This window comes from Haliotis asinina, chromosome 14 (genome assembly GCF_037392515.1).
Source record: "Haliotis asinina isolate JCU_RB_2024 chromosome 14, JCU_Hal_asi_v2, whole genome shotgun sequence".
In the NCBI taxonomy this organism is placed as follows: Eukaryota; Metazoa; Mollusca; class Gastropoda; order Lepetellida; family Haliotidae; genus Haliotis; species Haliotis asinina.
In genome coordinates, this window is record NC_090293.1 from 15,343,142 (window position 1) to 15,415,230 (window position 72,089).

At 39.4% G+C, this 72,089-nt stretch overlaps 5 protein-coding genes across 8 annotated transcripts in view; 3 read left to right on the forward strand and 2 right to left on the reverse strand.

Moving 5' to 3' along the window:
- Window positions 1-3,410: 3,410 nt before the first annotated feature.
- LOC137261487 (sulfotransferase 1B1-like) lies at window positions 3,411-7,452 on the forward strand. Its single transcript, XM_067799241.1, has 6 exons — window positions 3,411-3,657; window positions 3,978-4,176; window positions 5,242-5,565; window positions 6,333-6,436; window positions 6,645-6,807; window positions 7,129-7,452. The coding sequence occupies exons 1-6, from the start codon at window positions 3,622-3,624 to the stop codon at window positions 7,257-7,259; spliced, it is 957 nt and encodes a 318-aa protein (XP_067655342.1). The 5' UTR covers window positions 3,411-3,621; the 3' UTR covers window positions 7,260-7,452.
- Window positions 7,453-16,059: 8,607 nt separating this feature from the next.
- Window positions 16,060-20,082, reverse strand: LOC137260657 (sulfotransferase 1B1-like). The gene is made up of 6 exons (XM_067798256.1): window positions 20,047-20,082; window positions 19,474-19,672; window positions 18,962-19,282; window positions 16,928-17,031; window positions 16,412-16,574; window positions 16,060-16,190 (listed from the first exon to the last, which is right to left on the reverse strand). The coding sequence occupies exons 1-6, from the start codon at window positions 20,080-20,082 to the stop codon at window positions 16,060-16,062; spliced, it is 954 nt and encodes a 317-aa protein (XP_067654357.1).
- A 4,481-nt stretch (window positions 20,083-24,563) lies between these two features.
- Window positions 24,564-29,298, reverse strand: LOC137261568 (sulfotransferase 6B1-like). The gene is made up of 6 exons (XM_067799340.1): window positions 29,193-29,298; window positions 28,471-28,669; window positions 27,247-27,567; window positions 25,880-25,983; window positions 25,374-25,536; window positions 24,564-25,150 (listed from the first exon to the last, which is right to left on the reverse strand). Exons 1-6 carry the CDS (start codon window positions 29,226-29,228, stop codon window positions 25,029-25,031), a joined length of 945 nt encoding a protein of 314 aa, XP_067655441.1. The 5' UTR covers window positions 29,229-29,298; the 3' UTR covers window positions 24,564-25,028.
- A 184-nt stretch (window positions 29,299-29,482) lies between these two features.
- LOC137260658 (histone-lysine N-methyltransferase 2D-like) lies at window positions 29,483-31,131 on the forward strand. Its single transcript, XM_067798257.1, has 2 exons — window positions 29,483-30,575; window positions 30,821-31,131. The coding sequence occupies exons 1-2, from the start codon at window positions 29,483-29,485 to the stop codon at window positions 31,129-31,131; spliced, it is 1,404 nt and encodes a 467-aa protein (XP_067654358.1).
- A 35,821-nt stretch (window positions 31,132-66,952) lies between these two features.
- The window catches only part of LOC137262177 (probable cytochrome P450 12a5, mitochondrial), a 22,062-nt gene continuing 16,925 nt past the window's right edge, over window positions 66,953-72,089 (forward strand). The window contains exon 1 of one of the 4 annotated variants that reach the window (XM_067799963.1): window positions 66,953-67,439. The gene's annotated coding sequence lies outside the window, so the exon portion shown is untranslated. Of the gene's footprint in view, window positions 67,482-70,798; window positions 71,077-72,089 lie in introns of those variants that run through there. The other 3 variants (XM_067799961.1, XM_067799960.1, XM_067799962.1) reach the window with 3 other exon arrangements.

Below are 72,089 nucleotides of genomic sequence, written 5' to 3' on the forward strand. Positions count from 1 at the left end.
CAGATTCCTAAAAACAAATATGTGATAGCAAACTTTAGTACACCCTCGGTCCTTCAGTCATGGCACATGGCTTATATGCATTTTTTCCACTTTCACCTTCATCTTCGTATTATTTATCTGACATATTATCGAATAGGGTTCCTACCCGTTCCTGTGATTTCGTCGATTTGGGCAGTCGTGTTTGTAACATCATTAATCAAACTCACTGCATGAATGAGAACAATTTCCTTTGACGTGCATGTGAAGTAATATGAAGGTATTCGTGTAGAATACATGCAAAAGCGCTTATCGCTTCAATTGACTTTTGAAGTTATTTATTATTTTGACATTCATCAATATATACTGTAAAATGACTTCATTATCTGGATAGAGAATGACAAATACAACACTTTATGAAACATTGGTATTTTGCACTCATTCAACTTTGACTCCAATTTGTGACCTATTAGATATTTTTGAGCTCAGCGAAAAAACCAGATGGGAATTCTGACCGAGGATTGGTGGGATCAGGGCATATTTCTACCTAACCAATTTGACACTTTAATCAACAAATATTCATTTCTGGCTTCCATCACTAATGCTCCAGTAATTGGCCCCCTCAACGCTGTAATCCCCCCACCCCTGGCTTCACACTAATCACTGGTTATATCAACAACTCTAGTTATATCCTTGGATGTTTTTGTTATCTCATTACTTCAATTATGTTGTTGTTATTGTTAATCTCCTCAGCTATAGCTCATGTACCTGTATATAAACTGTTACACCTGTCCTCCCATATGCTTGAAAACGGTATAAGAATCTATACCGAAACGTCGCCATTGTAAAAATAAAGAAGTTGATCAACCATAAAACTTGTTTCTTCACCTTTAGCTCAGCATCTTCTAAAATGCCTCTAAAACAGTTCATTGAAGGTCGGATACTCAGGAGTATACACACGGTGATATATTAATAGAGGTCCGTCACGCCTTATATCCGAGTTTGATTCGCCTCATTGGTACAATGTGTCCTCGCTGAAACAATGCGGGAATCAGTTCAAAACTAAACTCACCAACCTGCTCACCACTCTAAAGCTGCTAGCCCAGATTTTGTGAAAATGATATTGTATATTGAAAAATTGCCTTCTCAACACAACATTTTGTCATCCTTATGTCTCACCTTACAAGGGACACTGTTTCGGATTTTCAATTTGGATAGGAAGTGTAAACGCCAACAAACCTTTCAAGGACAGATATCTTATGAACGCACCACCATTTCCCTCCATTACCACCCCTAAATACAACGCATGATATGCTCGTGCACAACGCAGTAGTCTCATACACGTGCACGGGATCCCGTTCTTGATTTTTACGGTTTTTTACCAGAAGGTCGAGATATCCCTTAGGACATTAATTTTGACACTCATCTTGCATCACACATTTGTTAGTCGTTTGTTTTAAAATGAAAATCGTATACATGCAAATTACATGCCACAAAGCAATCATCTTTCAAAAGCGACTACACACCAAATAACTATGGTTGTAAGGAAGTGCAAATGTTGATGCACTCTCAAAACGTTAAATATATCACATCAACAAAGACTGACTCCGATAAATCTCCTAAGTATTTTTCATTGTAAATAACAACAACAAAAAATAAATAAAAGTCCCCTACATTTTTTGAAGAGTATGGTATTAGCAGCAGATTTTAAAAAGATTCTTTCAAGTTGATACTATTCCATACTTTTTCCCCCAAAAGGTGGAAATTAGTTTCATTGGAAGTTTTACAGTAGCTACACAGGGATGAGACACTGGCTAAATTTTATGTAGATAATAATTTGTGCCTAAGATATTGTTAATAATGTTCACTTGGAACCATCTTAATTCTGTACGTTGTGTACATCTAAATGGAGTGGTGGTGTAATTTCTCGAGTCAGATTAGATTCCCACTATAAATTTGATGCTGATTCATGTTTTCGGCATATTCTTTTCTTTGACTTGAACCAGTTTCAAAGAAACTTATTGGTAGTAGACGTAGAGTTACGAAAGCAAGATTTTGTAGACCTGAGTCTTTTATCAAGATTCTTTTCATCCACGTTTTTGTGACTGGATTGTTTTAAAGATAAGTGTTACCCTTAATTCATCCATCCTTATGACAGTACATTTTTCTTTCTCTTTTTTATTTTGTCAGTCTTTCCACCCCAAATAGATTGAAAACAGTTCCTTTGCAGTTCATCAACAAAACGCGAGTTGGCGAGTGCCGAGTTGGAAGGTAGCGTTGACGAGAGATGGTACAGTTTTGGCAAGATAAGTGAATTCAGTATTGTATGTCTCCGTAATGGAATTAATGTCCTGAATGACCAGATTTTCACTAAATTCAGTATGTTTTGTTGTTTATCATTATAATTTGTTCATCGAAGCCCATTCAAGATTCCATCTGTTACATAGTTTATGTTTTGATCTCCTTTTAGAAAAAAAGTAAAATTCAGCAGTGAAACCATCAGGCCCAGAGCTTTTCTCTTTTTGTTCGCTGAAGGGCTACTGGCAATTCTGCCGTAGAGATCTGACTTTCTAATAATGATGCTGTGTAATCATTTAATGTTGGAACATTTATCTCTTCAAAAAGCTTGGTTTAAGTCAACATGTGAAGTTTCCTGCTGTTGATAAAGTTTATAATAGAACATTCTCACTTCTTCTTTTCCAATTAATTTTTTTATCTGTTATCATGTTTCCAGGGGTACCTTGGATTTCTGTGTTTTAGCTTGAACTTTGCATGTTTATCTCCTTGCTAGTATTATCTGCTTAAAGTTTTCGTGACGAAGTTGCATAGTTACCTATGTGATCGTGTCATTTAGTTTTAATCAAATTGCTCTTCCCAGGTGTTTTATATTTTACAGCACAAAATATCAACAGTACAAGGGCAAGTACATTTTCGAAAATCAATAATTGCTGCAGTTGAACACACCAACCTTTGATTCACGGGCAGCGTCTTGGAATCTGACACTGTGAAAGTGTATATGTCTATTGCCAGTTTAAATATTGTAATAATATAGCAGCTGTGCCACATTTACTCCGAACAAGTGGTCTTTTGTGTGTCTAATAGTGTGTCTATTCCTACAACAAAGTATGAAACATACAACACAATTTCAGTTTAATTGTCTATCATAAATAATGCTATATTAAAAGAGTTTTTGATTTGTACTTTCACAATTGTAAATATTGTTACCGAGAAATGTATTATCCTTTTAGATAGAGCATGTGTTCCTTTATATTAGTTACAAATATTTTTTCAACTGTTCAATATTTCTATATGAACTCAAACGTTTATGCCGTTATGTTTTGTTACAGTGTAGAAATAAATCAAATATATTTTATGTGAAATATAACAAACACCATGATTGTTATGGAATATATATGTTTTATGATCAGCCGATTGTATATGTTCTAGGTAAGGCTTGATACAGTAGTATAAGTACAACCAGCAGAGCTACACAGATCAATCAGTCGGTTCTTGCTCTTTCGGGGAACATTTGATACAGGTCTGTTTGGCGTTTAGTCACTTTCAACCTCAGATGTTTCTGGTTAAACTCCGGGTACATTACAGCTTGAAGCAGTGGTAAAACAGTGTATGTAAAGGTGTATTCATATGTCCTCATCTACCGCCATGTCTCAAGGTATAACGGTGAGTTTCAATAAATTGTGATTTTTGAAACGTCAGCTTCAGGAAATACGGTTGTTTCAAATTTCAGGACTTTTCCAGAAATGATTGCTGAGAGGTGTTATGAGTAAATTGTATTTCATACGATTTTGGCAAATAGTTGTGAATATAATGTTCTTTCAAGATCAAAATATTATTATTGCTATAATGAGTTGGTATATTTGGAACACACTGAATGCATTTCTCTCTCTCACAATTCTCACGAACTAAAGGGAGATCCCTTTGAATCTTTGAACAGTTCGCTTTATAATCAGGTCTCTTTGTAATCAAGTGTCTCAACACAGATCTGTGGCCATGAGATTGAACTCCCCAAGTCTGGACAAGACCTGGTTATTGTCAAGGACAGAGGAGGAAAGGCATATACTTTACAACGATATGAAGGTGTCTATTACAACGCCTTCTACAGCGTGGCTCACCTTAAGCAAATCAAAGGTTTCAAACTGCGTTCGGATGACGTGTACTTTGCTGGATATTTGAGGACAGGTAATTAACAGACACACAGTGGTACAAGTTATGTTTCATACATTATTGCATTTATGGTTTTCTATAAGCCTGAACAATGGTCGACTCTAACTCATTTAGCTACACTGACATTCATTGAGGAACTCATTGAAACAGAAAGTATATGGATAATAAAACACTTTATGACAACTGTCAATAAACCTTCGTTATGGTTAGAACACTGTTATCAAGCAGGTGATGATGCTATGTAACAAACTTGCCCACGGTTAGTAGTCTTTGACCTTGCTTGTTTTGGGATGTCTAAGTGTCGTCGGGGGTCGTTAGGCTCGTCATGTTTCAGATCAGCTCGTCCGGACTCGATTCTTAACAGACCGCCATCTTCACGTCACGGACATTCAATAGGACAAAGGTGAAATAAATGGTCTCACTGTCTCTTGTGTGGGGCTAAATTTCTCATACGTAGGATGCTAAGTTCAACGTGGGAGTTACTATGTTAGAGATACTAAGACTTACTTAGGAAATAAGAGACTAAATAAATTACTGAGGCCTTACTACACTTCCGTAACATGCAATTCCGAATACAGCAAAACTGTTAACAACAACGACAACGACAACAACAACAACAAAAAAGCCATATAATTTCACCATGCTACTGTATATAATATGAAACTGAATTTAAGTTACTTAAGTATACAAATGATTATATGGTTAATATATAAATCCTAGAATTGTGTAACACACAGATGCGTGTCTCGGTACCTATGACCTAACATATTTGACTCCTTACCCGTGTGAAAATCCTGACTAGAATTCGTCTTCAGCAGCTTGTTGTACGAGGCGACTAACCCGACTGACACAGAGATCAAGCTCGCTTGTCATCGTATCGTAGTTACGTAGATCGATGCTCATAATGTTGCACACTGAATTGTTTGGACCAGGCTGGACTATTTACAGACAACCGGCTGTTAACAACAGAGAAAACAAACACTTAAAACGTGTAAAAGGCTATCAATTGTAATACTGATGATCCTACCTTCACAATCACCTGAGATACACTATCCCTGAAGCAGATTATTTCTTCAACAGGCACACACTGGACGTATGAAATCATGAGCATGCTCCTGAAGGGGAAAGCTGAAACAGCCACTTTCTGGAAAGGGATGAACCAATTAGAGATTGTGGAAGCTACAGCTCTGGACGCGCTACCGTCTCCACGGATATTGAATACTCATGTCGATTTGCTCCATGCTCCTGATGATCTTAAAGACAAGAAGTGCAAGATTGTATATACTCTCAGAGACCCTAGAGATGTCGCCGTGTCCATGTATAATCTGAGTCGTAGTGGCTCTGCTGTGACCAACTACAATGGAGACTTCAAGGATTATCTTTACCTTTTCCTTGAGGGCAAGGGTAGAGTGTGTTTAATACGTTCCGATTTTTCGCTTAATTCCGTAACTGTTAATGCTACGTGGTTGACAAAGCGGCAGACCAGTATGGAAGGTTTGGCTGGCTTCTTGTGAGAGAGCGAGTTTGGTTTTGCGCCGCTTTCAGCAATATTCCAGCGATTTGATGGCAGTGGAAACACAATATTCCAGAGATTTGATGGCAGTGGAAACCACAAAGGGCTTCCACATATTGTACCCATGGTAGGGTATCGAACATGGACCTTCAATCTCACGAGCGAACGATTAAACCTCGGGGCTACCCCACAGCTATTGTGTCCGCTGTTACTTCAAAGCTATACGATAACTGAAGGAGACGTTAAGTTATTAGAAGAGTATATAGCAATATCTATTTCCCAATGTAGATTTCTGTGATTAATTGTTGTGGAAAATATAGTGTGTTGATGCTACAAGGCTTTGTTAACGGCAGATGAATCATCTAAAACAAAACGTATTTATAAAACCAACAGCCCAGAATCTCAGTCGATGAATTCAATACACAAGCCTGCAACTAAAGACGACAGTGATGACAATCACTTGATGCTCTCGTTTATTTTCGATTCTTTTCAGATCGCCATCATGAATTATTGCTGTACATAACCGCTGTTGAAAACTTCTGTTTCAAATAAGAAACCATATATATTAACTGTTCCTCCTTTCAGTCGTATACTCCGTATGATAGATGTTACCACCAAAGGAGAACAAATATTCATAATTACACCGATTCGTTTTCAGCTGATGTTAATGGGTACTTTGATCACATGAGGAGTGCTGAAAAGTATCTTCTACAACATCCAGACATCCCTGTTCTCACTGTAGTATATGAAGAGATGCTGGAGGTAAAGATGACTAGTCTCTTATTGAAATCAGTCACTCACATTTTGTTCAGTTGGCTACACGAGATCGCTCATCGCAAAGATTTGCTTTCGAATTTAGAATTTATCCTAAATGGGAAATTTAATCTTTCATATCCAAGAGTATGATGCTCTGGGCTTTACTCGAAAGAGGATAAGTATACAATGAATAGTTTGTGTGTCCTTTTCACAGAATAAGCTGATGGCTGTTGAAAAGTTGGCATGCTTTCTTGGCGTCCCGACGAATGCTGATTTGATTGAAGCTGTTGCTGAAAAATGCCAGTTTTCGAAAATGGTGGTTGACAAGAGTGCGTACACTATAAAGTTCAGTGGTGAAAACTCTATTTTCCGAAAAGGTAAGAAACTCTAATAGTATGTAATAATGCGTGTTATCTCTTTATGAAAAACCAAATCCATCCCTTAGGAGAATGAGTTAGTGAGTTGGTATAATGTTGCTTTGATCCAGTATGCCGGTTATTCTTCGGCGTATCAGTTTCATTTGGGATAAATGATACAGGTCTCAGCCATTTTAGCACTTTCCTGAATCCCACGAGATGGGATACCCAAAATTATAGTCCGAAATGAAAATCAGAACTTTCTTGCTTGTATTCGAACCTCAAAATAGAATCGTAATGTTCGTTCCTTTAGGGATTTACCCACGCTCTTTTCTATTTTAGGAGTGAGTGGCGATTGGAAGAACTGGTTCAATGACGATATGCTGGAGGATTACTTCCGTGTGTACGAAGAAAAAATGGCTGGATCCAGATTCTATCGTGAAGACTATGGACGACTGAAGTCGCCGGTCTAAAATGTCTTATTTCGAGACTGTATCTTTGAGGAATAATTCTAAACAATGTGGAATGGATAGTCTAGTCATGCAGAGTCTATATACAGGCGGATTAGACATATGAAGAAGTATGGTATGTGCACTGTGCATGCCTTTTGTCATGCGATTTGTTTTGTCAGCATGTATTATTGTATGTATTAAACGCTTACCAAAAGCAGTTTTTTTGTGAAAAAAAACACCTTCAATAACACGAAGACGCGATATGCACCGATTTTCAGTGATCCTTTCATAACATCGACATATGCATCACCTTTTCAATTTTTCACACGCATATGAATTTGGTAAGTAATGGAGAAAAATCAAGTTATAATGAAGTTATGATGAATTAATTTTGATGCTACGATCTTCTTGTCAGGGTGATATTAATTTTGAAGATAAGTCAGCTTTCGTTGTAATTGTTTAGATGTGCGATTAGCTTCTTTAATCAAATATCAATTAAATACTTTATATTATTTAAATCTTTATAGCAGACAAATCATTAATTGTTCATATTTTACAGACGTATAAACACGTTTCAAACAAATACAGAGACGCTATCCTTCCATGACTCAGAAGAAGAGGATATGTAACCTAATGTCTTGTAGGGGGTAAAAAAAGCAGGAATTTGTCTGATGAACGAAGATTTATGGAAGGCTGAAACGTTGCTGTAAGCGTTTGAAGATACGGAGGGGAGATCTTGTGGACTGTTTGGGAGGCAACGCTTACGCTGGGTCGTATTATGTCATTGATTTGTAGCCAGTGAAGTGTTTTGAGTACAGTTCGGATGTGTTCTGCAGGCTTTGTCTTAGTAAAGGGTCTAGCACCAATATTAGTGAAGTGGAAGGGACATAGATATCGGATGTGGTCTTCCATGGTTAGTCAGGAAGGATTTCAAGATCCTTAACGAGACTGGATTAACGTAGAGTCCTGACCAGCTGCTGTCACTGCATTTCTGTAGTCTGAGATGAGTAGAATTTACAATTGCCTGAGATCTGTCTTACGTTATAGTAATGTAATGTTTCTTCTTATCTATGCACATCAAATGATTTGTCATCCATGATCAGTCTGCGCAGAACTGGTGGACAATCACATGATCAATAAGTTTCTCAAAGGCTTAGTGTATAGGGTAAAGAGGCACTTGTTCCTTGTTATGAAGCAGATGGCGTAAGTACTCGAACACCTTCTCTCTGCTTACCTTTTTTTCACCCCTGGATTCATCATTGCTTTACAGTGATCCATTCATATACTTTTCACAGAACTTAGCTTTTTGCGCCCACGTAGTACATTCCAGTAGATAGTTATTGACAGTTATTGGACAGTTAATGTACCCTTGAACTTGTTCCTGGTCGTATCTAGCGCTTGTCTGATATGAAATACAATGCGTGATGCCCCTTAAATCCGTGCTTTAGTAAATAGTGTCAGCAGCGTGTGCAAAATGACAAATTTGCGCTGAGATACGCACATTAGTTCGTATAGTTAATTACTTAAGCAGACTATAAACTTATGTACCATGACAATGTAGCTCACCTATATATGTAGTTATCATTGTAAAATCTCCAGTAACGACTAACCTCCAGTTGGTATGGTTGTCACTTTTCGTTTCAGTTAATACTGGATAAACCTTCATACTAACTGAACTAAGCACAGTAACATTTTGTAGCAAATGCAGGTCCTTCAGTTTGGCAAATTCAGAAAGAACGTTTCCATACGAAAATTCTCTTTTTAATAAAATAATCCATAAATAATTTGCTTAGTGGTTTCAGCTTCCAATGTAATGCAGTTTGACGACGAAGATTTTACATAAAAGCGTGGTCAAAATTTAAACTTTCGGATACTCCCCAGATATATGTTTATGAACATAACTTCATATTTTTAATGCAGTATGGAGCGTGCTCAGTGAAAAGCGTGAAACGGGTAACTGTTCTCCAATTTGTAATATATGAAACTTTCACATTGATTTACTCGAGTGTGTGTTCAGTGAAGTTTAGGGTGTCCTCAAATTCTAAGAAAGAAGCACTTTGGAACAAGAGTCGTAGACGTCGAATATTGTCTCAATGCCAATGATTTCAGGCAAGTGGCCACGCTAAATAGCTCGGGGAGGGAAGGCTGGTGATTCAGAAAGCCCTTTCTCTCTTCACCACTCACACACATGAAGCTTCTTCGTATTACAAATCAACAAAAAATAACACATTGTAAAATTTGTCCCGATGAAATATTCCCTCTGAAGGATTCGCATATTTTTAATTCATTTAAACTCTATCATTGATCAGGTTTGACTCCAGGTTTCTGTTTTGTCGCATAAGATCATGTATGAACATGTTTAATATAATGTGGAATATGGTGGCTGTATCTCCTACAGTCATCGTAGAACTGGACACGTTGTTATCCGTGTCCAGTGCATGTGAATGTAGGCCATGATAAGATAGAGTGAGAGAGTGAGTTAATATTTAACGTCACATCGGCAATATCTCAGCCATATTGTGACGAGAACATTTAACAAAGAAAAGGATTATATGCATATTATAAAATCTGTCGGCGAAGGACAGTAAAACAACTAGAATATCACAATTTGAATTAAAACTAGCGTGGAAAGATAAAACTAATATCACTATTCGGACAATACAACATAAAATCAGGCTATAGATTGCCAACAACTGAAGATAGATCACCATACTAGGGACAATGGGGACTTACAGTACGTTTGCTACCTGCATGGACCCTAGTTGGATTTACATCATCCCCTCAGCTGTTAGCAATTTAGTCCCATCTAGCCAAATATTAAAAATACACATATACTACGATTAAAAACAGTAGAAGTTTAAACGTACAGGAAATGTGTAGGGACTTACGTACCCTCTCAGGAGGACAATAATTTTACGGTACTTCAACCCCCTTTGAGGGTACAGCCTCTAACAATTCAAGTTACTAATCTAAACTACCATGAATTAAAATGCAGCTATCTACAGAACATAATAATCAAAATTCAGTAATGAAATCAATTTCTTTTAAAAAATCTAAGAATTTAATGAGAACTTACGGTGTTAAAAAGGTCCTTAATTGTTTTTACATTGAAATATTTGTCCCTTATGATGGAGAATTCAACACAGTCAAGCAGAATATGCTTGACCGTGGTTCTCTCATCACACGGGATGCAAAACGGAGGATCCTCACCTTTCAATAGGTATGAATGAGTATATCTAGTATGGCCAATACGACATCGTCTTAAAATAACCTCTTCAAATATACGGTTTTACTTCATGCAATTTATTTATACCTACTTGGGTGTCCCACTTCTTCTGCATCAGGTCACGGATGTAGGTTCTAATGCTTGCTTTGTAATCAGAGTACGGAAGAAGAAGTGGTGTCAGAGATTTGTTGAGTGCTGCTTTTGCAGCAAGATCAGCCATCACATTCCCAGAAATACCTACGTGACTGGGTAACCAACAAAAGACGATGTCGTATTGGCCAGTAGCAAGAGTATTATATAGTTCAATAATTTCAATTAAAAGTGGATGTTTACAAGAAATATTTTTGATAGCCTGAAGGCAAGAAAGAGAGTCGGAATATATTACATATTGTTTACGTTTAGGGTGTCTTTGAATATATTTAAGAGCTGTTAGTATGGCATTAGCTTCTGCTGTAAAAATAGAACTATTGTCTGGTAATCTAGAAGATATTGTTCTGGATCCAATGGCAGTAGCACAAGCAACTGCGCCACCGTCCTTGGACCCATCTGTAAATAAGGATTTATAATTGTTATATGTATGTTTCAATTGATTATATTCTTGTTTATACTGTAATTCATTGGTTTCTGATTTTTTAAATGTAGTTAATGTTAGGTCAACCTGTGGCCTAACCAGCTGCCAAGGGGGAGAGGAAAGAAGACGGGAGGGAGCTATATTGTCCAGCTCAATACCAGCAGCAGCAATAAACGGCTTTATTCTGAGCCCAAGAGGTGGAACAAGAGAAGACATTTTGCTATACAAATCCTCATAAAGAGGATTGAAGACACAGTTATATGCAGGGTTAGATTCGTTAGAGTATGGTTTTGTGATATATTGTAGAGATAATTTGATACGGCGTTGTGCAAGAGATGGTTCATCGGCCTCAACATAAAGACTGTCAATAGGTGAGGTTCTGAAGGACCCAAGACAAAGTCTTAGACCTAGGTGATGGACAGGATCAAGAAGTTTAAGATTGCTTACGATGGAGCCATAATCAAGTTTAGAACGAACGAGTGATCGATATAGATGGAGAAGGGTAGCTTGATCCCCTCCCCATTTTGAATTTGAAACCACTTTCAACAAGTCAAGTGCTTTCAGTCGTTTAGTTTTAAGTGATTTAATATGTGGTAAATACGTTAAATGTGAATCAAAGATTAGACCCAAGAACTTGGCTTCCTTCACAACTTTAATGGGCGTGCCATCTAGAGATAGTTCAGGGTCTTTATGTGGTTTGTATTTACGACAAAAATGTATGCAGTTTGTTTTCGATTTAGAAAATCTAAAGCCGTTTTCAAAACACCATTTATCTATTTTGTTTAAACACAAGTGCATTTGCCGTTCAATAGTATGCATATTTTTACCACGACAAGAAATATTAAAATCATCCACAAATAATTGAATCGTTTAAAACTTTTGATATACTTTTTATCTTTATGCTAAAAAGTGTAACAGACAAAATACTGCCTTGTGGAACACCCTGATCCTGATTGTAATGATCAGACAGGGTAGAACCCACTCGAACTTGAAACTGTCTGTCCTTTAAAAAAATTGCTATAAATTGAGGTAAACGACCTCGCAAGCCGTAGTCATGTAGGTCTCTTAAAATACCATATTTCCAGGTTGTGTCATATGCTTTTTCTAGATCAAAAAAGATAGAGACAGCATGTTGTTTATTAATTAGTGCATTTTTAACAAATGATTCTAAACGCACTAAGTGATCGACAGTACTTCTGTTTTTACGGAAACCACACTGTATATCAGTTATAAGGTTATTTGTTTCCAAGTACCAAACTAGTCGATTGTTTATCATGCGTTCCATGGTCTTGCAAACACAGCTAGTTAATGAAATCGGACGATAATTGGATGGATCCGTATGATCACGTCCAGGTTTAGGTATTGGTACTACTATGGCGTCACGCCATGATGGAGGAAAGTTACCCAATGTCCAAATACCATCAACAATATTGAGGAGAGTTTCCAGACAGGATTCTGGTAAATGTTTCAGGAGTTGATAATGTATGTTATCAGCTCCAGTAGCAGTATCATGAGCTTGATCAAGTGCAGTATGGAGTTCATGAATAGAAAACGTTTCATTATAATCTTCCCCATTATCAGAATTGAAATTAATAGTTTTCTTTTCTTGTTGTTTTTGATATTGCTGGAATTTTGGTACATAATTTGAAGAGGAAGAGTGTTTAGCAAGGGTTTCACCCAGTTTATTAGCAATATCTGATTTATCAGTAAGCAATTGATCTCCATGTTTAAGATGATGGACAGTAGATTTAGTACCTTTACCTTTGATTTTCTGGACCATGTTTCATACCTTGGACATAGGTGTCCGAGATGATAAGATAGACGTTTCATGTGTTTCTCATGTTCAGAATCAAGTTGGATCGGGGCTGGACGTGTGTAGAAAAACATATACTGGAGTGCTATATACGTTGTGCTGCAATTATCCTAATATTCAAGTGAGTAAGTTTAGCTTAGCATAGCACTCTAGCAATATTGGAGCTATATGGTTACTGAAGACCATTTCTAATCTCGATCTTCACGGGTTCACCACTTTCGAAATGAAGATCATATTTAACTGAATTCTTTATAAATGCATCATTAAACAACGGCAATACCCGACGTTCGTACGAACAATGATACATTCCAAGACTCAGCTAATTCCAGAATTCCAGATGGTCTTCATTTTTGTATGTACCGGTTCATTCCCTTTGAGTTGACATTGAAATGCTTTCCTAGAATAGCTATGGACTGCGATGCCGCGCTTTCAGAACTACAATTACATAATGTATGTCAACTGATGAATCTTGCTACAAGTCTTGCTTTCATACCAGAACAATGTACTGAAGAGATGACAGTTAACATCGAATGAGTGAGCTCCCTCATCTGATGCACGGATTGTGACGCTCGTTTCGTGGACATCACGACTAAAAACACGCCTTAGAAGGCATATAACATGTGATATAACAAAAAGTGTGACGATCACCCAAAACTGTGGATGAATCCGTCTACATGAACATGTTCGCCCAATGGCATGATGTAACACAACCTTTTAATCTCCAATGTCAATTGTTCAGATTTTTACATTTTATAATCATTGTGTTGGGGTTTATAATTACGTTTGCTGATAAATCTACATCTTACCATTGTTATGTGTCCGTCCATAGAGTTGCGGTACTTAAATTTGATATCCAGCTTCATTACCCACGTGATATATGGTAAATGGGTTTCATAACAAATTGTTATGACATATATGTTTTATGGCACATATGTGTCATAACCCCTTCCAGTGATTTGAATGGCTGATACGTGAACTTTGACATTACTACTACTTTCACATTACAATTACTTTCACATTACAACTACTTTCACATTACAACTACTTTCACATTACAACTACTTTCATTACTCATTCCATTCATGATTTTCAATCAGACGTTTTCACACCTTCTGAGAACATGTAAACCGAAAACACTTCCATGGAATTTAATAAAAATCATTTCATTTCTATTTTTCACTTTCAATCCTATAATAACTTCTGTAATACAAACGAAATGACAGAATCTAAATAAGTAAACAAATACGTCTAGTAGGTCTCTCGTGACTGTAAACAAATATGGCGTCGCCATAAAGTTTGATTTGGTCAACAATGACGGGACAAATGGTTGGAAGAGTTGTGAATATAATCAGGAGATTGAATACCTGCAGCGTGTTTGTTGTCAGGACTGCACAGTAACACACAACATCAAAAGACGAGCGGTGGTCTTGTATCTCCTATCACTGCCGCTGTCTGCCGCATTCACTCGCGTCCTCCCAGTGTATATTGTATAGCTACTGCCTCCTGTGGATTCTTATGTATGAGGCAAAGGCATTTCCTAAAGTCTGGACACAATAGGCTTGAAACCGTCTTCATTTGAGGTGGTATGCAGTGTTTTAAGGCGCAATTTTCAGTGGAGTCTTCAACAAAAACTTCGAATCTCGACAAGTGGAAATTCCTAGCCGAGATGAGCAGGCGTCACTGGCATCCTCCGCAAAGCGTGGCCGTGTGATTTACAGTAACTCGTCCTGCGATTAAGAACATTAAGCTGAACTATTTGAGGCATATAGTTCCCTGGTAACAGCGGCACACAATTCATCTTTGCTGTTTTGTGTGCCGCTCCTGATTAAACGCTTACTATTATCTTCTTTATGTACGCTTCTCAACATGACGACTAGCCCGGGAGTGATAACCGACTGACGTTCAGGAAGAGATTTAGGTCACCCAGTCAAGTTCAAAATGTTTACACTTCACAAGTGTTTGGATGAATTACACTATTGTATTTGAAACCAAATCTACGATTGAAAAGAATTAAATTTTTATTTAGACTTGATTCTGTCTTTAATACTTTAATTCTTTTTTTTAATACTAATAGGAAATGCATTGCCCCTACGCAGTGCACATTTTCCTGGAGCGAAGCGGTTGACATTCTAATTAACAATTAAATGCATTACTCCTCGTTGTGCGGTCTGTATAGGATAGCAAAAAACACCGATTTATTTTAACAACATTTTCCTTTTTTAGATCGTGGGTAATAAATAGGGTACAAAACTTGTTACCCTTCCATATCAAGTCCCTCGTGAAATAATTTTGGTAAAAGCTCGTGTCAAACTAAAATTACTTCACTTGTGACATAAACTTGATATGAGAGGGGAAGCTCATTTCTCATCCTATAAATGTATTTTCTGGGTGATATTCTATTCTTCATGTACTGCCTCATCTAAAGTGTAACACAAAATAACCCCTTTAAAACTGGACACAATTCCGAAAGCAACGTTTGAGTTTAAGAATCATGACAACTTAGAAAACAACAGCAATTGTTTTCTCGTAAAATCATCTTTATATTCTGGTTAGAAATACACACTGTACAAATGAAAGCAAACACTTACATTGAAATACTTCCTTTGAATAGCTATGGTCTTCTGTGTCGCGGATTCTTAGCATTTACAATATGTGATGTGTGTAAAATGATGAAGCTTGCTATAAGCTTGCATACACGAGCTATGTTCTTGAAAGGTGACAGTTTCCAGTGATAACCATCGAACAAAAGAACTCCTTCATCTGATGCACAGATCATGACACTCGTTTTGTGACCACCATGACCCTGAGAACGCGGTAGGAGACGTCATGCGACAAAACAATGTGGTGATCACACAAACACCTCTCTACAGGAACACGTATGTATGATGTAATACAAACTGTTTTATAATCATTGTCAATTCTTCCAGATCGGGAGAATGTAAAACAATACCATCAATGTTGTAATACCAACGACGAAACGGGGGAACACTCATCAAAAGACAACGAGTGCAATCCGTATTTTGGAGGGCAAGCCAATTAGAACTGTTTTTAAGTGACCTTTTCAATGACCCACAAAAACTACGATACACTGGTATATGCTGCTCTAGGTTAGATATTGTTTTCAAGTTACGTTTAGTGTACTGAGTAATATGTCTCCAATGTTATAATGTTTGACCAAAACACCACTGACCGAAAGTAACTCGAAAGATCATCAGATATTTTGGTCCATTCTCCTTGCATATGTTGCATAGAACCTTGAGCCCGCCATCTTTTCTTCGTACACTTTGTAGTAATCCTCCAACATCTGGTCGTTGAACCAGTTCTTCCAGTCACCAACGATTCCTAGGGTGTGTGATTTAAACAACTTAATAAAACTTCTCGTAAGTATTCATTTGCTGTTGAAAAAACACAATATGGTACAGCTTTCCCAGATATTACTCCTTATTCAAAGTTTCTGTATTGAGATGCATGTGAATGATTATTTTTTATGAAATTGAATTTTAATTTTTAAGTGATTTATTGTGATGCACCTTCAGCAGTTGTTACATTTAAAAAGAAATTACCTTTTCTGTACAGAATATTTGTCCCGTCTATGTTTATTCCAAAGGGTTCTTTGTCGATTTTCATTCTGGAGAAGCTGCACCTCTCTGCAATGGCTTGGCACAAATCATCATTTCTCTTAAGGCCGATGAAGTAGGACAGTGCTTGTACAGCACGTACAGGATCCTAAGTAAAGAAACTGAAAATCATACCTTGGTGCTAAAATGTTCAAACGTTGTCTTATAATAAAATCTACAGCAGTACCTTGTAGGTATAAATCTGGTTTCTTTTTCCTTTGTGAATATTGGCACATCTTGTTTGTCTTGTTAGTTACGTGTTGGCCCAGTCACTGGACCTGGATTGCTTTGGGTTTGGGCTTTGATATTGTATCATATTAAAACAATACCAAATGTGTAAGGATACAAGGGTAAGGTGAAAACTTCAAATCCCAGGTCTCAGCCGTATGTTGATGCTGAAGTATTGGACGTTCGGTAATCATAGCCATGGGATAATACAATTTGTGGAATTAGTCTGTCTACCTTGATAGTTTCCTCATATCTTTGAAAGTGCACTGGGATTTCAGGATGGTCAGTGAAATATTTCTCGGCGTCCCTCCAGTGGTCAAGTATGCAGTTATAGTCGACTGAAACAAAAGAAAATCACCGTGATCTCACTACGGTTTCCTGGTGTGTGTACTGAAGACATGTGTTTCAACGTGTGATAATTAAGTAATTATCAAACGTGTGGCATAAACTTTAACTAAGACCTATAGTGTCTATAAATGCTTAACTTTATGACTCATCTGTATATATTCATAGACTTATTGTCGCCTTATGGCTGCATTAATACGGGTGTGACGTTTGAAGTTGACAAAATAGATCATTTTGTCATTACAAACAGCAGGAACAACAAGGTTAGAGACAACAGAGAACTCACATAATTTAATTATTGTGCAATCAACCAGGACAGAAATTGAAATGATATCCACTTGGCTCGTCACTAAATGGAAGTTAGATTTATTTAACCTAAAAGAAATTTAATTTTATTACAATTCTTCAGTTCTTCAGACAGTTTCACAATATGGCTGTATGGACACCAGAAATGGGCTTAACCACTAAGTTCTTTATTTCATTTCAGTAGTTAAACTTAAAATTCCAAGGTTATGAGCGAATAATCTAGCCTCTATAGTCCCCAGTACGCATTATCTGTGTGTTTGTTTTTCTATTTCTTTGCGTATTGTTTAACACAGCCCTGTGTAAGTTTGAACACACAGTGGTCTGTTAATAATCGAGTCGAAGTCAGATAAACCTATTGGGACATGATGGCTTGCATTACCTGATCATTGTTGTTATTTGACAGAATCATCACACCAACAATAAGACATGGATAAGAGACTTGGGGGTTAACTTTGAAGAGCGTATCAAAAGGGTGCATCAGATTTTGGATGTTGGAAGAAAAACATGTACCGCGGTGAACTTGGACGACATCCTTTAGTAGTATTTTACACGAACAAATATATTTGTTTAAGAAACGTTTTGGTTGAAATTACTGCATATGCTGGACACTGAAAGAGTCCTGTGCTATACTTCTCTCTCTCTTGATTTACTATTTTCGATTGGATTTGGACATGTTTGGCTTTCACAAGGAGTAGGACGTGAGTCATGCTTACTCAACGACTTAAAGACATACAGTTACAGAACTGGCAATCTAACATCAACGATAATCACAAGCTCGAGGTTTATTGTCATGTGAAATGTTTACTGCAGGATAAAAAAAATATTTGTTAAATATCAAGAATAATCATTTGAAGAAATATAAAAGCAATGCGGAAACCATAATTTGAAGATTTAAATACTGTAAGCAACTGTAATACGGGCTGGATGGCCTAGTTCACGAAGAAACATTGATTGACTGACTGATTTCAGAAATGATTTGCATGCTTTTATATATTTCTGAGGCCAAAAGCTTTGTTGACTTTGTCACAAAAATAATTAGGATTATTGTTAACAGTATACTTTTGCCATTTCTTTTCACGTGTTTAGGAGTATTGATGATAAAAGAACAGTTTTCCTGTCCACAGTTATGTGATCAGGGAATATATGCAGTGTATAAACCAACTTAGATTATTCTAGACTAATCAGTCAATGGTCAAAACTATCTGTTAGTGTGAAAGGTGATGGTTTCAGACATGCTCAAACCAAACCAACGCTGAAGATAATCCTAAAAAAATCCCTCCAAATGGCATGTTAAAAACACAACCACCGTAGCATTCTGAGTTGCTGTCTCCTGAATCTGGCAATAAAGTATTGTTGAACTACCAATTAATTCTGATCCTTAGAGTAAAATCAAATGATACATGGAGTGGAACATTAAGAATTATCAACATACTCTTTCTCGGCATTTGTAACTTTGATATGAATTGTTGATATGGAAGTATATGATCATTATCAAGGAAAACGTGTTGATTTGAAATAATAAATATTTCGAATCAAATTGTGGCAAATAGTTCATGTAGAAACATCTCGTTTGCTTGGTCTTTCAACAAAACCTGAAGGGTAATGTAAGTGTCAAACCTGTTCCATCCAAGAAGAGTTGAAGATAATCCTCAAATAATCCCATGTATCTTTTAAAGGGCGACGGTCTGTCATAATAGATTTTGTGCAGAGAGACGGCAACATCCTTTGGGTCACGCAGAGTGTAGATGACTTTGCACTTCAGATCTGTTACATCAGTTGGAGACTCGGACAGCTTCATGTGAGCGTTGACGATGCGTGGTGATGGCAGCTGTGCAAGTTCATCATGAGGAGTTAACTCTATGAGATCCTTGGCTTTCGGGATGGTTTCAGCTTTATCGTTCAGAAGCATTCTTGTCATTTCAAATGTCCAGTTTGTCCCTTTGAAAAAAGAAAAATAAAGACCAACACGCCTCAACCAGCTGACAATAAGTAGGAACGACTGAAACACAACCTCTGTCATCACACTTTAAGACACACTCGTGGTAGTTCGTGTACTTATTTTATGTAGTCTGTTTTTGCGGTAATCGTGATTGAATGACTTACATTTAGAGTTTCGAAATTGAATTTACCTGTACGAGGATATCCGGTGAAGTATATGTCATCTGGCCTCATGTTGAAACCTTTGATTCGTTTAAGTATTTCGACGTTATACAATGGTGCGCAATGTACTCCTTGGAATAGTTGATAAGTTAGGGTTTGACCGCCTCGATCTCTTACTTCAACCAGATGCTGCCCACTTAAATCCAAGGACAACGTCTGTCCAGAAACCTAGGAAACAGACCTTCATTTTCATAGCTAATGCCATTGTAAATCACATCCCATTTTAGGAATGTTTGATATTGTCCTTATAAAGCGCATACAATGTCAAACTGAAAACCTACGCTTACACTTTCACTTTGTAAGCTATTGCAAATCTCATTAACAACTCGGGAACCTTTTTTCCGTTTTGTTGACAGGATGGAACTCCAGAAAAACGAACCGGGAAGCAAGTTACTTTTTATCGAGGCATCTCCACGTTGCAACGTCAATAACCGCAAAAGTCATTTACCGGTAACCAGCAACGAGAAAAGGCATTTTTAACGTGTTATCGAGTTTTCAGTAACACTGTAATGAGAAACATGATTTATCTTCAGTTTACTCACACTGTATTCCACCTCTTCTCCCTTCATTTCTTCCATGTTTACACGGTTATACAGAGATTATCCCCTCAGTCCTGCCCCTGCCCTGTCTACGGTATAATGATACGGTGAATGAACGCAGTCGTAAAAGGGATAGGGCGTTACCGTTTTTCTTCTGGAATAGGCGGCCTCCCAAATTTCACATTAATACACCTCTACTATGAACTTTATTAACTTTGAATGTGCAGAACGCTTGCTTTTAAGAAAGTGGTCAAATTTAACTTCTGTTGTGTTTGGAGAATACTCTGTCAATAAGTACAACCACTTACTCTAGTACCTTTGTGCGTTGCGTGCTATGTAAGGTACATTATTGCCAGCACACAAAGTGTGTGACACGGGTGCTCAAAGGGGTGAGGATTGTATGGAAGTCGGCTCCAATAGCAAAATTACCTAAGTGCACCGTTTTCGACAACTATACCCATATTTCACTGGATTATCTTTTCCAAGAGTTGATTGTTTACAATCCGTGTCATATAACTGTAATATTCTGTGAAATGCGACGTCAAACGTGTGCATAAAGATGAAGTGAGAAGCAATCTACTACTGTAGAGGCATCTCCACGTTGCTACTTAATACGGTAGAGAAGAGGTCCAACTCAAAAGTCATTCACCGGTAACCAGCGAAGCGTGAAGACATTTTTAACGTGTCTGGGTTATCGAACAACAGGCATTTCAGTAACACTGTAAAGAGAAACATGATTTGTTTACTCTCACTGAATTCCACCTTTCCCCAGGTACCAAAGGTACTGTAAGTCTCCATGGCCCCTAGTATGGTGATCTACCTTCAGTTGTTGGCAATCTATAGCCTGATTTTAAGTTGTATTGTCCGAATAGTGATATTAGTTTTAACTTTCCACGCTAGTTTTAATTCACATTGTGATATTCTAGTTGTTTTACTGTCCTTTACAGATTTTATAATATACATACAGTACTTTTCTTTGTTAAATGTTCTCGTCACAATATGGCTGAGATATTGCCGATGTGAAGTTAAATATTAACTAACTCACTCACCCCACCTTCATGTCATCCATTTTGACACTGTTATACACGTATTATCCACTCAGTCTTGTCACTTTGCTGACTACAGTGTAATGATACGGTGAATGGTCACAGTCGTAAAATGGGTCAGACGTTACCGCATTTCTTCTAATATTGGAGGCTTCCTAACTTTAACATAAATACAAAATTACCTTGAAATTCATACACTTTAAATGCGTTTAGAACGGCCATCTTTAACAAAGTGGCAAATACCATCTGTTGTATCAATACACTTTGTATGTTGCTGTAAATTAAGTACACACTCTTGTACCTTTGTGGGTTGAGTTCCATACAGGATTCGAACGCACACTCTCGGGGTAAGGCACATTATCGCCAACACACAAAGTGATCATGAGAAGCACCGGTTGTCTGTGGGGTGGAGTTGCCTGGAAATTTGGTCAAACATTATTGGCCGAGTCTTCGACAACCCTGTCCCCGTTTTTGTTTGTTTGTTTGTGTTTTTTTTGTTTGCTGTCATCACTTGATAGTCTGGTCCAAGACTCAGTTGCATGCAAGACCACGTCATACAGCAGTAATTCGTCTTTCGGATATGGGAACAGATTTGTCATTTCTATTCATCTGAGCAACGTACGCACATGGCATTAATGGACAATCGGAAACCAACACAAAAACAACATGTATTCACGGGATAAAAGTACTTTGCATAAAATATAGTTGTTTAGAAAAGTTATAACGATAACTCTATATAAACATGTAGCAAAGCAATTTGCATGAAATATGATGGGGGGGGGGGGGGGGGTTAGACATGGGGATACATCTAATTTTGCTCCACTCACAGCCTGATAGTGAACTCACACGTTTTCCAGCATTTGTCTGTCTTGCTTGGTGATTACCTCGCACCAGTGATCTGGAGCTCGAGAAGAAAACTGCTGGGCAAACGAGAATGACACTTCTCGTCACGCTCAGATCCATGGTAACAATGTTTGGAATTTCTGGTGGTCAATGATGTGATATAATTGGAATATTACGTGAAATTAAACTCACACACTCGCTCACTCAAGGAATTCATTTCAACTGACATGTGAAATCAGCAGTGTTTTGAAAACCCTTTTTTCTGTAGATGATAGCGGCTTCAGAAAAATAAACACAGAACGGGTGTTCCCTTTCAGCCATCACATCATTCATTCTGGTGGTTCCACAATGAAACACGAAGTGTCCACACATTCCCATATCTTTCTCGGATACAATAGGGTGAAACGTCGCAGACTAAATAAATATGGCTCTGACCTTACCGTTTACCTTCTCAGATTTCAAACTGAGACATCTTATAATTGTTTCATTTCGCACTCTAACAGGAACACAATGTCGGGCCCATGACATTACTGGCAAAGTACGTCATTTCCGACATATCACATAAACAGGATTCTCAAAAGGGCAATGTAGCAACGTTGTTGCGAGTATATCGCCGGACACTTGACGGCAAGCAGCATGTTTGTAGGGTGGACATATGTTACATCTAAAAGATTGATCGTTAAACGAAATAGGATTTGAAACATATATATGTAGGACGGAATCAGTCAACTCTGGGACAGAATAAGTCAACTATAGAGTTGAATTCACCACACCAGACCAAGCCCCAAATACAACAACTATTGACATACTGTACGTCCAAAACTTCAAGTCCTTGCTCGCAAATTATATAACGCTTGTTTAAGCCCACTCTTGAGTTTTAAAAGGGAGAACTAGTATATTTACTATTTACTGTACTCAGTAAGCGTGACCTCAAATAAACCCACTGTCTGAAAGACACCGTGTATTCGCAGCTTCAAAAACATCGCCCTCGGCTATAGTTGTCTTCCATAAAACGAACTCCGATCAAATAACTTTACGTCAAATCTTGGTCGACGTGAAAAACAGTTTAATTACATTTAGATAAATTTGATGTGCTTTACCAGGCTGACAATGATACAGCAATGTTGCGGTTCGGCTAATGAGGAATACATTTTTAGACCAGGCACCAAAGTCTGTTTGTGAAGAGCGCTTACCTCTCCTCAATACATATTTTGCGCCAGTTGGAGGCCGCATTTTCAGAGTTGCTTACTTACCTTTTTCAGTGATAACTCTGCATTTAGGTGGTGATATGCCATTTCCAAGAAGGCACCGGGTAAATCTGATGTTTTATGTGTTTGGAGGACTTATGTGTTTTTTCAAGTGCAATCCTCAACGTTTTAAATTTCAACTTGATGTCTGGGTTTGTTCAAGTGGTTGTTGTATAATCTCTCCCTATGAAGTCGCTTATATTGTGAATGAGTTTGTAGACTATCGTTGAACGATCTTGTTGGTCTTGCCTAGCGCTTCGGAATATACTTAAATATGGGAATAGAAATTCATGTGTATTGGGGATGTAACACAAACATTCTGGAATGAACTTGAAGTCTGGATGAATGATCATACTGAGAATACTCTTAAAATAACAAAATATATCGTTTGGTTGGGAACATTATACACAGACAGATTATTAAATCATATTATTCTTTCTGCCAAAAAGTATATATTCATTCATGTTGGATTAATCAAGACACTCCAAAACTTCAAAAGTTCATGGTTATTTTGAGAGAAATTTTCAATGTAGAAAGGTTCATCGCGATAAAACATAATAGTCTCCAAATTTGTCTCTATATTCGGTCAATTTCTTATGTGAAAAGTTATTTTTTGTGTACTTTACAACCCTACCTACCAAACTGTAAAATGTGAACTGGTGTCTCTATGGGAATAATGAAAATATCATTAAAAAGATTAATTTGAATTATGTGACAATATTATTTAGTGTTCACAGCCTCATACTGAAAGTCCACGTGGGTTATCCGTTGTCTCAGTGCTATTGTATTGTATGTCATGTGTGTATCTGAAGCGGGTTTTCACTTAAAATACCTCAGGAGCTGTGAGGCATATTGAAGGAAGTGACAGAGGTCAGATTGTAAATGATATTATCAATGGGTTGTTATTAAACATCCACATATACACAGTATTCAAAAGAACTCTGTGGTGGTGGTAGTAATAAGCGGGGTGATAATATATATCTTAAAATGTTTTGAGTTCCATTCGATTATTCACACACTATAGATGTAGCGCTGCTGCATCAAGAGTGTAAAAAAAAAACCTTTAAAATTCTTCGGGACGCCTACACTTTGAGCTTGATGAATCATTCTTATCTCATTGATATAATAAACTACACTAGTTATCACATAAAACTATTGTTTATATTCTGGTTAAATATACACGTTGTTCAAAATGAAAGTCAAAGGTTAGACCACTTTGAGTTGACATTGAATTATTTCCTTAGGACAGTTATAGACTTCCGTGTCGCGGATTCTGACCATGTACAATCATGTGATGTGTATAAAAGTTACAAGCTTTCATGAGAGACCCATGTTGTGAAAAGATGATAGTTTCTCCGTTAATGAAAATGTCAACAGCAACATGTTCAATGAATAGCATGATGTAGCACAACCTTTTAATCATCACTGTCAATACTTCCAGACCTGGACAATATAACGCTACAGCAATACCAGGAATGTTGTAACACCAGCAGCAAAATATGCATCGAAGTACAACGAGCACAGTCTTCATTCTGGCGGACCAGCCATTAATAACTGTTTGGGAGTAAGATGTTCTAGAATCAACAAAGACGTCGGTACACTGGTGTATGATGTTGGTGGTCAGTGATTCAGTGTTACATTTTGTGTGCTAAATATGTGTCTCCTATGATATAACGTTCAGACATATCAATGTTCAGTCCATGCGTAAGTATCACAGAACCTTGACCCCGCCATCTTTTCTTCGTACACTTTGTAGTAATCTTCCAACATCTGGTCGTTGAACCAGTTCTTCCAGTCATCAACGGTTCCTGTAATACAAAACCTGTTACCTAGTTACTAGTCCAAAAGACTAATATTTACTCCTTGCATAAGTATCATAGAACCTTGAGCCCGCCATCTTTTCTTCGTACACTCTGTAGTAATCCTCCAACATCTGGTCGTTGAACCAGTTCTTCCAGTCACCAACGATTCCTGGAGTGTGATTTAAACATGATAGTCATGTAAGTTTTCGAAAGTATTCCTTTGTTATTAGCAAACACATTATTGTGCACATATCTTAGGGATTACTCTTTTATCAAAAGTTGTTCTTAAATACTTCAGGATAATTAAATTTTGCAATTGATGTTTTACGTGATTTATTGTGATGCATCTTTAGCGGTTATTTTATAGGAAAGGGACGTTTTCATATAATTACCTTTTCTATACAGAAAGTGTTCCCCGTCCAGTTTTATTGCAAATGGTTCCTTGTCGATTTTCATTCTTGTGAAGCTGCACTTCTCTGCAATGGCTCGGCAAAGATCATCATTTCTCTGAAGTCCAAGAAAGTCGGACAGTGCTTGTACACTACGTACAGGATCCTAAGAAAAGAATGTAAAAATCAGAAATTGGTGCTAAAATTCACAAAAGTTTTGTTATTATGATTTTCTCAGTAGTATCATTAAAATATAGACATGATTTTGTTTTCATTTATGAATATACACTCGTCTCGTTTTCTTTTTAGCTTCGTGTTAGGCCTGTCACAAGATGGAATGTTACTGGTCTGTGCACTGTTAACATAATACAGTACGAAAATAAACCAAATAATCGATCTCATTCCACTAAGATTCTTAAGGCTCCTCCAACCATATGTTGTTGCTTTAGTAAGGAATTTCGGTATTCTTAATAATAGTATCATAAAATGTGTGGAATTGGTCTGTCTACCTTAATGGCATCTTCATAACTTTGAAAGTGCACTGGGATCTCAGGATGGTCAGTGAAATATTTTTCGGCGTCTCTCCAGTGTTCAAATATGCCATTACCGTCGACTGAAACATATGGACATCACCATAACATCCCATTGGGTTGCCTAGCTTTGGATGGTGGTAATTCATAGATCAGGGCTGCAACAATGCGGATTCCTCGTTTGAATTGAATTAAGTAGTCCACTTTGTCATTGGAAATGGTAGGAACAACCAAGACAGAAAGTAGTGACTTTGTGGGATGTACACTTGGAATGTCACAAGATCTAAGTTTTCATAGGCATCACATTTTCTAAATTTCTGTCACTATAGTATGCATTGATCAGTACGGCATTCTGCATTTTTCATAATACCGAGGTGGGGGCACTAGAAATGAGCTTCACATTATCCACCTGAGTAAGCTAGGCTTTTCTCGTCATTAGGAAATATACTAAAGATCGCAAATCCCAGTGCGCATTATCTGAGTGTGATTTTGCTTTTGTTTGTTCATTGTTTGACGTTGCACTGTGTAATTGTGCTCATGCACATGACCTGTTAAAAGTCAAGTCCATATCCGATATGCATCGATCAATCCAACTGGGATATGGTTGCATGCTAAACCAGGTCCAGGAGCCTGCTCACTCGTTCACATTAGTTTTCTCTTAACACAAGAGTGCATTGGTGAAGACCTTTTTTGATCCAGATAACGATGTTTTACTGATGTGACATAATAATATCAAGAATTCTCAAAGGATATGCGGGTTTGTTGGGTTTTTTTTCTCTGTGCTTTTGTTTTGTTTTCGGTTTTGGGTTTTTTAGATTTTATTTAACACAATTAACGACGAGTATTGTCGTCAACATACTCTTTCGTATCTTTTTTCGCATGACTAGAAGAACTTGTAATAAAACAACATTTTATCTCATCCGCGGTCACATGGTATCAAAACATATAGGGTGATCACGGAAAATATATGTATATCAACCAGCTTACATTATTTCATTACTAATGAGTAGATGTTTACACTAACTATAGGGTGAGGTATGTTTAAAAAAAACACGTCAAAGATTCCCTACCAAAAAGCATGTAAAGAAACACAACTTAACGTTCAGAGTTCTTGCCTAATGTCTAACAATAAATTACTTCGTTCTCATTTGATATTTAACTAGGACACATGACTTAATTATAACATCCTCATCAAGACAAGAACTGTCATAATTAGAAACATTTCTTTAATTTCAAGGAAATCGGTTGCCATGTGTTAATAGGTCATTCAAAAAACGTCCCGTTTCTCAAGTGTTTTAACACGTATAAACCAAGCAAAAACCTTGTAGGTTCAGAAAGTATCAAACCTGTTCCATCCAAGTAGAGGTAAAGAAAATCCTCAAAGTGTCCATTATATGTACCGAAGGGAAAAGCTCTGTTATAGTAGATTTTGTACACAGAGACGGCAACATCCTTTGGGTCACGCAGCGTGTATATGACTTTGCACTTCAGAGCTTTTACATCAGTTGGAGCGCCGGATAGCTGCATGTGAGCGTTGATGATGCGTGGCGATGGCAGCTGTGCAAGTTCATCATGAGGAGTTAACTCCATGAGGTCCTTGGCTTTCGGGATGGTTTCAGCTTTACCATTAAGAAGCATTCTTGTCATTTCAAATGTCCAATTTGTCCCTTTCGCAAAGAATAAGAACTAACATGTTAAAAACAGAAATATACTATTAAGGACGGGACCATAACTTCCATCAGTACACTATAGATTACTGTGTGAGCCGAGCTGACTCAAACATCCTCTACACTCACGTGTGGTAGACATTTGAGTAGTATTTATTTCAGTTTGCAAACGTTGCAGTGGATATTGGCAGAACACTGCTTAAAACAGTTTATCGCCATATAGGAATATACTTAATGTTACGTATTTACTTGTTACATTGCAGACATTTGATGCATAAGTGATAAACATGAAGCTGGATATATAAGACAAAAATATGGATAACAACTTCTTTATTTGTTTCACAAGACGTGTCTTGTCTCTTCTTCAGGGGGAAATGACTTTGGCTAATTTGACGAAAGTTGGCTGCAGTTCGCTCTCTCAGGTTTTCAACCTTTCAAGAACACCTGGTATCATGACAGTTTGATAATGTGCCATAAACACATGCTGATGACATAATCAGAATCGTACAGTAGGCACTGCTTTTGTTGTAGATGACTTTAATTTACTGTTCACACGTTTGTGGTCTGTGACAGCTGAATCTATTTTAGCAAGAACACTGCATCTTTTTAGTGTTTCACTCATGAAATTTTCACAACCATTTCTCTACCAACTCCAAATACATTCGTCCTCTTGTGGGGGTACGAAAGTCTCAAAACTTTCGAAGTACATTTATACTCTCCAGATTTTTCAAACGTAGTATTTACGTAATTGTAAATTTTGAAGGAGTAAATCCAACTTGGGTCCATGCAGGTAGCAAAGGCACTGAAGGTCCCCATGACCCCTAGTACTCTGATTTACCTTCGGTTGTTGGCAGTCTGTCGCCTGTTTTCAATTCGGTATCAATTAATGTGGGGTCAATTTACCTGTACGAGCATATCCGGTGAAGAATATATCATCTGGTCTCATATTGAAATCTTTGATTTGCTGAAGTGTTTCGACTTTGAATAATGGCGAGTAGAGTACCCCTTGGAACATCTGAAAGGTTAGGGTCTGGCCGCTTCGATCTGCTACTTTAACCATCTGCTGTCCATTGTAATCAACACCCAACGTCCTCCCTGATACCTAGGAAACAGGTGCTCTTTTCATGAAACCGTTAAACTGTTCTGTGTTAGGGATGTTTAATACTGTCCTTTTACATAAAATAGAACCTGTCACAATGAAAACCTATGTTTACACTTTGATATTGTTTGTTATCACAAATATCATCAATGTTTACAGTGTGCAATACTCCACTCATTTCCACATATTATCATATTATATCAATCGGAAAATGTAGAGCAAAACAAGCCAGTGAACTTTATTCCAACCACACAGCAACAATTACTCTTTTCAAGGCACCCTTTTCACTTTGTTAAAAGGAGGTAGCTTCGGACCAATGCACAGGAAACTGAGATATTATTTTACAGGGGCAAGAAATTGCTAGATAATCCGGTAAAAAGGAAGTAAATAACCACGCCTCAAGGTCATTCAGCATTAGGCAGTAAATATAAAATGCATTATTCAACGTATCTGTGCTGAACACCTGAACAGTACCTTTTTCAGTAACTCTGTAAAGAGAAACATGATTTGTCTTTAGTTTACTCACACTGAGTTCGACCTTTTCTTCCTTCACGTCACCCATTTTCACACTGTTATACACGGACTATCAGTCCTGTCAGTTTCCTGGCTACAGTGTAATGATACGGTGAATTGTAAAATGGGTCAGGTGTTACCGTATTTCTCCTGATGTAGGAGGCCTCCCAAACTTCACATTAATACACGACTGTGACATTCATTCACTTTGAATGTTCAGAACGTCTTTAAGAAAGTGATCAAATTTGACATCTGTTATAACTGGAGAAGACTCTGTCAATAAGCACAAACTCTTGTACCTTAATGCTCCATGCCGGATTCGAAAGCACATTCTCAGAGGAAGGTACATTATCGCCACTCTCAGAGGAAGGTACATTATCGCCACCCTCAGAGGAAGGTATATTATCGCCACTCTCAGAGGAAGGTACATTATCGCCACCCTCAGAGGAAGGTATATTATCGCCACTCTCAGAGGAAGGTGCATTACCGCCACCCTCAGAGGAAGGTACATTATCGCCACTCTCAGAGGAAGGTGCATTACCGCCACCCTCAGAGGAAGATACATTATCGCCACCCTCAGAGGAAGGTACATTATCGCCACCCTCAGAGGAAGGTACATTACCGACACTCTCAGAGGAAGGTACATTATCGCCACTCTCAGAGGGAGGTACATTATCGCCACTCTCAGAGGAAGGTGCATTACCGCCACCCTCAGAGGGAGGTACATTATCGCCACTCTCAGAGGAAGGTGCATTACCGCCACCCTCAGAGGGAGGTACATTATCGCCACTCTCAGAGGAAGGTACATTATCGCCACCCTCAGAGGAAGGTACGTTATCGCCACTCTCAGAGGAAGGTGCATTACCGCCACCTTCAGAGGAAGATACATTATCGCCACCCTCAGAGGAAGGTACATTATCGCCACTCTCAGAGGAAGGTACATTACCGCCACCCTCAGAGGAAGGTACATTACCGACACTCTCAGAGGAAGGTACATTATCGCCACTCTCAGAGGGAGGTACATTATCGCCACTCTCAGAGGAAGGTACATTATCGCCACCCTCAGAGGAAGGTACATTATCGCCACTCTCAGAGGAAGGTGCATTACCGCCACCTTCAGAGGAAGATACATTATCGCCACCCTCAGAGGAAGGTACATTATCGCCACTATCAGAGGAAGGTACATTACCGACACCCTCAGAGGAAGGTACATTACCGACTCTCTCAGAGGAAGGTACATTACCGCCACTCTCAGAGGAAGGTACATTACCGCCACCCTCAGAGGGAGGTACATTACCGCCGCTCTCAGAGGAAGGTACATTACCGCCACTCTCAGAGGAAGGTACATTATCGACACCCTCAGAGGAAGGTACATCATCGCCACTCTCAGAGGAAGGTACATTACCGCAACCCTCAGAGGAAGGGTATATTAACGCCTCTCTCAGAGTAACGTACATTACAGGCAGTATTTATGGTAGTCCAAGATGGCGACGGGGGTAGGACGTGTGTGAGATCGCTGTCCGGATGTGTGTTGTAATCATACTGTGAGTCTGGTGTGAGCTGTGAGTGACTTCCCACTACGAGAAAGATCACATAAGCATTTGTGAGTGTGTAAAGAACTGTGTTAGGCACTTTCTACAGAAATATACAGAAATCTCTTCACGAGAGAGACGAAAAGAAACGAGCGTCAACATCAAGCGTCAGACTCGCCACAGAGGAGCAGCAGTGAGAACAGGAAGCCCTCTGGTTCTCCAGTAGATGCTCTTCCACCGAAAACACCGGTACCGAAGCCGCTTGTTCACAACACACTGCAGTTGGATTTTGTTAGTGTTTACCTTTGGATCCTGCAGTACGCCTACATCGACAACGGAAACCAAAATGGCGACCTGCACACAACAACCGAGCAGGACAGGACAGAACCAGGATCACTCCTGTCCGTCGACACTATTTAATTTTTATCAACGGGGCATCAATGGATGCGATCACGAAGCTGGTAACAGTAGTGCCGTCATGTTACCAGCTCTACAGCAGAAATTCGGGGATTCGTTTGTGACTGTTGCAACGGAAGCGCTGACGTACATCATCCAGGGTGGTTTAGTTCCCTTCATGCAGGAGATACAGGAGTTGAGAGACGAACTGCGGCTCAAGACCGACGTGTTAGAGCAGTATAGTCGGAGGAGATCTATGAGGATAAAGGAATCAAGGAACCTGACTGGGGACGAGAGGAAGAGGACATTAACCTGGTCATAGTAGATGTGCTGAAGGATGTACAGCCGGACATTTCACCATCAGACATCGACAGATGCCATAGAGTGGGGAAGAGACGTCGAGATCAGAACAGGAGTGTAGCTGTGAAGTTTGTGAGCAACTGGGACCGCAACAAGGTGATAAGGAACAAGTCCAAACTCCAAGGTAAACGAGACGGTATCCGCATCAATGAGGATCTCAATAAGCACAGGTATCACTTGTTCACAGTTGGCCAGACCTGAAGAAGAATCAGAAGATATGTTCCACCTGGACACATACCTGTGAACAGTGGGAAGGAGCTATTCGTGTGATTCAGCTTTAGTCGGACCTGGACAAGTTCAGGCGACACTAGTGGCTATCTTGTGTTCTCACATTCATGTTTTAATTGTATGTGTGCAGGAATTCAAACGTACGTAAGTATGTAAAATATTTCTATTCATGGATTGAATTTAATATATCAACACACAACATTCTATCTTACTACTTGTTTAGGTCTATATTATTGTTTGTATATACTATTCTTTATCTCATCTGTGGTTTGTATATTCCACAATCTATATCTCCGTGTACATCTGTATCCATCAGTGAATCACTGTATATATTCTATGTTCATCTATCTTCTCTAGAACCTTCGAGACATCCTGCATTGCCATGTCATCATGCACGGTTATATTCATTGACTTGCTTGCAAACAGCTCGATCTGTATCCGCACATGTAACATCTATCAACATGAAGTACACAAGCCGTATGGGCAATGACGTAGGGCAACACCGTGCGGCGATCGGGTTATTCAGACATTTTAAGACCTAGAAACATGGAGAAATGTTTCAAAATCAGTATCCTACTTGCTAACAAAATTGTACTTTTCAGTTTTCTACGTGGTGAAGCAGAGGCTATGTGTAATGTACTGTTGTTAGAAGTGACAGCTTGCTGTATAGTCACGTTTCTATGCCTGCTTCAATCACAAGTTACAAAAGTCAATTGAGCCTTGATTAGTCTATTCTTACTTCAGCTTGCTGGTGAATTGGAGTCTAGCCCAGGTCCTATTGTTCTGAAAGACAACTTCTTGTCGATTTTTCACTTGAATGCACGCAGTGTACGTGACAAACAATCTTATCTGTCAGAATTTTTATCTGAATAGGAAACATATTTGATGAGGTCATTTGGGTTGCATTATTTCTTCCACAAAACTCTCATCTTATGTAGAGTTTATAGACCAGAAAGTAATACATCTAACTTTTGGGGGAGATTTGATAACAGTATTGAAGGTGCTTTCAAGTAACGTTACTAGCTGTAATTTGAATGAAAATCTACTTTCTGTGTCTAAACTTAATTTAACAGATATTCTAAACAGAAATTACTTGCGTAACGTTATAACAGAACCTGTTGGGGTGACGAGGACATTCAACACACTACTAGATCCAGTTATGGTCAGTGACGAAGCTGATGTTATAGAAAGTGGTGTCATTGATTTTAACAGAACTATAAGTGATCAGAAAGGTACTTTTGTCAGCCTAGATGTGCATGTGTTAACCAAGCTTGCTTGTGCTAATGAAAGTGGCGTTGCCAAAGATGGTGACTATGATGAAGCTGAACGCATTTATTAGCGATACGGATTGGTTGTCATTGTTTAGTGACTGTTCTAATGTTCACGATGCTTGCTGTGCATTTTAAGCACGTTTTACTGATTATACCAAAACCTGCATTCCTTCTGGAATTGTAATGATAAGACCTAAAGACAAACCACGGTATGATTCAAATATTAGACGTGAAAGCTGAAAAAGGGATCGACTACGGAAAAGCGCCATCATAACAGAGAATGAGTCTGATATTTTGAAATACAAAAAAAACAAAAAAACTAAATAAAATTAATAATATGAAATGTTTTGTAAAACAACTGTTTTATTCTAATCTTGATGAGTTTTCATTCGAACTTGGATCAAGACGCCAGGTTCCACTTCTAACATTCCTGCTCTAAAAAGATATCTTTTTAAGGAAAGTCCATCAAGTTATTGAGAAGTAGATAAAGTCCACATGTTAAATCAATATTCCGAATCTGTAAGTAATCTGAATGGTGTTTATAACAAATCTGTACCACATTTTGACAGGTGCACCGATGTCGTTATAGATAACATTATAATAGAAGTTAATGAGATCTCCGACATAATTAAAAGTCTACCTCTCAAAAAAACTGCTGGACCAGACCAGATTAGTCATCAGTTACTTATAAAACCGTCGAGTCTATAAGCCCAGTACTGGGAATATTATTTAACATGTCGCCTAATTTTTCAGCATGTCCAAGCCAATCTAGATATGCCCCTATTGAAGAAGGGTGATCACTCAATTGTATCAAATTATCCCTAGCTCACTTATAAGTTGTGTTGGGAAGCTGTTTGAAAGAGTTGTATTTAAACATATTTACAATTACTTCCTGTCAAATGATTTGTTATATGAATATCAATGTGGATTCTGGAGAGGCCGCTGTACATCATCAACCAAATCTGTACATCATTTGATAACAAAGAACACTTTTGCGATGTATCTCTGGCATTTGATGGAGTTTGGCACAGAGGGATTATGCTTAAACTTGAGAGGTACGGAGTAAGTGGAAACTTACTTGATTGGTTTGATAGTTAGTATACGTAAGTCAATACGTTTTCGTTCATGGCTCATTATCTAAGTCTTTGGTTTGAAAAGCAAGAGTTCCACAGGGATCAGTTTTGGGTCCCTTTCTTTTCATCGTGTATGTAAATGATGTCTTTTCAGTGTGTATGGAAATGAGATAGCAGATAAACTACATTGTATAACATGGCTTTTTCGCTGACGACACGTCACTTGGAGCTTTGGCAAAAGAAAAGCAGCTGATGTAAAGAATAATGAATGAAAATTTAGGAATATTATGTAACTGGCCAAAGGGATGGCTAAGTTCTCATAATCCGGACAAAACGGAAGATATGCTATTTACGATGAAAGATGGCCAAACAGATATTGATTTGAAATTTGACAATTGTCATTAGAAACAGTTGACTTTCATAAACATTTGGGACTAACCTTTTCATGTAAAGGGGTTGGCAGCATCATATTGAAAGTATTGTTGAAAAGACTTCTAAAATGATTGGAGTAATTCGAAAGTTCAAGTGTCTCCTGAACAGAACAACATTGTCAGACATATAAATATAAGACCACATTTCGAGCACGCATCTGAAGTATGGGACGGGTGTTCTATTGGAGAATCTAATAGATTAGAAACGTTACAACTTGGAGCGGCTCGTATAGTTACTGGTCTGCGAAGGTATGCTTCTTCTAGATCATTATAAATTACTTTCAAAAGGGTTGGGAATTACTGAAAGAAGAAGGTTGAAAAAATTATCGATATTTTATAGATACATACAGGTCTTGCTCCAAGTTCTCTTGATGATTTACTCCCACTTGTAGTAGATAATCGAACGAACTATGAACTAAAGAAAACTCCAGTAATTACACGCAACCCTGTACAAGACTTTGATATTCGACTTTATCCTCTTTTCAGTCAACAATTAAACTGTGGAATAACATCTCCTTCGCTACCAGAAATTGTAACTCTGTTGTGTCTTTCAAATCTACCGTTCATGTGAAACAAGCATTAGCTCCCATATACTTCTCATATCGGAAAGGAAGCTAAATGTTTGCATACAAGATTAAGATATATGACAAGTACACTTCATTATGATTTATTTAGAATTAATGTTAGAAATGATGTACTTTATCAGCGTAGCCATAATTGTGAAAATGCTTTTCAATATTTTTCTTGAATGTCCATTATATAAAATGTAAAGAGAAAACATGTTAACTTCTTTAGAAAATATTTTGAATTATAGAGCATGCATTGATAATAATTTTATCTTATATGGCAATACAGGTCTCTCGCTCAGTGAAAATCGGAATGTTCTTAAATCTGTACGTAGCTACATCTATAACACCAAGCGATTTAAATAACTCTGTCTGTACAAATGTTTACCCTTTCTCTGCATCTTGTTGTCATATACTGTTGTAACTATGTGCAGAGGGCTTATCTAAGTAGGATAATTTGTGCCCAATCCGTTTATTAATTGAATAAAATATGTTTCAATCAATCATTATCGCCAGCACAAAAAAGTGTGTGACACGGGTGCTCAGAGGGGTGAGGGTTGCTCAGAAGGCAGGTCCAATGACATGATGGCCTACGTGCGATGTTTCCAGCAACCACGCCCATATTTCACTGGATAGTCTGATCCAAGATTGGATGGTTTACAATCCGCGTCATATAGCTGTTAGTTTGTGTAATGCGACGTCAAACGAAGGCATAAAGATGATATAGTCAGAATTATACAATCGACTCTGCTTTTAGATGGCATTTCTTGTGCAAAGAGTTTTGTCGTTTCTGTTCATATGAGCTACGTACAAAATGACACGAACGTGAGTGAGTGAGTTAAGACAAAAAGCAATAGCAATATCTTGGCCATATCATGGCCAAAAGTAGTGCTAAATGCAGAATACATATTTATGATATATAAAGCCCTCTCAACGTACTCGACTATCACAAAATGATTTATAACTAGCAAAGTAAATATCTGTAAAAGTAGAAATCTATTTTCAGACAAAAACAATATAAAACTGGTCTATTTATCGCCTACAACTGAAGACAGGGGGTTCCATAGCATGGTTCATGGTGACTTATATTCCTTTTGTTACCTGCAGAAACCCTAGCTGTATTCATATCATCCTTAGGGCCATTCGCGTTTATGTGGAGATTTAGCCATACAGTAAAATGACAGAAATACTACGATCAAAATAAAGATAGACTTACATTTACATCAGATATTTGGGGACTTACATGCCGTCTCAGGAGGACATTACGATTTTACAATACTTCAACCCCCTTTGAGGGTACAGCCTCACATACTAGTCTAAACTACCAGTAATGAAATAGTTATCTATTTACAAATCATTCAGCAGATCTAATTCTTTTAATCAGATCAATAATTAGTTGAGGAGTAAAATTGTTAAAACTATCCTTCATACTTCGTGCTTGACCATGACGTTCCATTACGAGGGACACAAAGCGGAGTATCCTAACCTTTAAAAAAAACTCCTAAACACTGGTCGCTACGAATGGCTATATACCAAAGATCCATGACGGGTAGCCGGTGTCTTTATTCCAGTGTATTGTATTGTGTATCTGAGGCGAGTTTTTAAATAATTTACCTCAGGAGCGGTGACGGCCATGGCAGGGAGGGACAGCGTTCATGCTTTTCATTCTTTACGGGTTCCTAAATCACTTCACAAGGGATAAGTATTATACAGTTAAAACAATCACGGATCTTTTTACAAGCATTAGGTCTCATTTAATTATTGTTTTGTTTAAAAGACATTGATTTTTTGGTTGAATTTTGAAAACTTGTTGTGTAAATAGATGTATTTTAATTATTGGAAGTTTGGATTAGTAACTTGAATTGTTGGTGGCTGTACCCTCAAAGGGGGTTGAAGTACCGTAAAATTATTGTCCTCCTGAGAGGGTAAGTAAGTCCAAAGGAATTCACAGTAAATTTAAACTTTCCACCGTTCTTAATCGTAGCATATGTGTATTTTCAATTTTTGACTAGATTTTTGACTAAATTGCTAACAGCTGAGGGGATGATGTAAATCCAGCAAGGGTCCATGCAGGTAGCAAAAGTACTGTAAGTCCCGATGGCCCCTAGTATGGTGATCTACCTTCAGTTGTTGGCGATCTATAGCCTGTTTTATGTTGTATTGTCCGAATAGTGATATTAGTTTTAACTTTCCACACTAGTTTTAATCCCAATTGTGATATTCTAGTTGTTTTACTGTCCCTCGTTGACAGGTTTTTATAGTATCCATATATTTCATTTCAGTATTTAACGTTCTCGTCACGATATAGCTGAGATATTGCCGATGTGACGTTAAATATTAACTCAGTCACTCACTCCTAAATCACTTCGTTTCAAGTACATGTTGGCATCATCACACATTTGCGTGTACTCACTACATAAAGTATAAATACTGCGGTGTAGTTCTAGCTGACCGTCTCCAGGCAACTTCCACACTAGGTAGATTTTGATCTTGAGGAAGCATGTAAATCTAACTGATAAAATAAACAACACATGTTTTCTCATAACAATCTTCTTGATATTCTGGTTAAATTGCACATTGTTCAAATGGAACAAGTATAAATGGAACAAGTATACGCCAGTCACTGGTTGGACCTCTTTGATTTTACATTGAAATACTTCTCTATAATAGTTATAGACTTCCGTGTCGCGGATTCTTATCATGTACAATCATTTGATGTGAATAAAACTTAAACAGTTTTTCCGTTAAAAAAAAAGGTCAACAGGAACATGTTCCACCAATAGCATGATGTACCACAAACTTGTAATGATTATTGTCAGTTTCTCCAGATCTGGAAAATGTAAAGGTACAACACCACCATGAATGTTGTAACACCATCGACAGAATATGTATCGACATAAACGAGCGGACCAGCCATTAATATATGTTTGGGAGTGAGATTGTTAGGAGATAAACATCATGTGCTGGGCACTTCCCAGGTGTTATTGAGTATTTGAAGCACAGGAATACATTTGGAACCGACGGCGTCAGGTTCCTGTGCTTGAAATACTCAGTAACACCCGGAAAGTGCCCAACGCAGTATGTTTATCGACATTGTAAACAAAAGGGTAAACCAAATTGTTTTGTTGTCTGCATTTGTTTACATCGAATTCGAGTACAGCAGTGAAGTGTCATCAGTTGGCCGTTTCAGCCGGTTCCCATGGTAGCATCTGGCGTTACTCATTTGTGACGTCATTCTAACTTTATGTCACAATATGATTTGAATGACGCCACCACTGTTGATGACACAACAAGAAAATTGTTTGCTATGTTTCTTAGTGTCAATACATCGCGAATAGTCTTGCAGTTTCCGGGAATCGAATACCATTTGATCATGTTCTGCAACCAATCAGATTACAGAACACAGTGAATTTTGGATTACAATCTATGATCAACAAAGACATATTGGTGTATGATGCTGGTGGTTAGTGATTATTTTCAAGTTACATAAGCTAAATATGTGTCTCCAAAGCTATAATGTTTTGATAAATGAAAAACTGAAAATAAACCGAAAGGTCAGATATATTAGTGTTTAGTCCTTATATAAGTATCGTAGAATCTGGACCCCGCCATGTTTTCTTCGTACACTCTGTATTAATCTTCCGACATCTGGTCACCTAACCAGTTCTTCCAGTCACCAACGGTTCCTGGAGTGTGATTTAAAAATGATAGTCGAAGTAAGTTTTCGAAAGTATTCGTTTGTTATTAGCAAACATATTTTGGCGCACATTTCACAGAGAGTACTATTTTGTCAAACATTGTTCTTAAGTACTTGTGAATGATTACATGTGCAGCGGAGGTTTGATGGGATTTATTCTGATGCACGCTTAACGTATGTTTTATTTAAAAGGAACTTTCCCATGAAATTACCCTCTCTGTACAGAAAGTGTTCCCCGTCATTTGTATTGCAACAGTTGTTAAGACGCGGTGTTATTACAATTTGCCGCAGTTTATAACATTTTACCACGTTATTACAATTTGCGTCGTAACAGATGCTATGATTACAATTTATTCCAGTTAGCTAAAATTTTCGGTTCCTTCCTCATATGTGCGATGTTTTCACTGTACGGGTTATCTTTTTGACGAAGCTTAGTCTGACATTTTAACATTGTGAATGTTTCTTTGCACAATAGGAATGAAATGTATTTTATTACATTTTACCGCTGGAGTTATTACAACTTGCCGCAGTTTCTGTTGTTACAATTTACCACAGGTTTTATTTTATTTACCACAGAACAGTTATTACATTTTGTCGCATTTTTTTTATTTATGTATAATTTACTTTTTGTCACGGTGTTACAATTTGCCGCGGTATAACAGTTTGCCGCGGTGTTACCACAATTTACCACAGTTCATTACATTATGCCGTGTTATTACGTTTTCCAGCAACCTTCATTATTATATCATGCATTGTATCTATTTGAGGTGTAAAGTAATATCATTTCAAGTGTACCTGGCTTTCAGTATCAATCGTTTTACGTCATACGTCCATCTGTCTGGACAAGTGTCTCTGAGGGAAAAGCGGAATACTGGTGAAAATGCAATCATCAGCGAATGTGGCGCGTCAGATCGGAAATGCAGCTAAAGGGAGTTAACTCGTGAAGGCTTCGCTAAACTCTCGCGATGCCCGTAGTTGCACTAGTTGCACTATGCTTTACAGACTCGTAGTGCGTCGTGGGATTTGTGCCGTTTGGTTCCTCCAAAGTCAAGTTTTGTCAGGTCCTGCTAAGTTTTCTCCCGGCCTATCACGGTAAACTATCAAAAGTAATGTATTAATTAATGTTCAGTTTGCAATTTTCTCAGACAAATGCTAAACATCCACAAAGAGCGGACGTAAAACCTGTCATAGGGGGGACTGATTATAGTCATATTTGGCAGGTACAAGAATTTTTTAGTTCTCTTTAATCAGTTTTAAAAATCTGGAGAGAAAGTAAACCACACCCACCGAAAGGCCTATATTACAATCTATGTAACCATAATTTTTATATTCAAACTTATTTGTTGCAATTTCCTCCAGTTTTGCGTATTTATGTTACAAAAAGTAGAAACTGAAGGCAGACTCCCTATCGAACCTGGTACATGGCATAAAATTGATACAGAAAATATATTGTGTACAACATGTAAGAGAATGCCATGTGGTGAACGAATTGCAAAACAACATTTTAATATCTCCCTGTAAACATCTGATCATGCGCAGTAAACGCGTTTACGACAAAAGGCGGGGCAGTGAATGTAGACGAATACACTTGGTTGCTACAGATACTACATAGATCGGGGATTAAGCGCATACAATACACGCTGACCGTGGCGTGAACTCAGTTCCGCTCCTATTTAACACGTTGTAGTCGACAACCTGTTTCGCTCATTTTCTCAAGTGGAATGTTCTGGAGGGCCTTTCTATATATACAAACTGGGGTCATTTGTCCGGTCGCATCTTACCTAATACTGGTTGGTTCGTCAGTAATACTTGTCAAGCACTAGTATAACAATCAAAGCACGATTCGCATGAGGAACATGAATTTGTCAAGATGTATGAGACAACCTGTCTCACTCATTTTTTCAAATGGAATGTTCGGGACGGCGCGCAATTTGGAGTCATTTGTCAGGTCGTGACGCATCTCATACTTGTGAAGCAGTAGTCTCAGGACGCTTATGTGCGGTTTCCTTCCCAAGTTATGTTCTGATTAAGTGTTAGTAGGGTTGCGGTTAATATACCCTGGATGTTTTGATCAGGTTTACTCGTCACACGAGGTAAACATACCGCTGCTCAAAAACAGTCTGTCTGTCACTTACAATTGAGTGAAATGTTTACAATAAGAATTAACAGACTGCTAATACTGAAACCTGTTCATGTCTATGGTATAAAAACCTATGGAATGGCCAGTAAATTCACATTCAATTTCGAAATGGCAAATATACAAGTAGATCACAGAATTGTCGTTCCTGTCACTGGAACAGACCAACACGGAAAACGCACTTGTCCAGTGCGCTGCTGGAAAAAAGCTTCCGCCCAGTTGCAAAAGGAAGAAACGCAAGGAGCTGGGGAGGAGACTGGGTGTTTTCCATCACCAGCTCGGGCATGGAACAATGTCAGTGAGACAGTTTTGCTGATTCAGCATCCCACCTGCTGCATTTGTATGGAAACAGATGGATCAATCTCCGTGACAAAATGTGTACTATGTGTATCATAAACAGGCATCAGATATGATATGTACTTATTAAAAAGTGTGATGTATTTAATTATGTAAAACACGTTTAAATCTGTCAACTGAGTTTGTTGAGTGCTTCAAGAATGGAAATAATGGCAAATATATAAACTGATGTCGTCTTCTCAATACGCGTGGGGCGGTGAGGTAGCCTAGTGGTTAAAGCGTTCGCTCGTCACGCCGAAGACCCGAGTTCGATTCCCCACATGGGAACAATGTGTTAAGCCCATTTTCTGGTGTCCCCCGCCGTGATATCACTGGAATATTGCTAAAAAGTGACGTGAAACTAAACTCACTCACTCTTTATGTGTGCTCGCATCCGCATTATCCGGGTTATCCTTTTCCAACAACTCGTTGATCCTTTATTGCCCTTTATAATCCTTTATTAATTGGCAAATTGAAACTAATCGCAAAACGCAGATATTTTCAGTTAACCGTGAAAACAAACGTGGACGAACGTGACAAAACTGGAAAGGACCGTGAGATGCTGGGTAAAAACACATGCCTCTCGTCCAAGTGCCGAACCGTTCAGGGCCCCGTTCCTCGTAGTGATCGTAGCGCTACGACCGTGGTAAGTCAATACAGTACGGGAGTTACGACCACCTTAGCCCTGCGACCGTCGTAAGTCAATACAGCGCGGGAGTTACGATCACCTTAGCGCTACGATCGCTTTGAGGAACGGGGTCCAGGGCGTACATTTTCGAAGCTCTCTTAGCGCTAAGATTGCCTTAAGTGCCATACATTAAGCGCCTTACGACTAACTCAGCGCTATGAGAACTTCGGAAATCTGGGCCTTGGCTCATAACGCCGACTTTTCTATCAAACTTCACGAGTTGTGTGAAAACAAAATATCGGCATCCCGAGACTACTTTCATTTTGCCAGTGAATAAAGGATTACGACCGGCTTTGTTACGGCTTATTACATGCTGTCACGTTTTGTTGGACCCATGAAGGTTCCGGGATACAATGAAGAATAGACCGTCAGCAACCCATGCTTGCCATAAAAGGCGACTATTCATGTCGTAAGAGGCGTCTAACTGGATCGGGTGGTCAGGTTCGCTGGCTTGGTTGACACGTGTCATTTGCTCAGGTCGATGCTCATGTTCTTGGTCACTGGATTGTCTGGTCCAGTCTCTGTTATTTACAGTCCGACGCCATATGGCTGGAATATTGCTGAATGTGGCGTAAAACTAAACTAACACACTCACCTTTTGTTGCTTTGTCGCCGTATTATTACGTCCAGATAGGTTTTTCATTAGTACGGGGACTGCCGTGGCAACAATTTAGTCATCTGGCACGTCGTCCACGGCAATCACAGACTGTCACGTTTTGTCATTCAGTGCCTCTACGTTGTTTCACGTTTCACGTTAAATGCGATATTCACTCGTGTTCACGACGTGTTTATAGCCATCCGTTTTACTTCTACCTCAACGACACGATCACCATTAACGATATTCGCCTTTTAGCCTCACATTACATCCACAATTTGAAATAATGATTACAGTTTGCTAATTTCAATATCCATAGTTTCAATAACGTATGTTATGTTTTGGGTCTACACTTTCTCAGTAAACAATAGAGTCTAGTATTGTTTGTCAGTAGCTTTCCTAGGAGTCAGGCACCTGATGGCCAGCACACAAAGTCAGCCGCTTAACCTACTCAGCCACCGCGGCATCCACGTGCCTTTGAGGCATTATGTCATATAGAAAATACACTCTCAAACAAAAGTAGGGGGAATATGAGCTTTGAAGTCTGATTGAAATAAAACGTTACCATCATATTCATCTTGTGTATGCAGCATCATTTTACGTTATCACCACACGCAAACACAATGCATGGGAATCACGTGCACAACGTAGGAGCGTCCTACACGTGCATGGGGAGTCATTATTAATCACTGTAGGCCGTTTTTTTTCGATAATTTTCTTGCATCTGTGCATGGTCAGGGTTTTCAAGGTCAAATCACACACTACTGACTGAAAATTGTAAACCTGAAATTTTCATGTCATACTCCAGTCACCTAACAAGGGAGATAACTGAATGAAGAGCTTTGCTTTGGATGAAATCCACGTGGTGATGCATTCTCAAAACAGCCATTATTGTTGTATCAGCATTGATGCAATCACATATATCTCCCACTTTCGACAACCATACCTTGAATTACAGTTCCCCCATTTTTTTAAGAGTATGGCTGAGTCTAATGTCAGGGAAACTGGAATATCTGAAGATTTTCGGGATTCGATTTAATATACATGAATTTTTATTTTGCTGGGCAATATCTTACCATATCGCACATATTAACTATGATATGTGATCTCCCAGAAGCCGAGCGCAGTTATAATGTCTGAGATATTTTAATATTTCACAAAAAATATTTCAATCACGTTATCAAAAAGTGAGTATACTGAGCTGAACGCCCGCCATTTTGGAAATGCACTTTTGTGACAATGGTCCTTGAGATATGTTTTAGTGACAATACAAGCATGATAAGAAAGAGGACACCTGCACCCGGGAGAGTGCACATGTACCTTGGTAATCTAGCGTCTTGACAATCTGGCCTGGAAACGTGAAATTATAGGCAACGTCCAAACTGACGGTGTGTGTGTGTGTGTGTGTGTGTGTGTGTGTGTGTGTGTGTGTGTGTGTGTGTGTGTGTGTGTGTGTGTGTGTGTGTGTGTTAAGCGCAGCACTCAGCAATATTCTAGCTACAGCGTGACAGTTTATAAATAGGCGAACCAAGACCAGAGAGTCCACTGATCATGAACATCGATAAGTGTGTCAACCAAATCAGCGAGTCTCACGACCCGATCCCATTAGTCGCCTCTTGCAACAAGCACGGGTCAATGAGGACCGATTCGCCATTTCGATGACTAAGTAAGACCTTGTGGAACTGTGTGATGATATTAACCCCATTAATCCAGATCGTGCTAGGCTCATAGGTCCCAATAAACGAAGTCTGTTATGTGAACTCAACGTGCCTTGCCTTCCCAATCATCTTTATTCTGCGAGTGACATAAGCGTCTGAAAGCTCTATTCCAACATCCCCACAGGTAATGCTAACAAAATGACCAGAATGTCAACCAGGTCGGCGAACCTATAACCACCCGATCCCGTTAGTCTCCTCTTACGACAATCAATGCTGAAAATCAATTCTAACCCTGATCTTCACGGATTAAGACATTAGTGAATGTGTGAAATGAATGTTTATTGGTTAAATGGACACTAATCCAGAGCAGTTTGTAATTGGTGTCTTCTCGATTGGGTTTAATCTCAGATGCGCATCCAGCAAGCCCAGTTGATATAATAAATAACATTACATTGCCAACAAAGTTGAAATCTGTTTTGCTCATTATTTTGTCATCTTCATTATTATGGTGAAAAACTAGACGTTGAACTTTATGTGACAATAATACAAGATGTCATGTCTAAAAAAAAAACGAAACCGAAGTTAGTGAACGTCACTGTAGTTTCTTAATCCTAATGAAGGTATCATTATATTTTTATGCATTTTTTTTGTATCTTGGAACTTCATAAAAAGTAAACAGTCTACATTTAGTGAATATAAAATGAGTGCAATATCTAGACATTCTCTAGATTGCCAAGGTGGACCATATTTCTCACACTCGCCCTAAGTGCCACCTGGGATATATTGTCTCTCACATCGACACAATACAGCTAAAAAATGAAGTGCAATTATTTTGCAGCCGGTTGCAAAAAATGTATAATAAGAAAATACATATATTTGAAGGAAGGAAGGCACCTTTCGACAGAATAAATTAATCAATCAGTATGTTGTCAGTTGATCCTTTTATCGATTTTTTAACCCAGCTGATGCATTTTCTTGCAGCACTTCCAAGCGCATATTAAGTAACATGTAATACATTTGACAAATGTCATATCAGGCCTTAATCTATGCTGTTACTCCGGACACGAGAAATGTCAGACGTGGACGGGGAAAGAGGTGAACTTTGGAGCATTCTTCATATAGTCATGCATTACGATCAACCTAATGACAGGTATAGAAAGGCGTCAAATGCGATATCGTCAAAGGTTTGTTCACTCTCCACGAAAGACGTGATAATGGACAAAGACGTATTTCTTTCGGCTGCTGTGAATTTCCGAGTCATGTCGTGGTGGTCAGGGCTTCCTGAATTCTAACTGTCGTCCCAACCAGAGTAGATCGAGATGTTCTATTTTTTTACATCGGACATGCTATATTGTCCAAACTGTACCAGCATATAATGTGTACTCGCATCATGAATTTGGTGTTCTCTGTTTCCATAAACGCTGCCAGGGGTTTCATGAAATCTCTTGGCCAATATCTTAATAACTTCATGAAATCCCTTGAAATCTTGGGGATTATATGACATCCTTCGGGGTCACAGACATTTCACGAAATTACTGATTCTTTTGGGGATTACGTGAAATCACTGGTTTCACACATTCCCTGTAACATGCGCATGAGGTAAGGGGGTGGCAGGAAAATGTGAGTGAGAAGCCACGGGTACCCGTGTAATGCTGAAAATTTGTTTTCTGCATGTTTGTCGTTTTAAGGGCGCACACATCAACAGTCTAGCGATATGGTGGTGGTCTGTAAATAATCAAACCTGGATCAGACAATCCAGTCGTCAACAGCATGACCATCGATCAACACAGTTGGGATACCTACAGTAGTACCACCCGATCCCGTTAGTCACCACTTACGACATGCATGGGGTACTGAAGATCAGTTTTGTCACAAATCTTCACTGGTTTTACAACGAAGTGAACTATACCTTTGAATTCAGAATTGTGATAAAAAAATTGCATACACGTAAAAGCATTTGCTGTGCAAATCAATAATGCTTGATTACACGTGATTTAGAGATGCGTTCCAAGTGTGACACGTACACAATGTATTCACGTTCTGGAAATGCTGTTTCCAGTCTTGGTCATGATGATTCTGAAAATAGAACAAGAGGTGTCATGTCGGTAAGCGGTGACTGTCACGTGCCCAAGGGTTGAAATAATTATCCTCTCTTCAGATATATCTAATATCAGCCATGTGACAGTTGCCAATTGTGTACTGACCTCCAGCGATTCTGTCACGCGTGTACATCGGACAATAGCTGTCTTGCTGATATCCGACTTAGATAGTGATGATATTATGCGAATACATCTATCACAGATAAAATACTCCGCATCTTGTACGACAGGTACAAGTGGTTGACAGCCACACCCACGGGCCACGTAGTCAGACAAGGCAACAATAACTATGTAGTCATATTAAGGACCATTTTCGGAAGATTTATATTATATGAAACCTTTGTACATTGTTAGCTTATGTAAGGTGAGATGAAAGGGGATGCAAAACAAAAGTTGCACTGAATTATTGAACATGCACTGAGCACTGATCGTAACCGTAAAACGATCGTAACTCCCATACTTTAACATAGACTTACGATAGTCATAGCACTACGATTGCTTTGTAGAACGAGGATCAGTCCTGGCTACATATCTGCACCTGTACTTTACTATGCTAACAACTGGTCAGAATATCTGAATTTGTTCTGCGTACTGATGAACACTAAAAACCGATTTAAATACGTAACACTAAATTTCACACAGTGATGCTGGTGCTGCTCTGAATATATTTAACATATATACATGTATATATTGTGTTAAACAAACGTTTCATTGTACATTTCATATCAACTGTGCAAACCTACGGTTGATGGTCTGTAACTTGAATAATGCTAAATGCAAGCTGACGGAAGGCTGTCTCTGTCTACAATGCAATACAGGTAATAAACTGCGATCATATACAAAACATGTACATGCCATAAAAGCCATACCCCATGGTACGGTTTTATCCAACGCATCAAATATACAAAACCCGTCAAGGATATGTGACAGCCTGAGCATGTTAAGTTCGACATAGTTTAACTCCCGTGCGTCGTTATTGCACGCTGCCCTAGTTTTAGTGTATGACATATAGGCTGAGATTAAAGACACTTTGGCGAGAACATAAGATTAGATTGGGTTGACGCCACTAAGATGTTATGAGACGCCGGGTCTTGGGAACAGTTAAGTCACCTGGCAAATGTTTTGTAACTTTGATGTTGCGTGATAGATTAAGTATAAAGTGTGACTGTGCATGCGCAAATACAATAACATATAAGTAAATATGTGAATCGTTTATGTGACTGAAACGATCATGCATACTCCTGCAACTTAAGATGCATCTCCACAGACGATAGCTATTGTAGAATCAGATAAACCAGTTGCGTTATGTTGCCAAACATAACACGGAATACAAAACCCACGTCCTCTGTTTCCTGATAATGACAGTTCGAAGGCCATTGTTATTCGGTCACAATTTCAACCTTGTCCTCTGCTTTCGTGTACCTAGAATAGTGTAATATTTGAACAACAAATATCGATGTATCGTAATGGGATCATTACAGTGAGTAGAGATTTCCTGAGAGATAAATTATTGTTTGGTTGGTTTAAAACCACTCTCAGCAATATTCCAGCATTGTGGTGGTGGTCTGTAACTAATTGAGTCTGGACCAGACAATCCAGTGATCGACATCATGAGCATCGATCTGCGCAGAGATGGATAGAATGCGTGCAATGCAGGATAGATTTCTCTTGGTCTGTCTCACAGTCCCTGAGCCCAGATGTGTTCCTTTCTCCCAGCCGTGTGTGTAATGTTAAAGTCGTAAATGAACCAAACCTAGATTTCCCCACTCCTATTTCACGGGGTCTCATTTTTAGAATTGTTTGTTTTAAAATGGTATGTTCTGATATGAAATGGTGTTAAACTACGTATTAGTCTATCTATCAGTTTGTTGACTGAACTGCATAGATGACTAGATGTTTGGGAGGAAGATTGACGACTGTCTGGACTGATGGTTGGCTGGAGAGATTGCTATGCAGAGAGATGGTTGACTGGAGAGACATGATCCATCTGTAGTCCGCTCAAAAGAGGACCGATGAATTTGCAATCTAACTCGAAAACCAGTAATCATAAAATTCCCAATGAAACGCTGATGACAATTAAAACAGCAGACCAACTCTGTGAGGTTTGTCTTGAGAATTTGTATCCTAAACATAAGAAACAGTTCACTATTTGTACGAAGGAGAAGTGAAGAGAAAGGGGCAGCCAGGTGTTCGAGAGGCACGTGCACAAGTGCCGACAAAATTATTGATTCATTAACCTGTGCTGTGCTGTCTCCATCATTTTTCGCACACCTGGCTGTCACAAGCTCAATCTATGTTTGTGCAATGTAATGAAAGATTTGTGAAACCTCTTGCTCCAATAAAAACAAAAAAGCCAAATAGACGAAAACATGTGCTTTAGTCCTGGACAATTATTATCAGTATGCGTATTAATATTTTAATGTTTTAGTCTTATATTAATGCGTTCAACATCATTAGGTTGATTTTAAGGAGGTATCTTAGAATAACAGTGCAAACAGTTTGTGGAAATGCAGTGCTTAGTGTTCCAAAATTGGACATAGAACCATATGTTTTATGTACCATCTATTTTGTATCCCTGTTGAACTTGTAATAAATATGCTGAATAACATAAAACCATGTCCAATCGATTCTCAGGACTGATCATTATAAGAAATAGGTATCAACTTGAAGATTAGTTGTGCACTGAACCAGAAATATTGTTCTTTTAAGTTAAGATGTGGCTATCAATGTTTTGGAGATTATCGTGTAAAGGTGGTTTGGAGGGGTTAAAGCATTAACTGCCTGCCACAGGTATACTAGTAGTATCAATTCTGGTCGAACTTGCTACTACTGTCTCGAAGCTACATCAGTGGTATTTTAAAACAAGTAACACATGTTGGCCAAATAGGCACAAAAAAACAACTGTTTGTTACTGCCAGGAGACTTCTTGTCTTCCAGCTGTCAAAGCGTTTCGACAAACAGCCATATATAAGTATGCCGTTTTCACATCCTTCGGAGGATCTGTTCGACTTAAAAAAATGTGTCTTTCATATTTTGTGTTGTATTTTGTAGCAATAATAATACTAATATTCGTGTATTTCAATGGCGCCATTTCCAACCATTGACATGCTCAAAGTACACAATCTGATTACTATCATTTACAATAAATAACGCAAACTACGTGTGAGGCCCCAGAAGTTTGATAAACTGGGATACGTTGATAAGTTAATAACTTTCGCCTGGTTGAACAGAGGCAGTGTCCAACAAACTCACTTAACTAAGGTGAGACCACATGTATGACATAGTGGATCTATACTGTTTAAACACCTGAACATTATTGGCTTGCATATTCACTAACACAGTCGAATCTAGTTACAAAGTCATATACCTCTTATCATAATTAGTATTTGTACATTCGAAACAGAAGAAATGTAAAGTGAGATCGGGTCACCCCGTACATGGTGTGAATATCTATACAAACATATCTGCAAGATTTGAAGAGCTTATTGTGATTAAATGTAACTTGATGATAGGCCGTTATAGATTTCACAATTCCCGTCGTAACAAATCTCTAATGCAAACAGCGGTTATTGGCAACATGCACTGTGTTAAGTGTCCACCGTGTAATTTAACCATTTCTTCATTGATGGACATTTTAGAAGAAAGTCAACAGTTGGAATTATGTACAACCAAACATCCACCATTAACTGATGGCAGTCATGGACGACGGGATAACGAATTGTGGTTATGAATGTCAGTCATAATATACTGACGAAAAAATAAGGGATCACAAAAAAAGCCAAAATAACCCCACAGGTGTTCGCTTATTTGTTCCAGGATGTATGTATGTATGTATGTATGTATGTATGTATGTATGTATGTATGTATGTATGTATGTATGTATGTATGTATGTATGTATGTATGTATGTATGTATGTATGTATGTATGTATGTATGTATGTATGTATGTATATGTGTGTGTGTGTATGTATGTATGTACTTACCTACGTAAGTACGTACGTATGTCTGTCTGTGTGTGTGTGTGTGTGTCCACAAGCTTTATTCATGATAGTATTACCTTGTCAAAGAAGTGTCATAAAGTCACTCAGTGATAGTACTTGTTACCCTTTGTTAACGAGCTGTGAAGTTGTTGACTGTTTCCTCTGTTGGAAGACCATCTGCAGTTTTGAGTCCTCAAATTTCAAATCTTTATATTTCAAATAAATTTCACACGTTTTGATTGAATATCGCTGACTGTATATAGTCATGAATGACAATAAAATGAAACGTAACACATTGATTTTGGTGTTGTTCCATCTTTAATAAGTTCTATAACATTTCTTTAACATTTTCAAAAAACTGAACTAGGCATGCATACGTGTGAACATGGCAAAATTTAAGGAATTGAAATACCTCCAATCATTACAAACGTAAAACTATCTCCTTTTTCATTCCGTGATCCAAAATATGTACATCAATCTTAGTTACTTCGTTTTCAGTAATGAGAAAAATATAGAAGATAACTTGCAAAATTTCTACTGCTCATCCCCTAATTTGGTAATAGAAACAGATAGACTGGCATTAAAAAAGGAAGATAGAAAATGTGATTGGAATCTAACTGATGAATATATTTTTGTTGTGTCTGTGTAGTCTACAACACCTTGATAAATAAGTATATTAAGAACAATACTTTGCACATCATTTTAATACATAAATTCATATCTCTATTAACCCTAATCAAGCAAGAAGCATATAGAAACAAGTCACGATGTTTCTGTATCATGCCTTTCTACACAGAAGAAATCTCCTCCACCCTACTGACTTATACTGTTGTGTGCATACACATACTAAAGGCTTGTGGGCTAATAGATATTGACTGACTGAGTCGCGTATTTATCGGGTTGGTTTACGCAAAACGTTGCGAATGAGGACGGGGTGCTTGATCCTTTCCTACATGTAAATCTGAAGCTGCAACCGAGTTCTAGTTCCCGCCTTGTACTCTTCCACACTCCTCAAGGTCGCTGTCCGAGCAACGTAACGCATTTGTTTTGAGTGGTAGCCTAGAGGGGACATCGCTTTGTCGCCTTCAGTTACGGTCTTGGGAGGTCGTAAGCGAGACGATAAAGCGAGGTAACGACAGCATGAGTCTCGTGTTATCGATTTTACCCGGTCTTTGCCAAGAATGGTTGAAGGAAGGCGTGTACGTTAATGCCACATATAAATTGAATATACAATGCCACTGTAACATAAATTGGATTTCGGATTACGATCTGTTTTCCTTTTTTGGATTAATTTTGAAGTGCTTTCTTGTTTCCTTTATCTTGTCAATGGGTAGTGTGTGGGGAAAACTGCACAATAAGCAATGGGATGCAGAGTCCACACTGTCATAGAGTAGAACGTGGAGTAAACTACACAATAGTCATTGTGATGCAGTGTCAACATTTTCATAGGGTTGTGTGTGAAAGAAAGTACACAATAACCATTGTGATGCAATGAAACCACTTGCAAAGGAAAATGTGTGGAAAAGAATACACAATAACCATTGTGATGCAGTTTCTCTACTGTCATAGGACAGTGTGTGGAAGATACTACACAATAACCATTGTGATGCAATGTAACCATTTTCAAAGGAAAATGTGTGGAAACAAATTCACGATAACCATTGTGATGCAGTTTCCCTACTGTCATAGGACAGTGTGTGGAAGATACTACACAATAACCATTGTGATGCAGTTTCCCTACTGTCATAGGACAGTGTGTGGAAGATACTACACAATAACCATTGTGATGCAGTTTCCCTACTGTCATAGGACAGTGTGTGGAAGATACTACACAACAACCATTGTGATGCAGTTTCCCTACTGTCATAGGACAGTGTGTGGAAGATACTACACAATAACCATTGTGATGCAGTTTCCCTACTGTCATAGGACAGTGTGTGGAAGATACTACACAATAACCATTGTGATGCAGTTTCCCTACTGTCATAGGACAGTGTGTGGAAGATACTACACAATAACCATTGTGATGCAGTTTCTCTACTGTCATAGGACAGTGTGTGGAAGATACTACACAATAACCATTGTGATGCAATGTAACCATTTTCAAAGGAAAATGTGTGGAAAAGAATACACAATAACCATTGTGATGCAGTTTCTCTACTGTCATAGGACAGTGTGTGGAAGATACTACACAATGACCATTGTGATGCAATGTAACCATTTTCAAAGGAAAATGTGTGGAAACAAATTCACGATAACCATTGTGATGCAGTTTCCCTACTGTCATAGGACAGTGTGTGGAAGATACTACACAATAACCATTGTGATGCAGTTTCTCTACTGTCATAGGACAGTGTGTGGAAGATACTACACAATAACCATTGTGATGCAGTTTCCCTACTGTCACAGGACAGTGTGTGGAAGATACTACACAATAACCATTGTGATGCAGTTTCCCTACTGTCATAGGACAGTGTGTGGAAGATACTACACAACAACCATTGTGATGCAGTTTCCCTACTGTCATAGGACAGTGTGTGGAAGATACTACACAATAACTATTGTGATGCAGTTTCCCTACTGTCATAGGACAGTGTGTGGAAGATACTACACAATAACCATTGTGATGCAGTTTCCCTACTGTCATAGGACAGTGTGTGGAAGATACTACACAATAACCATTGTGATGCAGTTTCTCTACTGTCATAGGACAGTGTGTGGAAGATATTACACAATAACCATTGTGATGCAGTTTCCCTACTGTCATAGGACAGTGTGTGGAAGATACTACACAATAACCATTGTGATGCAGTTTCCCTACGGTCATAGGACAGTGTGTGGAAGATACTACACAATAACCATTGTGATGCAGTTTCTCTACTGTCATAGGACAGTGTGTGGAAGATACTACACAACAACCATTGTGATGCAGTTTCCCTACTGTCATAGGACAGTGTGTGGAAGATACTACACAATAACCATTGTGATGCAGTTTCCCTACTGTCATAGGACAGTGTGTGGAAGATACTACACAATAACCATTGTGATGCAGTTTCCCTACTGTCATAGGACAGTGTGTGGAAGATACTACACAATAACCATTGTGATGCAGTTTCTCTACTGTCATAGGACAGTGTGTGGAAGATACTACACAATAACCATTGTGATGCAGTTTCCCTACTGTCATAGGACAGTGTGTGGAAGATACTACACAATAACCATTGTGATGCAGTTTCCCTACTGTCATAGGACAGTGTGTGGAAGATACTACACAATAACCATTGTGATGCAGTTTCCCTACTGTCATAGGACAGTGTGTGGAAGATACTACACAACAACCATTGTGATGCAGTTTCCCTACTGTCATAGGACAGTGTGTGGAAGATACTACACAATAACCATTGTGATGCAGTTTCCCTACTGTCATAGGACAGTGTGTGGAAGATACTACACAATAACCATTGTGATGCAGTTTCCCTACTGTCATAGGACAGTGTGTGGAAGATACTACACAATAACCATTGTGATGCAGTTTCCCTACTGTCATAGGACAGTGTGTGGAAGATACTACACAATAACCATTGTGATGCAGTTTCTCTACTGTCATAGGACAGTGTGTGGAAGATACTACACAATAACCATTGTGATGCAATGTAACCATTTTCAAAGGAAAATATGTGGAAACAAATTCACGATAACCATTGTGATGCAGTTTCTCTACTGTCATGGGATAGTGTGTGAAAGAAACTACACAATAACCATTGTGATGCAGTTTCCCTACTGTCATAGGATACTACACAACAACCATTGTGATGCAGTTTCCCTACTGTCATAGGACAGTGTGTGGAAGATACTACACAACTATTGTGATGAAGTTTCTCTACTGTCATAGGATAGTGTGTGGAAGATACTAGACAATAACCATTGTGATGCAGTTTCTCTACTGTCATAGGATAGTGTGTGGAAGATACTACACAATAACCATTGTGATGCAATGTAACCACTTTAAAAGGAAAATGTGTGGTAAAGAATACACAATAACCATTGTGATGGAGTTTCTCTACTGTCATAGGATAGTGTGTGGAGGAAACTACACAATAACCATTGTGATGGAGTTTCGCTACTATCATAGGGAGTTTCTCTACTATCATAGGATAGTGTGTGGAAGAAACTACACAATAACCATTGTGGTGGAGTTTCTCTACTGTCATAGGATAGTGTGTGGAAGAAACTACACAATAACCATTGTGATGGAGTTTCCCTACTATCATAGGATAGTGTGTGGAAGAAACTACACAATAACCATTGTGATGCAGTTTCTCTACTATCATAGGATAGTGTGTGGAAGAAACTACACAATAACCATTGTGCATAGTCTCCAATGTCATACAACAGTACGTAATAAAACTAATTTCCTCCTCATTCTACCCCAAGACAATGGCGACACTGCGTGATTGTGACTATTGTGTACTTTTCTCCACCTACTACCCCAAGACAGTAGACAGAACTAAGCGAGCCCTTATCGAACATGATGCGTGTTTTACGTGACGTATAATCCCACTTCACTATCTGACCAGACTTTAGTACATATGCACCAGGCGACATGCATTCTCGCGTAAATAAGCATACGCTGACCTGGTCGGTAAATGGATCGTTGTGTTACACACAAGGGAACCGTAATCAATGACACAAATATCTTACAGTCGACCTTGTGGTGATTGGGTCATTCTGGGCTGAACTTCCTTGTGAGTGCATATGCACTGATTCGAATGATTCACGCTATGAATCATATGATATGGACGTTTGACTGGGAATGAAAAATGCCCATAAAGACTTGGAACACCACTCATCTTTTGAATTTTAGATGATTTCAGGATAAAGAGGAATGCTTTGACATAAAAGTGAGGAATGTTGCTTTCGTGGTTTTTAATACAACACAAGGCAATGTTTCATCTATAAAACTGCGGTTTGTTAAAAGTGGGTTGCCAAAAACTACTTATCAATATTGCAAGCAACGGTCCATGACGTTGGCAGGCAGATGGTACGCTGTCGTGCACTTCTACCGTAACGACAAGCCTTATGAGAACCAGTTCAGACTCTTCACGGATCGTGGTTCATCTGTATATTGTGGGTCCTATCCACAGTGATGGTAGATCATGTGTAGATTACTACTAACTCTGTTCTCACTCACTCTATGCTACAGTAGCGATATATCGTACGTAGACATCTTCTCACTCTAGCCACCGCGGTGATATGTCATGCGTAGACTACTACTCACTCCAGCCACCGTGATGATACATCGTACGTAGACCAGTACACACTCTAGCCACAGTGGTGATATATCGTACGTAGACTATTACTCGCTCTAACCACCGTGATGATACATCGTACGTAGACCAGTACACACTCTAGCCACAGTGGTGATATGTCGTACGTAGACTATTACTCACTCTAACCACCGTGATGATACATCGTACGTAGACCAGTACACACTCTAGCCACAGTGGTGATATATCGTACATAGACTATTACTCACTCTAGCCGCGGTGGTGCATATCGTGCGTAGACATCTTCTCCCTCTAACCACCGTGGTGATATATCGTGTGTGGACTACTACACACTCTAGCCACCATGGTGATATATCGTGTGTGGACTACTACACACTCTAGCCACCATGGTGATATATCGTGTGTGGACTACTACACACTCTAGCCACCATGGTGATATATCGTGTGTGGACTACTACACGCTCTAGCCACCGTGGTGATATATCGTGTGTGGACTACTACACACTCTAGCCACCGTGGTGATATATCGTGTGTGGACTACTACACGCTCTAGTCACCGTGGTGATATATCGTGTGTGGACTACTACACGCTCTAGCCACAATGGTGATATATCGTGTGTGGACTACTACACGCTCTAGCCACAATGGTGATATATCGTGTGTGGACTACTACACACTCTAGCCACCATGGTGATATATCGTGTGTGGACTACTACACACTCTAGCCACCATGGTGATATATCGTGTGTGGACTACTACACGCTCTAGCCACCATGGTGATATATCGTGTGTGGACTACTACACGCTCTAGCCACCGTGGTGATATATCGTGTGTGGACTACTACACACTCTAGCCACCGTGGTGATATATCGTGTGTGGACTACTACACGCTCTAGCCACCGTGGTGATATATCGTGTGTGGACTACTACACACTCTAGCCACAGTGGTGATATATCGTGTGTGGACTACTACACGCTCTAGCCACCGTGGTGATATATCGTGTATGGACTACCACACACTCTAGTCACCGTGGTGATATATCGTGTGTGGACTACTACACGCTCTAGTCACCGTGGTGATATATCGTGTGTGGACTACTACACGCTCTAGCCACAATGGTGATATATCGTGTGTGGACTACTACACGCTCTAGCCACAGTGGTGATATATCGTGTGTGGACTACTACACGCTCTAGCCACAGTGGTGATAGATCGTGTATGGACTACTACACACTCTAGTCACCGTGGTGATATATCGTGTGTGGACTACTACACACTCTAGTCACCGTGGTGATATATCGTGTGTGGACTACTACACGCTCTAGCCACAGTGGTGATATATCGTGTGTGGACTACTACACGCTCTAGCCACAGTGGTGATATATCGTGTATGGACTACCACACACTCTAGTCACCGTGGTGATATATCGTGTGTGGACTACTACACGCTCTAGTCACCGTGGTGATATATCGTGTGTGGACTACTACACGCTCTAGCCACAATGGTGATATATCGTGTGTGGACTACTACACGCTCTAGCCACAGTGGTGATATATCGTGTGTGGACTACTACACACTCTAGCCACAGTGGTGATATATCGTGTATGGACTACTACACACTCTAGTCACCGTGGTGATATATCGTGTATGGACTACTACACCCTCTAGTCACCGTGGTGATATATCGTGTGTGGACTACTACACACTCTAGCCACAGTGGTGATATATCGTGTGTGGACTACTACACGCTCTAGCCACAGTGGTGATATATCGTGTGTGGACTACTACACACTCTAGCCACCGTGGTGATATATCGTGTGTGGACTACTACACGCTCTAGCCACCGTGGTGATATATCGTGTGTGGACTACTACACGCTCTAGCCACAATGGTGATATATCGTGTGTGGACTACTACACGCTCTAGCCACAGTGGTGATATATCGTGTGTGGACTACTACACACTCTAGCCACAGTGGTGATATATCGTGTGTGGACTACTACACGCTCTAGCCACAGTGGTGATATATCGTGTGTGGACTACTACACACTCTAGCCACCGTGGTGATATATCGTGTGTGGACTACTACACGCTCTAGCCACCGTGGTGATATATCGTGTGTGGACTACTACACGCTCTAGCCACCGTGGTGATATATCGTGTGTGGACTACTACACGCTCTAGCCACAGTGGTGATATATCGTGTGTGGACTACTACACGCTCTAGCCACCGTGGTGATATATCGTGTGTGGACTACTACACGCTCTAGCCACCGTGGTGATATATCGTGTGTGGACTACTACACACTCTAGCCACAGTGGTGATATATCGTGTGTGGACTACTACACGCTCTAGCCACCGTGGTGATATATCGTGTGTGGACTACTACACGCTCTAGCCACCGTGGTGATATATCGTGTGTGGACTACTACACGCTGTAGCCACCGTGGTGATATATCGTGTGTGGACTACTACACGCTCTAGCCACAGTGGTGATATATCGTGTGTGGACTACTACACGCTCTAGCCACCGTGGTGATATATCGTGTGTGGACTACTACACTCTCTAGCCACCGTGGTGATATATCGTGTGTGGACTACTACACACTCTAGCCACCGAGGTGATATATTGTGTGTGGACTACTACACGCTCTAGCCACAGTGGTAATATATCGTGTGTGGACTATTGCTCACACTAGCGAGGGTGGTGTATATCGTACATAGATTACCAATCTACTTATTCTAGCCGCCGTGATGGTATATTATACGTAGAATACTGCTCATTCTGGCCACCGTGATGGTATGGTGCGTGTCACCCCAACATCTTAACCTATTCTTCCTGCGTGTTACTGTCTGTGTGTGAGTAGTTCTCGTCAGTATATTTTTAGCAGACATACAACTGATGTAATGACTGAGTGAACCTCTTAAGTCGGCCGTTTAGTTGATCACTAAACCAAATTCCCGATAAACCGTTAAATTTTAAAAATCTGTCAAAGAACAGGAGAAACAACTACGCTATCACAGAAAACAATCTGAAGCAAGCATTTACCTCTGTTTCAATTTTGAACAATACAAGTTTAAAAAATCAGGATATAGATCGCCAACAATTGAAGGTAGATTACCCGACAAGAGACCATGGGGACTTACAAAACTGGCTAAAACCCGACGCATTCAGTAATTCCAGGTATAAGGTTGTAATGACAGGAATGTTCTTTCCTTATCACTGGCTGGTTCTGGTTGAATCAAGTTGTCCTCGTGAAACACTCATGATATATAAAGAGGTCGTAATGGTGAACACAAACACAGATAGCATAATTTTATTTATGTCGCCTGACTGATTTATTTTCTGTTAAATAAGACATCTACACGGTTATGGTGCGTGACAGAGCTCAGTGTGTGTTATCATTTCCCGTGTGAATATCGTGTTTTTCTTCCTAATAATCAAGATCATATATGTATACAATGTATATCAACCACTTTTCTTTTATTGAATGTTCACGTGGTACGTTATATCAAAGTGAGTGAGTGAGTTAGTTAGTGTAGTTTTACGCCGCTTTTCTCAATATTCCAGCAATATCGCAGCGGGAGACACCAAAAACTGGCTTCACACGAAGTACCCAATAGGGGAAATCTAAACCCCGTCTTAGGCATGACAAGCGAACGCCTTATAATAACCACTAGGCTCCCTCACTGTATGTATTATCTGTGGGAATTTTAGGTGCCCTCCGTCCTACTTGTCGTCAGAGGCGTCAGAGGCGACTAAAAGGATCTCGACTGTATGACTAGTCATTTTGTTTCAACGATATGCAAAATTCGCTTGATTGTCTAACCCAGATACAATTATTTACAGAATGTCATAATGCTGGAATAATGCTGTGTTCAGTGCCGTGTTGCGCCAAACAAGACATCATATAAGATAAGACTTTGAGCTCTTTAAGTTTGAAACAACCGATGCATCGTTGACTAAACAGAGGTACATCCACGCGGTGTCACGGGATGTGTCACTGGCATCTCGTTCGAAAACAACATCATACATATTTTATAATTTACTTAAAGTTTACATCCTTCTCATTTGCACTCACACAAACTAACACACGTAGACGTCAACATGAATTTACGTGCTTTGACACCAAAGTAAATTCTAATTCAGAACTGAACTGATTCCTTGTGAAAGAATGACGGAGATCGCAGACTTTCTGCCATGTGATAGCACTTACCGCCCACGTACATACGTACATACTTCCAGCCAATAATAGTTTGAGACTATCCAAATGTCTGGAGGTGATTGTCTAACAAAACAGTTGTTCTTAACTACATGTGATGAACCTACCACGCCTCCCCTCAGGCATACAGTGCCACGGCAGGAAAAAAACATAGACCACAAAGTTAGCGTTTTAACGTCATAACTTTAAAGTGTTCATGGTTGAAACAAATAATGTCAACTGCATATAATCACAAGTGCCCACTGTCTCTGGGGCGTTCTATTTATTCCAAGATGCAAGAAAACGAAAAGCACTCGTGGTTCATGACGTGTTTTGCGAATTCAGAACTAAATGGCACTGCAATAAGACAACTCAGACTAACATCTAGTTTACAGAAAAAATGCTCATAAACTATAATCATAAAAAAAACTAACAAAAACGAGTCCAGAGACTTTCTTTGTTTTCAAACTGTAGTAATCTAGACTTGCCTCATAGTCTGGACTTGCAATGGCTTTTTGGAATACATGTATATTAGTTTAAGGTGTGTGAGAGACGGTTTGTGTCCAAATAGAGTGAGTGATTTTTAGTTTTCGCATCACCAAGAACATCACTAACTTCCAACTGATACACGTCAACGTATACCCATTGCCGAGATCGTTCATCATTATACTGATCACTGGATTGTCTGATCTAGAGTCGACCATTTGCAGTCTGTCGACATACAGCTGGAGCATGGCTATCTGTGACGTTAACAACAAACAGACAAATAAACAAACGGCAAGTGTGAAATGAAACATCCATGGTTCCGTATAACCGTCGCCATGTAGCTGGAATATTGCTCTGTGCGGCGTAAAACTAACTCCTTCACTCCAAATACCTTATGCTTGGTTGTTCACTTTAATGAATGCCTGAATTACACCCTGTCTTCTTGTAATTTCATATCTGACAAAGAAGTTCACTGCACACTGAGGAGATATAAATGTTAGCGTGTCTGATGAAGCAAACCTTTTTAGCTTGATTTAGTAATTATGGTCAAGGGATTTCTCGTGCCAGACTTCATCACAGACCAGCGTCATGTCAATTATTCTGTTCCAGTAGACATATGTTAATATTATGACGAGAAAGTAGGTCTTAGCGGTTTAAATATAGTCCCCCTGCCTTCAGACTGATATTATATACATACAGACAAGCTTACTTAAACAGGACGCGTGAGAGCTATTCACAGTGTCGAGCACTCGACTGGTGAATTATTTTCTGAAGAAATAATTAACATGTACTGAATAGGATGAATTCGGGTTCATGAATATATGTGCATTGTAGAGAAGATTGGGCGTCTTTAAATGTACACAGTGAACAACAGCCTCTTGTATCCCTAGGTGTGTTTGATAAAGCATCGCATATGCGTTTGTGCTTGAACCAGCTGTAAAAACGGTTAAGGAGCATACCGTGATTGATGTCATGATCAACCATCATGTGGGAAACCGAACCCGCGTATTCTGTGTGACGAGCGAACGCTTTAACCACTAGGCTACCCCAGCGCTCCTAAATGCATGGAATTAGGATCACTGGTAATTTACCAAGTCCCCGGCTTTGGCCTATCAATTACAGATATAATTAAGTTGTCTGTTACAATTAGCTTGTTGGATATGCAGTTCTAATCCATCATTTCTGAATGAGTTTGTGAGTTTTGTCCAGACACCTCAGTGATCAACAGCATGATCATCGATGTACGCAACTGGGATACGATGACATGTGTCAACCAAGTCAGCGACCATAACCACCCAAACTCTTTCATCACGGGATTAGGTGATGAATGTGTCAACAAATTCCATCTCCATTTGTGAAAATTATAGGTTTGTTAATCCTTACATTACTACCGATACAAATCACAATACACGATTGATACGGTATCAGGTACACTTCACAAACAAAGGTAAAATACATGAAACCATTTCATATAAATACAGAGCTTGATAATAATGCTTTGCGCCCAGCGACCCCCGAAACAAATCCATTTTGCCTAAAAGGGCAGTGTAACGGAGGATATTGTATGAATGTATAAGGTATGATCTTACAATCATTCACGTGCTCAACCACTTAGACAAACTTGGTAATAATGATAGACAAGCAACATCAATGACGATTTGACTATAGTTGTGCACACATGTTGTCTGTTGAGCAATATGAACAGAATCTACAGACCACGTTGACTTAAAGGCGACTACTATTTGTACCAGAATAGGCAGATGTATGTCAATCGATTTTTACGTGGCTATCAATGAGATTGCACAGACAATGCATACGTTCTGGACATGCAGGCAGCCTTTAGTCAATGAGTTTGTTGACTACGACAAGACCTGCTCATGCTTTCATTCAGCCAACAAGATTCCCAGGCGCACTTCACATGGCCGATCTAATCATGGATAATACAGTTGTCACATTGTGAGCCTCGTGATGGTTCTATTCACTTGCACGTGCTCTTCAACGGGCAATTGTTTCTGGTGCTCCAGGGGAGCGGGGGTTACAGGGAAGAGGAGTGTGAAATGTGTGACTGTTCAACGTGCATCGTACCTGTTTGTTTTTCTGCGCCGCTATCAGCTGTAAGCGAGCTTGGACTAGGAAAACCAGTGGGTGATATTATGACAAACGATTAACGCCGTCGAGGTACGATGGCATGAAGTCAGCCTTATCTCCACAGGTGCACCTTGAGACTAACGGTGTTTGCAATTGGCCAGTTCTAAGCAATCACTGAAAATAATTGTTTGACTGGCATTCTAGAAGGTGGCTCAACAAGAAACATACAACATGAAACATACAACATGAAACATACAACATGAAACATACAACATGAGACATACAACTTTATGGATTACAACTGGTAAAGACGTTTCGATGTAGATTCTTGTCTCATTTTCATTGAAAGTAAACATTACAGGAAAACATCATTAAGGATCTAGATAAGCACAATTTTAATATATAGTTAATAGCGTGTAAATTTAACTTTGGAATATTAATCTAAATTTATAACATCGGGGACGATACGTTGCGGGGTCTTGTTATAATACTGAATGCACGTACAACAATCCATCTCAACCGAGTTAGCCTCTTGATAGCTCTTCAACACCGGCTTCCAAGATATTGCCGATTGTTGGTCAACCGCAACCCTCGGGAGTTGAATTTTACACAGGAGGCCACACTATCAAAAACACGGTGACAAAACTGCAACATGTGTCCCCGATGCGTCAGGGGTACGCTTATACTTCACTCTAATTTTTAACTGTTTTGTTTGTTTGTCATTTATCACCACACTCAGCAATATTCCAGGTATATGGCGGCGTTCTGGAAATATTAATAGCTACGATTCGAGTTTTCGTTGCTCGAAGTCAAGGATTCGCCTCTTCCGCCCAGCATAGAATGCAGGACCAAGAAGCTAGGTTTTGCTGTTTCTTTGTTTCTTTGTTTGTTTAAAGACAGACTCAGAAACTGCCAAGCTGAGCGACGCGTCTGTAACTAATCTTGTCTAGACGGGTGATTGACATCATGAGCATCGATCTACGAAATTTAGAAACGATGTTCATGGGTCTGATCCAGAAATGAAATTACTCTAGAATGATTTAGAGTCCGTATGTACCTGGAATATACAGCATGTAACTGGAATTTTCTGCGTGTACCAGGAATATTCAGCATGTACCTAGTATATATCGCATGTAACTGGAATGTTCAACATGTAACTGGAATATTCAGCATGCACCCGGAATAATCAACATGCACCTGAAATATTCAGTGAATGGTCAGCTTTGATCGGCTCCGGAAGTCAGTCTCAGCAACAATCCGCAACTTGCGCGCCATCTGTTCAAGCACGTATATTCGACGTATGTGTAATTTAGGAAGCCACGTGGAACGTAACTTGTGCCTCTTCATGTTTATGCTTAGCATAGACAAGCTTGCGCTGCTCGTGATTTGTAATAATAGGTTTCCCCGCGGCTGATCAAACACCGCTAGATTATTTTCATGCATTACTTGAACAACAATACATTTGAAAATCATCTTAGCTGGCACAACAACCAGCAACCAAGATCGCAAGCAACTTAGTAATGTTTACTTGGTTGAACATTGACAGTCGCACAAGAAACACTGTCTAATTAGTTCCACTGTCAAGCAATAATGGGTTTTGGCCGCCGCATCTCTTTTGCCTCTGACTAAGCTGATTTCCATTCTTCAGCTTTGCGCCACAGTAAATTGTTGCTGAGTGAGTGAGTATGGTTTTACGCTTCAGTTAGCAATATTCCAGCTATATGACGGATAGGGGCGCCAGAAAAGGTTTCACACGTTGTACCCATGGTCTTTGGCGTGACCAGCGAACGCTTTAACCGCAAGGGTGCATAATCAGTGTGTCATATAGCGCAGAAAAATCCAAAGTTGTTTACCGTTAATCCTCTGAACCAGGAGCCATGATTTTGAATTGACTGGTTACACAAACGTTTGTTGCCCAAAAATGCAACAGGATCAAATTTTGCACATGCACATGAAGTCGACCGGCCAATTCCGATGACGTATCTCCAAATTTTGGACAAGTTGTTTGACAAACGGTCATTGTTGTGTTGATATTTTTCGGTATTTTATACGAATCAGGGCCACTTGCTTTTAGAATTTGATTCTGTTCAATTTATTACATTTTGTGTTAGTGAGCAATTCATCTTTCTCAAATGAAATCAAACGGACTGTAATGTTGGAAGCTACCTACCCGAAAGTGCTATGAAGCGTCTATACTAAGATGGCAGTGCCAGTGTTGTAGAATGGAGTTTTATGGTACGATTTTAAACCATTATACTAATGTGTGAAAATATATGTCCATCAACAATCGAAATGGTGACTTGTTTATATCAAAGATATTACATGCGGCAAATAACTACTGCAATATTGACTTCTTGACATTTTATCATTTCTTCAAATGGTCTGCTAATTGTCTATTGTGTAGACGATATCAGTTTCAAATTACTGCATAGCATCAGGTGAGAACGTACATAACAATGCAATGACCATATGATACTATACAATGTATGCAGGTATGGCTAGTTGATTTAAGGTTCACTTAATTGTTTTAAACTGAATTCGAAAACAAAAGTTTCCCGCAAGTGGTGGTTTGTGGAAAAAACCCGCCAAGATCCAGGTTAGAATTGGTGTTGGGTAACCCTAGAGATGATAAACAGAATCGGATGGTCAGGCTAGCTGGCTTGGTTCATGCTTGTGATCGGATCCCAGTTGCGCAGATCGACTCTTAGTTTTGCTCATGGTATCAATCCGTGGATTGTTTACACTGAGGGTGGCCTTTAAGACTAACACACACGCACACACATACAGACATACACACATAAAGACATACACACGCACGCACGCACGCACGCACGCACGCACGCACGCACACACACATACATACATACATACATAGGGTTTATGCCCAGGAATAGAGGAATGTGAGTAACACGTTTGACTAGACGTCCAACAATTCACCACTTCAATCAAAATGTGACCACTTCACAGCCTGAAATATTGATATCAGGAGTGTCGGATATGCTGGGATTGCATTCAGAAGGTGCGAGTGACACCTGCCAGTCACTGAGGTCAGACATGGGTGATTATCACCTATAGGAAATGCCACCTTTCATCTTGGCGCTTCATGAAAAGGTGTGACCTACATGACATGTCACTTAGTTGACATGACAAAACTCACTATTGTGACCTGTTGTTTTATTTTATAGTCTACAATATATGAAAATATTTCCTCAAATATTCACTTCCTTGCATCAGTGTAGAATTGCTATCTCTACTAGCATCATCAGATATGAGCGCCTACGGATGGAGATTGCGATTTTATGTGTTATCCTAGATAATCAGAGTCTCCAGCAGTCGTGACTTCTATCGCAATCTCTGTCTGGGCACATACATGCATGGAGACTGACGTATGTATAAACCGATGTGATGATTGATAACGACACACATATTGTTTTGAAGGTGTGGACTTCTAAAGGACGGGTTACAGTATAGATCTTCCTGAACTATGCTTGTAGCAAGAGGCGACTATACATACGTGCGGACATACGTACAACTCTTTTCCTGGTGGCCATTCACTTACAAATGACGATAAGAAGTGTAGTATATAACACAGTGACAGACTGTCAACATATATATAACAACAACAGCAATGATACTAATTTTCATGCGTTCATTAACGCACCGCTCACCACCTGAATATACCAGAGTACGTCGATGCATTTCCATTTAAGGTGATACACAATTCACACGATGCTAAACACACACAGCGACGCACACGCACTCACACACATCCTCTCGATGTCACAGCATATATTTGTCTGTTACACGCATCTGTTTCCAGCCTCCTTCGCCGGCGCCTGAACAGCCATAAAACAGACACATGTGGAATGTGAATAAGTGTAGTGTGAGTACTTTGTGGATTTATCAATACGTGCACAACTTCCACAGCTGAACGTGGCTCTTTACGGGGGCGTGTGATTACGTGTGTGATTGTGTGTGTGTGATTGTGTGTGTGTGTGTGTGAGAGAGAGAGAGAGTATGTGTCAGTTAGAGAGGGTATGTATGAGAGTATGTGTTTGTGTGAGGAAGAGAATGTGTGTGAGTGAGAGAAATAGTGTGAGAGAGAGTGCGTGTGTGAGTGCGTGAGTGCGAGAGAGTGTGTGTGAGTGTGTGTGAGAGAGAAATAGCGTGACTGAGAGTGTGTGCACGAGAGTGTGTGAGAGAATGAGTGAGAGCGTGTGAGTGAGAGAGAGTGTGTATAGAGTATGTGTGACAGAAATAGTGTGAGAGAGTGTGAGTGTGTGTGAGAGAGAGTGAGAGAAAGTATGTATGACTGAGACAAATACTGTGAGAGAGAATGTTTGCGTGAGGGAGTGTGTGAGTGTGTGAGAGCATGTGGGCCGGAAAGAGTGTGGATGTGTGAGAGAGACTGTGAGAGAGTGTGTGAGAGAGTATGTGAGAGAAAGAGTGAGATAGAGTGCGTGAGAGAGAGTATGTGTGTAAGAAAGCGGGAGAGAGTGTATGTTTGTGTGTGTGTGTGTGAGAGAGAGAGAGAGAGTAAGTGACTGAGTGAGAGCGCTTTAACGAAAATACAGTACTACTTAGCAGTAGATGCAAAGGCGGCACATCTGAACATAAGTACATCTTCAGTATATAGCACATTCCACGTTGTACATAACGCACTTGCTATACTGTGCAGGACAAGTTTGATGCGTGGATATCATGTTTCCTCACATTCGTGGCCTCGTGACACGACACATTTATTTACACGTGAATGCAACTCCATTTAATCATATTTGTATCCTGCTCATCGTTTATCCAAAGGTCGAGCGCGAAGTATTGAACTTGGACAGCTAGTGTCACAGCCAAACTTGCAAGCAAGCCTGTGTGCAGCTTTGTGGGGATTGTAGTTAGCTTTCCACGGAGCCGCTTGAGTGGTGGTCACTATGCGCATTGCCTCTGAATGATGTTTAGAGTGAGTGTGATGACTCGGTGTGACGGTGTTTTCGTTACTTGATCGGTGTTTACTGTTACCTTGTGCTTGTCTTTATCCTCGATAGGCCCATCACTTTTCAGATCCGTGTGCAAAACTATCCCTCCAGCGGCGGGTCGGTGCTCGTGTACCTAGAGATATGCGCGCACTACATAAACCGTTGCCTTTCCAAGGTGAGACTCATTCATTGAACATTACGAGGACAAGCTGATAAGGTATTGTATAGCTTGTGTCTTCATGTCTACACTGATTTTGTATATCTTGATGTCATATGTATGCGTGTACTTTTGTTGTACTTGATAGGTTTCATTTAATAGTGTTTTCATTGATATGTTAAAAATGACATATATTGGACTTACTCGGCAATTCATTCGTTCATTGTTTATCCAGTAAATATACACGCATACGTCATATACGGCCATGTAAAAATGAAATCGCATGGAATATTATGATTCATATTAGTAATATCGTAAATGGACCAGTTGAAGGGTTACGTATCCAATAGTAATAGTTATAAAGCTTCGTTTTGTCGTTTAATATCAGCAGAGACTGCATAATTAGTTCTCTTAGCAGCTGATATGTGTAACTTATTAATCCATGGTGATGATGATGATGATGATGATGATGGCTTTTATGATTACGAAGCCAATTGTGCTGTTGACATGCTTACAATTGATGTAAATGTTTTTAATGCAACACATTCATATAAGACTATGCAAATAATCATAGCGTATGATAATATCATAATGGTAATGATAATATCAAACATGTGAGTACCCTTGTCTCAAATTACGCAGGCGTGGCAGAAAAAACTATGAGTGAGTGAGTGAATTTAGTTTTACGCCGCTTTTAGCAATATTCTAGGAATATCACTGCGGGGACACCATCAGTTCATAGGTATGGGTTATGTTTCTAAGGCAACACCATGTGCGTTTTCGTGAGGTTTATGAAAGTTATAAACTTCAAATACAATGTCTCACTTCTGGCTTCAAGCCACAGGAAAGGAAGCAACGTGTCAACTGTAATCTAACAAACCTGTATTTACTTCAAAACGTCCGATTTTCCGTTGACATCTTGACTTTGAAAACATTTTATTTAATCTTGCTCTTGTGGTAATGTGAATCAGTCGTAGTCAGTACCTAATTGTTGAACTTTTATTGTGAATCGTGAATAACAGAATTCACACATGTCGCTTTCCGAACTGTCGCTAAAACTCGCTAAATGCTTTCTAGTTTACCCTTGTTCAAGAAACCGCTCGGGGTTAGCGAATCCAGTTTAGCAAGCATTTCGCGATCATGATAAGACGCATTACAGACACGTACAGGAATGTAAGGAATAGTACTGAGAAGTTTACAAAGACTGAGCATAGTTGATCACGCCAGCCTGCTGATTTATTAATCAACCAGACTGAACCGATTAGTTTCCAAAGTGATCCTACTGATCTTCCGTCTGTGGCTACTTGTATATTTTGTTGATCCAAAATCTCGGTTTAAACACGGGTAGGTCACAATGTGTAATGGGCGTTTCACAGCGAAGCTGCCGTCTTGTAAACAGAGCAATGTTTGCGGCCAAACTACCACTCATGTCATTTGACCTACTTCCTTGGCCGCTCATGACATTTGGCTTTGAATAGTGAACAGTGTTCGCATTGTTGATTTTACTGCCGTCATTCATCGTAAAGTTGCGGTTGTAAACGACAGATAACATGTATGTTTTGTTTGTGTATATGTCGATTTTTGCATGGTTATCTGAATATGTTGTTGCTGTTTCGGTTGCGTTTGTGAAGTCTCGTGTTTTCACTATATGGGCTGCTCGAGAAGTGTGTTCAATGTTAACTGTTTAACAGTCACTGAATGACAGTCATATATGTCTTCTATATTTTCGTTATTTCATTCTAGCATAGGAACCTAAAATGCATTGAAAACGTATCTCTCTCTCTCTCTCTCTCTCTCTCTCTGTGTGTATCTCTCTCTCTCTATATATATATGTATATATAATAGATAGGTATAATTGAAAAAGAGCCCCAGGGGGACCATGCAGAGATTCAGATCCTGAGGAAATCTTGACTTGTTTCATGTAAGGCTTTAGCACTGCAGAGAAGGCTTGGTTGTAGGCAGAATAATGTGGTTCATGGAGTGTGAGACAGACAACGCAACACTAAACTCACTCAATCACTTGACCGTCTGGTCCAGACTAGATTAGTAATAGAACGCCGCCATATAGCTGGAACATTGCTCTCGGTGGTGTTCTAAACGACGAAAGCAAATCAACTGTGAAAAGAGGGACATCTTTTCAAGCATAGTATGCATTTCGAAAAATCGTCTTTTAAGGATTAACTGTTCAGACATGTCCTTCCCTGATATGGCATTTAGTTCCTAGCGCTCACGCAAGTGTCAGAGTATTTCCGAGTGGACGACCCACTGTCATTCATGGGAATGAATGTGTGATCCATCAACGTACGGCGGTCCCGTTCTGCTCTCCTCAGTGTGTGGCCTTGACCTTCAGCGAAATCAATGTTGGCTAATTCATGAAACAAACGCCCCCTGTCGGTTTCGTTTAGATCTCGACCAGCACCAGCGCACTCTTGCACTGCACTGAGTATACATCGAAGTTAGAGTTCAATATCTCACAAAAGTCGCATTCACTTCGACATCAAGCAAAAGTGCATAGAAGCTGAATATACTAGTTCCCCATCTGCCACATCTAAAGTAATTCCGTGATCGATCGGTCTTGTAGCAACCTTAGATCTAAACGAAAATGGTCAAGAGATTCCGATGTCTCCAAAAGGAGGCCATATGTAATCTGGGGTCATTTCGACATCTCTGACGGACTAGGTGAGTTGTGTTTTTCAGTGCGAGATGCGAAACGCAAGATCCGATTTATTCACGAACGTAAATCGTTCAACTCTGTAAACTGAATCGTCTTTGTAGGAAAAGGCAGGGTCTTTTACATACCCTTTCACATCAGCTACTTGTTATATGGTGAAGTTTGTTTACACATGATGCGGCGTGACTTGCGCGATCTGTCCCCCAAATCCACCTGACTGTACTGTCCATCAGTTCGAAACTGTGAATTGCATCGATTATGTTTCTTGATTTGTGTGCGCCATGGTCGTTTCATGAAGTGGTAATCACCGTAATGTTTAAAATCTACATCTCTTGAAGTTTTTCGTATCCATGTAAATGTCACACAATTTCTGTCAAAAGTGGCTTAGATTAATCCTATCCTCCGAGATATCCTCTGTTTGAGTCAGTAAGCACACAGTTGACGTGAGAGACCGGCGGGGGCTGTTGTAACCCACGAGTGAGCGCAACACAGAAGCATTGTACTTAAAGGTGGAATATCGGCAAGCACGCCCTAGGTCCACGCTCGTCATCTTCTCTTTAAGCATCGATCACTCTCTCCTCGCTGAGTCTCCTCCGGAGAACAAACCACACCCTCCTCTTATCGCTGTAGTCTGAACACAAACTCCAAACAGTTGGTAAATATCGTAGGTCTTAACCGACAGACAGAATCAGAGTTCGGCACGAGTTCGGTTAAAGCTAGCGAAGCCTACAACCTATGTAAGGAGTACAAACACACGTGTGCATGTGGCCCTGAAGTTCAACGTGAGGATTCAAGACCCGTAATGTAAGTGGACGTTACCGTATTTAGCTGTTTCCCCTTCATATCATAGCACAGGTTATATGGTTATGACTATTATTATTCGATAACTACATCATTAAGCGCGTCCTTTCTGTGCATTGCGAGGAAGGCAGGTACGCTGCGGTGGAAAGGTCAGGGCCCTCAGGTGCTACTCGGCATAGACAGGTGAGATGACCCCAGGCGCTTAGGCGCTGTTCCATCGGCCGTTTGTAACCCCTCGGTGTGAATCGTGAAAATAGCACAATACTACGTGGTGGTTTCTTAAACAACTATTTCCACGATCGATCATGAAATATCAGAATTCGTATCCTGTTTGGAACTGATGTGTTAGTTCCTTTTGACAGCAATGTGATTGGTAAGATTCTGGAAAACCATATGATACGTATGCGGACCTCGCTTTGGAAATGTCTCGCTTGCATCCCATGTACACTGTCGTCAGGCTCCGCATTGTTCTCTGCACCCTTGGGTTGGTACCTCCTCATCATTGGCGCAGATCAGGAGGGTGCCAAGGTTCTTCATCAGGAGCACCCCCCCCACACACACACACACACACCACACCCACACCCACACCCACACCCACACCCACACCCACACCCACACTCAACCCCGACACTCTGGGTAATGCGGACGGCTGCAGTGTTGGGGAGCCTTCATATTCTCAAACCAGAGTATTTGGTAGGTTCACCAGGGGGAAAGGGGGCAAAGGCACTGATATGATGATGAGACGTACCAGCCTGACTGAACTCACCCGAACCATCTCTGCTGCACATTATCTTTAATCTGTGAAACGTTTCATTTATTCATTCGTCGTTCTAATTTCAAAGCAAAGGGACTATTGTTATGATATTGTTTTATTAACTCGTAGATTGGCTCCGGGACCACAAGTCAGGGAGAACTTTGTCCTCTGAGTCAAAACAATATTACACACGCACAATTGTAGTGTTGCGTCGTCAGATGTGGTGACGTTGTGATTCAAATGAAATTGTGACGTAAAGTCGGAATGACGTCACGAATGACGTACTCGATGTCAATGAGAGCACAAAGTAAAATCCGATGTGGGCCTTTTCATTTACTTTTGTGTTTACAGTGTTCATAAACATGGTCTCCGGGTGTTATTGAGTATTTGAAGCACGGGAATACGCCTTTCCACACATTTCATGCACCCGTTCGTTCATACA

What these genes read in the sequence shown, in the direction of transcription:
- LOC137260657 (XM_067798256.1), bottom strand. Translation starts at nt 20,082, where the DNA reads ATGGAAGAAATGAAGGGAGAAGAGGTGGAATACAGT. An exon ending in CACCGGATATCCTCGTACAG is followed by an intron (nt 19,283 to 19,473) that starts GTAAATTCAATT and finishes CTTTTTTCAAAG; the next exon opens with GGACAAACTGGACATTTGAA. An exon ending in GATATGAGGAAACTATCAAG is followed by an intron (nt 16,575 to 16,927) that starts GTAGACAGACTA and finishes TTCTTTACTTAG; the next exon opens with GATCCTGTACGTGCTGTACA.
- LOC137260658 (XM_067798257.1), top strand. Translation starts at nt 29,483, where the DNA reads ATGCTCCATGCCGGATTCGAAAGCACATTCTCAGAGGAAGGTACATTA. An exon ending in ATCGCCACTCTCAGAGGAAG is followed by an intron (nt 30,576 to 30,820) that starts GTACATTACCGC and finishes CACTTTCTACAG; the next exon opens with AAATATACAGAAATCTCTTC.
- LOC137261487 (XM_067799241.1), top strand. Translation starts at nt 3,622, where the DNA reads ATGTCCTCATCTACCGCCATGTCTCAAGGTATAACG. An exon ending in CCTTTTCCTTGAGGGCAAGG is followed by an intron (nt 5,566 to 6,332) that starts GTAGAGTGTGTT and finishes ATTCGTTTTCAG; the next exon opens with CTGATGTTAATGGGTACTTT. An exon ending in TATATGAAGAGATGCTGGAG is followed by an intron (nt 6,437 to 6,644) that starts GTAAAGATGACT and finishes TCCTTTTCACAG; the next exon opens with AATAAGCTGATGGCTGTTGA.
- LOC137261568 (XM_067799340.1), bottom strand. Translation starts at nt 29,228, where the DNA reads ATGGGTGACGTGAAGGAAGAAAAGGTCGAACTCAGT. An exon ending in CCTCTACTTGGATGGAACAG is followed by an intron (nt 25,984 to 27,246) that starts GTTTGATACTTT and finishes CATATGTTTCAG; the next exon opens with TCGACGGTAATGGCATATTT. An exon ending in ACACTTTCTGTATAGAAAAG is followed by an intron (nt 25,151 to 25,373) that starts GTAATTATATGA and finishes ATCACACTCCAG; the next exon opens with GAATCGTTGGTGACTGGAAG.